The sequence below is a fragment of the Ambystoma mexicanum genome, chromosome 11 (genome assembly GCF_040938575.1).
Source record: "Ambystoma mexicanum isolate Mex_15411 chromosome 11, UKY_AmexF1_1, whole genome shotgun sequence".
Lineage (NCBI taxonomy): Eukaryota > Metazoa > Chordata > Amphibia > Caudata > Ambystomatidae > Ambystoma > Ambystoma mexicanum.
The window spans coordinates 88,391,331-88,463,419 of record NC_090934.1 but is presented as its reverse complement, the minus strand read 5'-3'; the positions used below and the strand labels follow the sequence as shown (position 1 = coordinate 88,463,419).

Below are 72,089 nucleotides of genomic sequence, written 5' to 3'. Positions count from 1 at the left end.
TATCCCCAAATTATTTAGCACAGGATGCAGAATTAGCAGCATTTATTGATGCGCTACGAAGTTTTGAGGATGAGGAAGTGATGGTGTACTCTGATTCCGCCTACGTGACATCAATTGTACACGCAGGCCTATCACTTTTGAAAATCAGGGGCTTCCTCCGAGCAGATGGCACTCAAGTGCAACATGCAGGCTTATTAGAAAAACGTATTGAAGCATTGAGTTTCCCAGAGACACTAGCAATCGTGAAATGCGCTGCCCATTCAAAGAGAACAGATTTAATCTCTCACAGAAACAAAGCAGCGGATTTGGAGGCCAAAAAGCAGCATATTACCCAACCACATTTGAAAGTGAAGAAAAGAATATAATGTAGACAACAGGGTGATGCTTAATGGTTAAGGAAGGATTTAATATGATGTCCATTGTACAGTTAATTGAAGTACAAGGATGAGCATGGCAGGAAGAAAAAGAGTTATGGAGGAAACAGGATGTTCTCTATCCCCTACTTAGACAATTTTGAGACAGGATAGCACTGGAAAGCCAGTTATGCCTCTTGCATTATTGAGGGTAGCGTTGGAGCAACTTCACTACCCAGTGCATATGACTCAAGAGATTCTAGCTACTACTATTGCAGAAGAATGCTTCGTACCGACACTATTTGAACATGTGGCACAGTTCATTATAAACTGTATTGTGTGCCCAAAATGTACTGCAGGATACACTTTGCAAACAGTGAGAGGAATAATCCCCAGACCAAGTGGCCCATTTCAGCATCTACATATAGATTATATAGATATGCTGCATACTTGTAATGGCTATAGATACATGCTAGTTGTAGTGTGTCCCTTTTCTAGATGGATCAAGGCAGGTCCATGCACGCACCCTGATGCCGCGTGTGCCGCCAAGTTCCTTGTGCGCATTGTATTTCCAAGATGGGGTGTATGCAAAGTTTTGCGATCCGATAATGGACCACACTTCGTAAATGAGCTATTATTTTTTATTTTATTACTATACATATTGCCAGCATTGGCTTTGTATAAGACAGTTTACAATCTCATAAATACATTCATCAATACAAAAATATGACATACCATAGGTACAACAATTCATTAAATTAAAACTGAATGGGAATGCATTTTTTCATAAAACTGACTTCATTATTCGGTTAATATTTTTCAAATCTTCATAATTTCTGCATATAATTTCATAATATGGTGTATCAAGTTAGCATCATTCCCTTCCATCAAGTGTGCCCACAAACGTGTTGGAATATGCCTGCATAGTATCAGGGATGCCATTTAAGGGTCACCAAAGGTCACAACTGCAAACGCTGTGGCCTCCCTTGTGACCTCTAAAAAAAAAGTTTTTGTAATGCAAGCTCCTGGCCTGTGTCCAGCACCATGTGGCTCTTTACTTCTGGAGTGGCTGGCTTTCTTGTTCAGGCCCCTCAAGTCTAACACTTTCAGCACTGTCCCTAAATAAGAAAGAATAGGAATACCAAATAATGTGTCTTTCTTGAATTCTATACAATAATTGCTAGACTCATTAAAGGTTTACTTCAGGCACACTTCAGGGGGTGAGTCACTGATTTAGTCTGTTCTTAAACGCCTCAACTCAGCCTTTCATCCTTCTGAGGTCAATAAATTAGTACCAACACAGGTTGGGTAATATTGTGTGTATATTGTTTCTATATAAAGCGCTAAAGCGTAAGTGCTATACAATAACACATCATTACCATTTGGTCATGGACGTCTGCTTGCATTCACAGTAACCTGGTAATATGGACCTATACACACTGATCTTAATGATACATATGGCAATCCATTCTTGTATATGCCAATACCATGTTTTATTAAAGGCCCGGCTGTACATCTTGTACTTATTTAGCACGGGGAAGGGAGAGAGACTTACGTTAAAGAAGTACAGTTTAACATGGACTCCTAACCCTTATGACTGTTTTATATATGTTTTTAAATGTTTTGTAGAAAAATCACATATGAACATCTACCTGGGGTATAAAGGAATCATCGAGTATATTGAAGAAATCTTTGTCCTGAAGATGGCCTATGTATCTTAGAGTTAAAAGACACTACGGATAGTGTCCAATGTATTAAAAAAGGCCATAACATGTTGACAATCTGAGACACCCATAGAAATAAGCCTGGGTTCCCCTTAAAACAAAGTGCTTATTAACAATATGGGTTGTTTTGCGTAACCCCTTTTTCTAATTTTGTGAATTGTTGTATTTTGTATGTTTTACATGCACACTGTTTAAGCTGTGAATTTTACTTGTGCCAATCATGACAAAAATGAAATTCAAATGTTTGTTATGATACACTTTATTTTACTTACTCTTTTGATAATGAATAAATCAGTCTTTTGTAACAAGTTCCTGGTGGGTCCTATCACATTGTGTGTTTAGTAATATTGATCACTAAAACTATATACGTTTAGCCTTTAAGCATCACCACTCTAATTACGAGTTGGCGTAAAGAGGGGTAATCAATGCTATGTGATGCCACTTCCTGTTTTGTCAACGGTGAAAGGTTGTGTTCCATCGCTTCCCGTGTTATCACTTTGGGGTGGGGTCAAATGACATCACTTCCTGTGATGTCATCAGGGGGTCAAGGGTCGTGTGATGTCACATGAAATGACATCCCTGCATAGTATATGATCTCAGAGCTGCTAGGCTATCACGGACACACAAAACATGCTCAGTTGTTTCAATTGTGTTCTCTCCACATAGACAGCAGTTTCGCTCATTACGTGGTATTCGCATCCTTGCATCCTCTCTTTCAAGCACGTCAGAGCGATTACAGTTGCATAGCAAATAATTGCGTATGATTGTGCTATTAGGATGAGCGTCAATGTAATTAGGCATAGTAGTGCGATCCACTCAATATAACCACTATTAATATCTTAATATTAATAGATGCTAGTTTAACCATTTCAGTTTCTTAATACAGACTTTTTATGTTTTCCTTGGTGCATTTTTTTAGTATCATCTGGGAACCACAAGCATTTACTCGGATTTTATCATTTATCCAGCTGCTATGTATTTCATACAAAAGTTCAAGTGTCCCATATTTTGTATGTTTATCAATGCCTCTAAAAGCCTTCATGAATTCACTCATTAGTGTTCAATTTGTGAGTCATTACAATTTCTTATATCCATCACCAATTTATGATCTACAACCCCTTGTACTTTCAAGATGTCAAACTCCAATAGGAGATATTCGAAGGACAGCGACTTCGGCATTCTGAATAACAATAGCAAACATTTCTAGCCTCTAGTTTAACAGTTCAGCTCGAAATGTATACCCCCATACCTTGACCCCATATGTCATGCAGTACACTATTTTGGAGGAGTATAGGACTAAGATGGTTTTGATAGAGATACCACCTTGTTTGCCTATGAAGTTTCTCAAGGAAAGAGCGATTTTCATACAATTTGCCTTGTTCGCTATCCATTGCTGGGCCCAGCTTGTTGTCAAAGATTATTCCAAGATATTTATAACATTCAACACATTCGATCTCTCTGTATCGAGTTTCCATTTTAGATTAGTTGATACTTTACTCTTGGTTGTACCCATGAACGCTACTGTCTTTGTTTTTTCGATATTGATCCGAAGACCATTGCTTCCGGGATACTCTCCCAGGGCATCCAATCAGTTATTTGAAAATATAGTTTTGCTAATAGGCATAAGACACAGGTTTGAATCAGCCTATCATCTGCAAGCCAACAGTCTTTGTGAAAAATGTAAATGGGCTTTTGAAGGAAACAATAGCAAAATTGAAATTCACTTTCAAAATGTTATAGCTCCATTGGCTACCCCTTGCGCTATCTGCGCTGCTGAACCAGCCTGGCTCAGATCACCATCTGACGCCTCATGAGTTCGTGACTGGATGCCGTATGAGAACTCCTCTCCCTCCCCCCACAAGGGCAAATACAGATGCCTATAAGGTAGTCATGGCTTTAGGTGATGAAATGCATGATTATTTGAAAACGATGACTGCAAGTGTTTCTTTTATATCTCAACAGCTCCAGAACCGACGGGAGGGCTCAAGGCAAAGCAAAAGACCATCAGCTCATTGATTTGGAAGAAACACTCAAGCCACTAAGCCTCTACTCAGGGGACCAGGTGCTGGTGCAAAAATTCATAAGCACTTGGAGTACCCCCATTTTTAGGGCCCACATGAAGTGGAGGAAGTAAGCCCTTCTGCTGTGAAACTATAAGGAAGGTGAGTATGGATACATTTACATGACACCCAAACCTTTAAAGGAGAAACCTTGCCCTCTCCTGCAACTATCACTACAGAAGCAAGTGAAGGATTTCAGCATGTGCCAACAAGATCCATAACCAGAAGCCAAGACAAGGCAAGGGAAGAAGAAGTAAAACCTTTAGATTAGGGCTTCTTAAGGACTGATGGACTTGCAGTGATCCTGCAACAACGTCCTTAGACCAGGACAAAAAGACAATGGAACAGAAGCAGTAAAAGCCAGAAGAAAAGAAGAAAACTTTATTTGTATGTACCCTATTGTACACACATTCTTACTTGCTGTTTTCTTTTCTATATTACAGTATTAATTGGCTATAATAAGAAGACACACAGACATTGTGACTTGTTCTCAGAAACCCCAAAACAACACTATTGTTTTAAGAATTATATTGGTGATTATTTTGCAGTTTTTGTTATAAATGCATGAGTCATCAATAATTGATGACCTTGGTATATTGAAAATAATCAGAGGAATGGAAATGTTTCAAGAAGTAAGAAATGAAGCTCCACAAAAGAAATGTACTGTATGAAGGATCATTATTGGAGCTTTTTGATTCTAACTGCTCTCCTTATTACATTGGCATTCACAAATATTATAGGTAGTGATGAACAAGAAAATAAGACATCTACCATTGTCCCTTTTAAGAGTCCAAAAACTCCACTGATCTCTAATATTAAAATAAATTTTTTCTCGAAGAAGAAGACAATGAAAGTATGAATACAAATTTAGACAATTCAGCTCATCTAGCTAACAACCTATGGTACCAGCACATGAAACAAGTGGGACAAAGAACATCAGAAGAAAGTTATTATGTCTGTTCCTTAATACCGTATGCCATGAATACGGCAAGAACAATTATTGCAAGGGAAATCCCTTCACATGATGCAAAATGTCTCAGCCACCTGGCAGCATGCACCACCAGAGGACAATTTGAAGGAAAATGGGCAACTCTAAGATGGCGATCAAGACAGACTTTCCCATACGAAGACACATATGTGAAAACAAAGAGAATGGAGCCTGGAATGGGGTGGATAAGCAAACAACTCATGTATCCGTCCCAGTATGGAGAACCAATAAAAACTGTTGAAATGAAAAGAATCAGACATGACTGAAAAATCAGGACAGCCAGTATGCTGGGAAAGAACACAGCTGTTGGTGTATGGGTGCTTAGCAACCAGTACTGGATGGGAAGGTGACCTAATATAATGCCCTGCAGACTCATTGAAGAAGGAAGCAATCCACAAGGTGCAAAAGGTGAATGATGAATACCTGGAATCATGGGCCACGCATGCAAAACTACCAATCTGGGTTGAGTACGAAGCAGGGCCAGTGCATATTTTGCAAGTGAAGAATGTGACAGCCTGCTTCAAGAATGATGGCAAGGTCTATGTTGTAAAGAATAAAGGTTGTGGAGGAATAATCAAAGTGGCAGGAATGAATGGAGGAACTGCAGTGCTAATGGATTGATATTGGGCTTGTGGATTCAGAGCTTATATGCAATTGCCTAAAGATTGGGGAGGAGGGCGCTCGATTGTAGCGGTACATGTCCCAGCATTAGTGATTCCCCAAAGTGACCTCCATATTGAGGATTTTCCAAAGATGAATGAATACCAAAGAAGGAAGAGATCACTTCATCTTCATCGACTAAAAATAGAGAACTATTTCTCATCAAAATCAATAAAGTCTTATGAAGACATTCCTGATTAATTCAAATTATTCAGTAAGACTGTCATGATAATGACTTCCATATTTACACCAGGACACCAAGCAGCAGTGAATTCCAAGTGGTTGCAGATTACTAGGTGGGAATAACTGCAGAGGATCAATGCTACAATAAAAGGATTCAATGCAATCAAAGAAGAATTGAGAGTCATCAGGCTGATGACCCTCCAGAACAGGTATGTTCTGAATCTAATAACAGCAATAGAAGTAGGCGTTTGTGCCAAGGTTGGGCCGTCTTCCTGTACGTTTATACCATCTCATGATGGAGAGAATGAAACTCTGACAGAAGCAATAAGTATGCTGACAATTTTGCATACAAAGATGGAAAATAAAGCTGATGAGATGGCAGGAGATGGCTGGTTCTCATCTCTGTTTTCATGGATTCCATTGTGGTTGGCGAATGCTTTCAAATTACCTTGAGCCATGCTAGTGTTGGTATTGCAAGATTCTGTCTAATAAGGATAATCTTGGGACAATGCCAGAAGACAGCCAAAAAACGATTGGAATGAAGATAATGATTGCAATTAACAGTGGCACTGGACATAAAAAGCAGGCAGAAGAAAGTACTTGAGAAAACATCAAGAAGAGTTCTCTTGCACCTCCAGGAACAAAGCTTTACTATCCCCAAGGTCGGAAGAGGTACGTGGCATGATGGATATGCTGTTCACCCGCTGGGGATTGTCGACATAGGACTTGGAGTGTGGATGAATATATAAAAAAATGTAGGTCACCTGGAGGGTGGTGGGGTGACAAAGATATGGGTTCTGAAGAAAAGAAAACATGAAGAGATGATAGAAGAAGATGAACCAGGAATTGCGGAAGAAGGGAAAAAGAAGGGTATGGTCGAATATTCAACCAGAGGGGGGAATGTAGAGAAGCAGGTGGATGCCTCTCCTCTGGTCCCCGTCCCCTCAACACCATCCTATTGGAGTAGCAGATTAATAGCTACAATTGGGAATGATTCAACGAACATCACAACTAACATACTTGGCACTAGCCTCTGAACCTTCTCCTGCACTTGATTGCACCTTGTACCTTGCCCCCTTTCAATGCAACATTCCTATACCGAGTCGAGTGTTTGTTTGTTTGTTTGTTTATTAATTTGTAGGGTGCACCAAACCCTTAGGTAGCTTGGCGCAACAGAGTCCAAAGGATACTTAAAGCTTAGTTACAAAATAGAGAAGATAGTGTAGAGGTACATACATATATTGCATAACCAGCAGGACAAATGAGTTTCATACATACATACATAGGCAAAATAGTCAGGATAAAATTCAGAAGGGGGCAAGGTACAAGGTACAATCAAGTGCAGGAGAAGGTTCAGAGGCTAGTGCCAAGTAGGTTAGTTGTGCTGTTTGTTGGATCATAGCCAGTTAATGGTGTTACGTCTGAGACTATAGTAGGACTGGTCTATTCTAAGATCAAGTGGTAGTGCATTCCAATACTGGGCAGCTTTTACCGGAAAGCTATTACCACCTTTTTTTAACCCAAATCTGGGTATCTGTTGGCAGTGGGAATTAACCGCTCTGGAGGGGTGGGTCGATGTTCTTCTGACAATTTTTTCCAGAAGGTAAGGTGGGGCTGCATTGTGAAGGCACTTGAAGGTTAGTGAGACTGTTTTGAGAAGGATCCTGTCACTTATTTTTAGCCAGCGATGATCTCTTCTCATATTTGATACATGTTCTCTGGTGGGTACGTTCAGGCCGTTCTAAGGGCATTATGTTGCATGGAGCCTGGATTTTGTTAGTGATGTATTTATTGGCTCCTAGATATAGGGCATTGCAGTAATCAAGTTTAGATAGTATTAGGGCATTGGCTAGGATAATGCAACTAGTTTGTGTTAGGAATGGTCTGCATGATCTAATACGTTTGCAGGTATAGGCAGTAGATGATGCCAGAGAGAATACCTGTTTTCTCAGGGTTAGGGTAGAGTTATGGTAAAATCCTAACGTTTTCACTTCTTTGCCATCAATGTTGAAACAGAGTAGTTGGTGTCAAGTTTATTTAGATTAGTGGCTGAACCAAGAATCAGGATCTCTGTTTTGTCGTCATTCATGCCTGAATGAGGAGGTATATTTTATTTACCAAGGCCGTATCAGCGACAAAATTGCCCGAAAGGGGAATGAGGATCTGGGTGTCATCTGCATAATTCGTATAGGTGACACCCAGTCTCTCCAATTTGTCCAATAGGGGCTTGGTAAATATACTGTACATATTTGGCGAGACACAAGAGCCTTGTGGGATGCCGCATGCTGTCAGGATTGGGTCCGCTGATGTGGAGAAAACTCTCATTGTTCTCTTATCTAGGAATGACTGGACCCAAGCTATGGCTTCACTCGAGAAGTGGGCAGCTGATGCTAGGTGTTTGCATAAAACTGCATGGTCCACCAAGTCAAAGTCTGCCGACAGGTCAAGAAGGAGCAGCATAGCAGTATTACCTTTGTTGCTGAGCTCGTCAATTTGTGCCTTGAGGTCAACTAAGGCCGTCTGCGTACCATGTTTTGGTCTAAATCCGGATTGGCGGGAGCCCAAGAGCTGGTTGGCTTCAAGATAGTTCTGCATTTGAAGATAGGCGACTCTATCATCTTGAGAAGGAAGGGTACCGTGGTAATGGGCCGGTAGTTAGTAGGGATGGATGGGTCTAGAGTTTGTTTCTTGAGAAGAGGTAACACCCATGACTCTTTTAGGTTACTTGGGACGGTGTTAGTTAAAAAGGAGGCATTAATTAATGTTGAAATGAAGAGGGCTAAGTCTCATGCAGCATCCTTAATTATTTGGGCAGGGCAGTTGTCGCCCTTGCAATTAGAGGGTTTCAGAGATGCGATCATTTTTTCAGTTTCCTGAATGGATACTTTGGTAAATTTGAACAGTGCTGGACCAAGCGTGTCTTTAGTAGGGCTGGTAGATGGCATCTCGGTAGGGGGCAAGGAAGCTTTTTTTTGGCAATTTTAATTTGACGAGTTGTTATTTTATTGGCTAGGGCATTCTGGATGCTAGTGCACCATTGTTTGTCTTTAGGTACATTGTCAGGTGGAGGTATAGGGGATTCTAATTCCCGAAGGATCACAAACAGTTCCTTGGTATTGGAACTGGCGAGTGTAGAAAAGATGATATGCACCCAGGCAGCCATTCAGAATATGCACTCACATAGAGGTAGAAGAAGGATCCGGCCAGGGTGGATGTCAACTACCAAGATGCTAGAATGCGGCTACGACTAATATGGATGAACTCTAAGTAAAGTCTGATGGTGAAAGAATGATTTTATAAAAAAGATGTATGAACTAACCTAATCCGTAACTATATATAAATACTTAATACTGATGATGTAATTGAAACAATAAGAGAAATATGTACCTAATTATGTAGTAATTGTGAATATAAGAAGATGAAGTAACGTGCTGACCAATAACTGAAAATACGCTGTTATGTAAGGTAGAATAGATACATAGAAGCTTGCTAAAAACAGGTATATACACAAAATTTAGGATGGCCATTGGAGTGACAGTGAGCAGACTACAATGTCAACTACAAACAGAAGGCCTCGGCTAGCAATCAGGTCGATGACATACGATGGACTAATTGGGAAACCAAGGAATGAATTGACGTATCTCGAGCACCTAGGTTTCATTTCACTCATGTGCTGCTAAACAAGCCAAAAGTCAAAGGTTGGATGGGGTTGCCAAACAATCATAAAGCCTGCCACGCACTTTTACATACAGTGTTGCATTTACCAACCCGCTGCTATAATCAGTATACTAAATATGTAGAAGTAGCTCAGGGCGTGTCCTACAGACAATGGGCAGCCAATAAGATATTTACACTTATGTGATTCTATAAGTAGACATGTTCTTCTAATCTAATCCATTCCATCAATAGGTTTTGCAAATGCCGCGTAGGATGATGACCTAAATGACGTATGAAAAAGTGTATAACCTCTCTATAAACAAGATAAAGTGTAAATACACATACATCTATTTTGATAGTTGTTACATCTCGCTGCTTTCTTTCATTGAGATTAAAGCAATATTTTACCATCTTCCTTGGGTCTGTCCGTTTATTTGCTCTAAGATATTTACTGGTAATTCCATCTAGTGGATAGAGGTCGCTTCAAAATGCTAGAGCACACAACTTACACACAAACCGTTTTTTCTACCTATAGATTTGAGCTTCCAATCAATGACTTTGACAACTAATCCCTTAGAGGAGAGTAATAAACTCAGAAGTCCTTGATGTATTGTAAACCCTAAGCATTATCAATTAAAAAGTCATGTGAAGCGTCGACTGTAACATCTCATCTTTTATTAGAACTTATTCTGCAGAGTGATCAACAAATTATCCTCAATCGTTCTAAAAGCCTTAATTCATTCGAGGGAATCCTTGTTCAAGGTTCATAACTACTAAGGATATTGACTTGGTTGACTTTATTGACCGTATCAGAACAGAAATAGTAACACTTAAAATTCCATCAATAGTGGTATATGAAATGCTATTGCCGGAAGCTGAATCCTTTAGGCAGATGGGTTAGGACAGCTCTCCCTAATATGGTCAAGGAAAACATTACCTGGTTTCCAATCCACTATTATGCCCACTGTAAGGAGGGCATGGTATCAAAGTAAGACAGACACAAGTGATCACAGTTCAAGGGTGCTTATTGAACTTTATAAGGGGTGTGGAAAACACCTATCTAAACCTAAATCTAAGATGGGAGCAAGCTACGACCATCAAAAAATAATAAGACAGTTCTAGGGGAGTCTAGTCAAATAAAACGGACTTATACTAAAAAACCTATTGCCAATCCTTACTGCTATGCTACAAAATAGTGTGGGATAATGTTCACAAAAAGAAAGAAGTATTCACAAAATGATAAGTCAGGATGTTTAGGCTGTTGGCCTTCCTTCCCCATGTTTTTAGCACGGGACAAGGTGGGTCACTCGAGCACAGAACACTCTTGTGCTTCTTCGGCACAGGGTCACAGTTCCTTTTACCAACATCAGGGCCTTCTGTGCCCAAGTCTCTTTCGTTCAAAGTCTGTTGCTTCAGAGGGCCTGAAGTACCAGAAACAACAAAGAAAAGTTCCTTTCCAAATATTCAAGTCAGGTGATTTTCTCTTTGCCCGGGATCCCCCTCAACTGGGCTCAGATCCCTCTTTCACAAGTAGCCTCCCCCAGTAGGTTCGGACCAACTTTAATTCACAGGCATCCCTCAGTCGGGTTCACATTTGTCACAATATCTTCGTGAGTGAGTTTTACTGTTCATCCCAGATCCTCCTCTTCCGGGCTCAGATCACCTTTTAACCAATTAGTCCCCCTCTTCCGGGCTCAGACCAATTTCAGTTCGTAGGCAAACAAATCTTTCGAATGTGCACAGGATTCAACTTAACCAGCTGCAGGACTTCTTGGGGTTCACTGTTAAATAATCTTTTACATACTCTGGGGGTACAAACAGAGACCTTCGAGTGAGCACCCGCATGGCGCCGCACCACTCTGTATCTGGTACCTATTTTGGTTTCATAAAGTTCAATCGCACACAAGTTCTTTGTTCATACAATGTTGCTGCTTGCAACCTTGAGCATAATACAGTCCGGTCTGCTATCAGTTTCGCCCGACTCACCGGCTGTGCTGAACTCATTGGTGTTGCTTTGCTGTTGGAGTCAAGGACAGTACCACGGTGGCAACCGCTTCTCCCCGTCTTGGCTATCAATGCGGGAGGCCCCTGTGTACCTTTGACACACGCTATGCCGTTCGCCAGCTGTAATTCCTGGTCTTATGTTTCTTTTCCTTGGGGCTTCCTGAAAGTGGTGATCCTTTCTTGAAAAGGGCCAGGGCAACTCCCTCCTTGTCGACCTCTCTGGTCTTGCTGCCTTTCTCCTCAGTTTAAACTGCCATGCCAGAATAGCTGCTTCCTCGTACATTTGGCCTTGCTAAGAGTGTGCTTTCATGCTCCGCCTTTTATCTATGTTGGGAAGTGTGATGGAAGTCAGGTGTGTGTAGTCATCAGTAATTGCCTGACCCTGCCTGGCCCTTCTGTTGGGACATGTCAGATGTACGGCTATGGTGTTAGTTCATTGTCGCTGACTATAAACTGTCCGTGAGAAAGTGTGTGTGTCTGGAAAGTTCCTAGAGTTTCTAGATATCCTACCTGGTAGGATGGGGAAAAGGTGTCATAAGGAAGAGGATACCGCATCTCACCCTTCGGTGCCCCACTTCCACTCCCCGAAGACCCCCCATCCAGGTGATCCTCCCGTACTGGTCCACCCCAGGAACTGGATCCAATAGCGGTGGCCGTGTCCTGGCACCTGGATGATAGATCCCCGGGCACTAGCGGGTGAGACACCTTCAGGTTTCTCACACCACCTATTTCAAAAGCTGTAGATATGGAATCTTAAACAATCTGTTGTTATAATCAGTCAAAAGCACATTGTATGAACCTAAACATGGTTTGCCGTTTCAGGAAACGATTGGTCTTGTTTACCATCTATACTTTCGTCTAATACCTACTTACCAGCAGATAGAAGAAATTGGATTTAACTGAAAAAGTCATAATAATAATCATTTAACTGTTGTGCTTGGAATATGTGGGGTCACCATAATCTCTTATCAAATAAGAAAAGGATGTATTGAGTTAGGTAATTATTCTATACTTTGTTTGAAAGAGGTTTTGTTATTAACTCATTTTGCTTTTGATGGTTATCAGATTATCCAACAGCTAATGACGCGCCCAATGGAGGCAGACCATCTGGAGGCCTTGTGATTGCCATTCGCAATAATTTGGCAATTGAAACTGAAAGAAATTCAGATAAACATAAAGGCATTTTAGTGGCTAGAATTAAGATTAAAAATACTTTCTCTTAATAAATATTTCCTTTATTAATTATTTCAGTGAGAAGGTAGCTGATATATTGGAAGTTTGTATTTCGGATTTCTCACTCTTGTTGTTGGAACCTCCAGCCCTCTTTCTATTTGGGAGACTGATTTCTGGCCAATCTCTCTTGGTCTGTTTCCTTTGCCGTCCCCCTCAGTAAAGAACCTGGGGGTAAAAATCACTTCTTCTTTGTCTATGGATGAGCAAGTTGCGGCTGTTTGTAAGGCGGGTCATTTTAAACTGCGTATACTGCGGAAAGTCCTCCCTTTCATTCCCGCTCAACTCCAAGCCCCGGTGGTGGCAGCAGTTGTTCTCAGTGCAGTTGACTACTGTAATTCGCTTTACTTTCGTCAACCCCGTTTTCTTATTAATCGTCTTCAAATGTTACAGAACGCTGCTGCCAGGTCCATCCTTCACCCTCCGTTTGGAGCTCACATGTCCCCTTTGCTTAAACAGCTACACTGGCTGCCTATTGAGAAGCGCATTCTCTTTAAATCTATGTGCGTTGCTCACTGTGCTTTCTACAAACTTGAGGCGGAATATCTCCAGGAAGAGTTTGCACGCTATGTTCCCTCTCGCTCTCTTTGCTCTCAGTCTGCCCTTCTGTTCTCAGTTCCTCATGTCTGACTATCTCGCATGGGTGGTCCTGCCTTTTCTGTGCCTGCTGCTAAGGCTTGGAATGCCCTTCCCCACCCTCTCCGAGCCACTGCTGATTAGCTTGCCTTCCACGGCTCCATGAAGACTCCATGGTTTTAGGCCTCTCATTTGAAATTTCTATAGTGCCATGATGCCATCGGGTGAAAGTGCGCTTTACAAGTCTAAATAACATAACAACCAAGGACATTATTGTTGCTGGGGATTTTAATTCAACCTGCCCCATAAAACAAGGAGAGGAATCATGGACTACTACTTCGAACAAGTTTCCACCAAATTACAAAGAACGCAATGGTCAGATGTGGCTAAAACCATTTCGTGATTAGGGTCATCAAATGCTTAGTGAAAATGTCAAAAGAGACGTGGTGTAGGGACAGTTAAGGCTCCTGCGTACACAACACATTTATGTCAGCAGTCCTCTTTGGTTAATGCACAAACTTTCAAGCCCAGGAGACAGAATGAAGTGACCATGATATGCAGATCGCAACTCTGAATTTTAACTTGATGCTGTCTGAGAACACTGGATTGGTAAATTTAACAGTGAACCCCAAAATGAATAGAATTACCTGAAGAGAGAAAAACATCAATTTTTAATAAACGTGTTAAACAATTTTTTAATACTACGACACTCGTGGAGAAAATGGAAGAATTTTTATTGGATACATTTCCTAAATTGTATTGCTAATAATATAAATGAACTACCTCCTAAAAAGATTGCAAGTAAACTGAAGGTATATACATATAATGAAACTGTACAATAGAAGAATCGAGAATTGAATCAACAATTACAGAAAAATATGAAATATATTTAAATACACAGGTAAATATTGTGACAGCAATATAAAAACTGCCTAAAAAGCCATTGTCCTATTCCTTGATCAGAAAGATGGGGCACTCATCCTTGCAGCCATTACTAGAAAGCAAAGTGAACTTCTGGATGCTCATCAATAAAATGCAACAAAACGCCCTGAAGTGATACAAAATCACTATTCTGGGGATGTATGGAATTATATTTTTCCAGAGTTATATAAACCCCCAAGTAAACCATATATTGTCCAACCTAATGTGAAAGACTGTATCCTCAATCTTAACATGGAAGATATTAGCGATTGTATGAGAAAGACTGGATCCTCGATCTTAACATGGAAGATATTAGCGATTGTATGAGAAAGACTGGATCCTCGATCTTAACATGGAAGATATTAGCGATTGTATGAGAAAGGCTGGATCCTCGATCTTAACATGGAAGATATTAGCGATTGTATGAGAAAGACTGGATCCTCGATCTTAACATGGAAGATATTTGCGATTGTATGAGAAAGACTGGATCCTCGATCTTAACATGGAAGATATTAGCGATTGTATGAGAAAGACTGGATCCTCGATCTTAACATGGCAGATATTAGCGATTGTATGAGAAGGACTGGATCCTCGATCTTAACATGGAAGATAATAGCGATTGTATGAGAAAGACTGGATCCTCGATCTTAACATGGCAGATATTAGCGATTGTATGAGAAAGACTGGATCCTCGATCTTAACATGGAAGATATTAGCGATTGTGTGAGAAAGACTGGATCCTCAATCTTAACATGGAAGATATTAGAGATTGTATGAGAAAGACTGGATCCTCGATCTTAACATGGAAGATATTAGCGATTGTATGAGAAAGACTGGGTCCTCGATCTTAACATGGAAGATATTAGCGATTGTATGAAAAGACTGGATCCCCAATCTTAACATGGAAGATATTAGCGATTGTATGAGAAAGACTGGATCCTCGATCTTAACATGGAAGATATTAGCGATTGTATGAGAAAGACTGGGTCCTCGATCTTAACATGGAAGATATTAGCGATTGTATGAGAAAGACTGGATCCCCAATCTTAACATGGAAGATATTAGCGATTGTGTGAGAAAGTCTTTGGGTTCTAGAGCATCTGGCTCTAGTGGGCTCTGCAACTAGGTATTCCTTTTATTCAAACATCTTATCGAAACGATAGTGACTCCAGAAACCTGGAAGATGTCTTGTGTAATACTGATTTACAAAAAAGGGATTAAGGAAACCCCTTCTAACTATCGACCAACCACGGTCTCAGGGCCGGTAAGTACAATATCTGCTTCTCTGATCCTTCGTGAACTAGAAAGCTGGGCATTCAAAACAGGGCACTTTTTAAAATATCAGACCAGCTTCAAAAAGGGGGTAGGCACAACGTTAAATGGCTTTGTCATCGATGTCCTCAAGTAAATAGCATGGGGCAAAAACAAATTTTGCATCCTGTATTGACCTTTCCTTTGTGTTTGATATAGTAAATCGAGACCACCTCTGGCTTAAACTGTGGAGCTGGCAGGCTCCAGGTGGCTTACTTACTATGCTTATCCATCTTCTTCCGGAAACGAGTCTCAAAGGTAGGTTAAATTTACGGGGTGTTCTTTTGAAGGAAATGTACATAATAAAGGTTTATGGCTGGGTTGCATGTTGGCACCCTACCTATTTAATCTTTACATTTCTGATATTGGTGAAAATTTGGAGAAGGTGGCATTTATTTCACTACTTTTGGAAAGACAGAAAGTCTGCCGGCTATCATATGCTGATGATGTTATCCTTATGGATAACACACAGCTGGGCCTCGAACGCCTTAGAGATGCATGTCATCAATATACTATTGTTAATAATGTGTTAATTAATCCTAATACAACTAAAATAAGATTTGCAAAATCCAATAAATTAGAAAATAGGTAAACATTAATTAGAACTAGTTTACGACCTCACATATTTGGGGTTTTATTTGTTGTCAAGACCCAGTAAGCTGGAGAAAGCAACCCAATTTAGTCTGCAAATGAAAGGCATTCATCGGAAATTTGGAATATTTTCAATACCTCCCCTAGTTAATTTGTATAAAGCAAGTCATTCCGTCCATAATGCCTGGGCTGGAAATCTCTCATATGGGGGGCGGGCTTGATCTGGGAAAAATATGGAGGAAAACAGTATCTGTTCCAAACTGCGTGCCTCTTGCAATTATTCGGTACAAACGGGGTCTTGTATCGTTGAAAGGCTGGTACCAGTACAAACTTCAGCAAGTTTATAAATAACTTCTTGATCCAACTAACAATTTTCTCTCAAGATTTTTAAGTTACAATTAGAGAACAAAAGATAGGAGTTTGCCAGATTTATTAATAACTGTGAGTAAATATTAGGCACTTTATACTCCCCTTTGAATCCACTTTTAACAAATTGCGTGGAATTAATAAAGAAACCTTTTGGATTGCATTGGCCCGCCACGGTAAAACAATTCAGAAATAAATATTGTTTTATCATTATTTTCTGTAAACTATGGCTGCATTCCACATTAATGGTTAACCCAATTTCTAGGATTTAGGTTGAACCTATTACCTACAGGTGAAATATTTGGTATTAAAGAAATACGATGGCAGTAACCTGTAGATATTGCAACACCTCCCAACCCCCCCCTCCAATTGAGACATTGGGCCTCATTAAGGTTTTGGTGATATCTTGGTGACAATACCAGAGTTACTGTTACCGCCCCTTGGTCTAGTGGAATTACCGCTGGATTACAAATGGCGGTATGGCGAGGTTAGTCCCCCTTTATGGGGATTTCGGCGGAATAACCACCAGCGGTAATTCTGCCGAAATTGACGTTTGTGGCAGTACGGCAGTGGAATTACTTCCAGCATTGTGCTGGAGGTTTTTCCTCCACCTTACCTCCTAACCCATAGTTGGATGGTGCGGTAATGCAATGGTAACATTAGCACCGTTTTTTCCCACACACACAGTCAAACTCATGAGGCCTATTATTCCAATTATTGGTAAAATGTCCCTTGCTGCCAACACGTAAGGGATATAATCTTTCTGAAATGTGTACATAATCAAGACGGTCTTAACACAGAGGAATTTTGGAATCATTATTGATTGCCGTTATTAAGTAATTATATAGGATCAATTTGATTACCTTAGGATAAATGAATTACAGGAATCACTTTCTGCAGGATATAGTCAATGAAATTATTGTTTTATGATACTCCCTGTATTTTATAGTTGAAGATGGCGATTTATTGTGCATCATACATGAGGTTTTTGCAAAGTGATTTATGATGCATTAGTGTGCCATACTGTCCATTTAATTTTATTTAAATGTTTCTATCCGAAAATGTTAGCAATTTTCTTCCTTTCTCTTCACTTTTAAAACACTGTAAAGTTTAAATTAAACGAGTACAGCTCCCATCTTCTGCCCTCTCAATACAGCACTCTCTCCACCAGTTAAGTACCCTCTCCCTCCCCAACACAGCATCCTCTCTCCAGTAAGGCAACCTCTCGCCCCAAACACAGCATCCTCTCCCCAGCACAGCAGCCTCTCCCCAGCCAGGCATCCCCTATCTCCCAGCACAGCAGCATCTCTCTCACCAATACAGCAGCCTCTGCACAGCACAGCATCCTCTCTTCCCCCAGCACAGCAGCCTCTCCCCGGTCAGGTATCCTCTCTACCCCAGCACAGCAGCCTCTCCCCAGCAAGGCATCCTCTCCCCAGCACAGCAGCATCTCCCCAGCCAGGCATCCCCTATCTCCCAGCACAGCAGCATCTCTCTCACCAATACAGCAGTCTCTGCACAGCACAGCATCCTCTCTTCCCCCAGCACCGCATCCTCTCGCCAGCACCGCATCCTCTCCCCAGCACAGCAGCCTCTCCCCAGCAAGGCATCCCCTCTCTCTCCCAGCATAGCAGCATCTCTCTCACCAGCACAGCAGCCTCTGCACAGCACAGCATCCTCTCTTCCCCCAGCACAGCATCTTCTCCCCAGCACCGCATCCTCTCCCCAGCACAGCAGCCTCTCCCCAGCAAGGCATCCCCTCTCCCAGCACAGCAGCATCTCTCTCACCAGCACAGCAGCCTCTGCACAGCACAGCATCCTCTCTTCCCCCAGCACAGCATCCCCTCCCCAGCACCACATCCTCTCCCCAGCACAGCAGCCTCTCCCCAGCAAGGCATCCCCTCTCTCCCAGCACAGCAGCATCTCTCTCACCAGCAAAGCAGCCTCTGCACAGCACAACATCCTCTCTTCCCCCAGCACAGCATCCTCTCCCCAGCACTGCATCCTCTCCCCAGCACAGCAGCCTCTCCCCAGCAAGGCATCCCCTCTCTCCCAGCACAGCAGCATCTCTTTCACCAGCACAGCAGCCTCTGCACAGCACAGCATCCTCTCTTCCCCCAGCACAGCATCCTCTCCCCAGCACAGCAGCCTCTCCCCAGCACCGCATCCTCTCCCCAGCACAGCAGCCTCTCCCCAGCAAGGCATCCCCTCTCTCTCCCAGCATAGCAGCATCTCTCTCACCAGCACAGCAGCCTCTGCACAGCACAGCATCCTCTCTTCCCCCAGCACAGCATCCTCTCCCCAGCACAGCAGCCTCTCCCCAGCACAGCAGCCTCTCCCCAGCACAGCAGCCTCTCCCCAGCAAGGCATCCCCTCTCTCCCAGCACAGCAGCATCTCTTTCACCAGTACAGCAGCCTCTGCACAAAACACAGCATCCTCTCTTCCCCCAGCACAGCAGCCTCTCCCCAGCACAGCATCCTCTCCCCAGCACCGCATCCTCTCCCCAGCACAGCAGCCTCTCCCCAGCAAGGCATCCCCTCTCTCCCAGAACAGCAGCATCTCTTTCACCAGTACAGCAGCCTCTGCACAAAACACAGCATCCTCTCTTCCCCCAGCACAGCAGCCTCTCCCCGGTCAGGTATCCTCTCTACCCCAGCACAGCAGCCTCTCCCCAGCAGAGCATCCTCCCCTTCCCAGCAGAGCATTCCCCCCCCCAACACAGCATCCTCTCCCCCCAGCAATGCATCCCCTCTCTCCCAGCATAGCAGCATCTCTCTCACCAGCACAACAGCCTCTCAACAGCACAGCATCCTCTCTTCTCCCAGCACAGCAGCCTCTCCCCAGCAAGGCATCCTCCCCTGCCCAGCAGAGCATCCTCTCAACCCCTACCCCACCAGCACAGCATCATCTCCCCCCAGCAAGGCATCCCCTCTCTCCCAGCACAGCAGCATCTCTCTCACCAGCACAGCAGCCTCTGCACAGCACAGCAGCCTCTCCCGGCAAGGCATCCTCTCGCCCCACCAAGGCATCCTCTCCCGCAGCACTACAGCCTCGCCACAGCAACCTCTCTCCCCAGCACAGCAGCCTCTATCCAGCATAGCAGCCTCCCCCCAGCAAGGCATCCACCCCACAGCCTCTCTCCGGAAAAGGCATCCTCTCCCCCCAGCACAGCAGCCTCCCCCCAGCAAGGCATCCCCTTTCTCCCAGCACAGAAGCATCTCTCTCACCAGTACAGCAGCCTCTGCACAGCACAGTATCCTCTCCCCCATCAAAGCAGGTTATCCCACCCTGGCCCCCCTTGCCTCTCGCCCTCTCCCCAGCAAGGCACCCCCCGCCCCCAGCACGGCAGCCTCTCTCCCCAGCCTTTCCCCAGCACAGCAGCCTCCCCCCAGCTAGTAATCCCTCCCCCACCCCCCTTGGCCTCTCGCCCTCTACCCTAGCAAGGCACCCCCCACCCCCAGCACGGCAGCCTCTCTCCCCAGCCTTTCCCCAGCACAGCAGCATCACCACCCCCGCGCCTCTCGCCCTCTCCCCCCAGCAAGGTATACCCAGTCCCCAGCACAGCAGCCTCTCCCCCCCCCCCATCTAGACATCCTCCCTTCCCCCCTCCCCCAGCCCTCAGCACAGCAGCCTGGCTCTGCTGAGGGGCAGGGGAGGAAGTGAGCTTTGGCTGACGTCTTCCTGCTGCAGTTGTTGTGGTAGCGGTTTCCTCACCACGCTGCAGCAGGAAGAGGCTCGGGAGCAGCCTGGGAAGAGGAAGGGCAGCGGGGAACCCCGTGATAGCAGCGCTGGGCGGTAAGTGTCCCCCGAATCGGCCCTCCGGTGCAAGACTCGTGTTTACCCCGGAGCGATGGAGGGTGGGGGGGAGGGGGCTCGAGGCCAGGGAAAGGCTCGGCAGCCGACACAACGCCCAGCGAGCGGATTCTAGGAAAGCTGGGGCTTCAGGGTGCGTGCCTTCTCTGTCTGGTGTGACCTCCAATGTGTGTCCCTGCATGCGCGGAATCTGTGTATACATTGTGCGTTCTGCATGTTGTGTGTGTACACTGCATGGTGACTTGTGTAACATATGATAAACCGCCCTCCTCTATAATTTATAGCCTATACACCCTAGAAGGGCGAATACCAGGGTCCCTGCAAAGAGAGAAGGTGCGGAGCTCTGAACATGTCCGTGGCCGTGTGTCGAAAAGGCCACCCAGTCGTGTTTTTGCCTGGAATTCTGGGAATTGTAGTTTTCCAAAATTTTGAATTGGGAATCAAAAACGACAACTCCCAGAATCCAAATGGAAACAACCATTGGCAACGACAACAGTTTGGCATTTGTGCAGGTATGGGATAGGCGTTTGCGAGGCACTGATCTAAAGGTACTGGTCACAAGATCGCAGCAGATAGAACATTGAGTGATTATCTGGGCACATGATTTCAGTAGAGTGATTGTCTGGGCATATGATTCAGTAGAGTGATTATCTGGGCACATGATTGCAGTAGAGGGATTATCTGGGGACATGATTGCAGTAGAGGGATTATCTGGGCATATGATTGCAGTAGAGGGATTATCTGGGCACATGATTTCAGTAGAGTGATTGTCTGGGCATATGATTCAGTAGAGTGATTATCTGGGCACATGATTGCAGTAGAGGGATTATCTGGGGACATGATTGCAGTAGAGGGATTATCTGGGCATATGATTGCAGTAGAGGGATTATCTGGGCACATGATTTCAGTAGAGTGATCATCTGGGCATATGATTCAGTAGAGTGATTATCTGGTCACATGATTTCAGTAGAGTGATTATCGGGGCATATGAGTTCAGTATGTGGCAAATGCCTTATACATCGAGCCAACACTGTTGACTTTGTCTTTGCTTGTTTTCAACAATGAATTCACTGCAAGGGACAGATAGCAATCAAGTGGCTGAAGTTATACTTGGTTAAGACCCTTTTATTACACTGACCGCCATTTAAAGCAGCAACTAAGCAAATAACTCTGAGCAGACTGCTTAACAAAAAACAGCCAGGATAACGGATAATGCGAGCTCAAAGAGATCCCATGAGGATATGTTTTGGATGGGGAGGGACATGTAGTCAGTGGGAATGGCCAGAGGGATTGCATGGCCATGGGTAGTCAATGGGTAGGTAAATAATTAAACAACCCCAGAAAACTGTGGTTTTCCTCTTCACATGTCATCTCCCTCCTACCTATACTGCAATGCAATAGTTTCGGCTAATAGGAGGCGCCTAAGTGCCACCTAACATCTCAAACTAAAACCAGGCCTGGATTACATTCTCACACATGGCCACTAGAACCAATTGAGCTCTTGCCAGCCGTTATTGATCCCAGAGCTGTTGGGAAGAAGTAGCCCAACTAGTGCAATTGTTATCCTCTGGAGTCTGGCATTTCTAGTTCTGTTTTCCATCAGAAATGCAGGACTACAAGTCCCAGAATGCTAAGAAAAAAAAGAACTGGCTGGTCCACAACCATCGGGCATGGCTCTATTTATTTATTTATTTGAATTTGTAAAGCGCGCTACAGCCCAAAGGCATCGAGGCGCTGCTGCATGAGATTGTCTTGTTGACAGTAGAAAGAATGCTTGGTTCCTGGAGTTGCTCAGGGGTACATAGAGCATGAACTTAGTTCAGAGGGAGAGAATCTCTCTAATATCATTTAATTCATCAGATGAATAATACAGTACAAAAAATACATTACAGATTTCAGATCATATATTAGTATAAGCCCGAGCAAGAGTTGCTATGTTCGTTTTAATCGCTTTGCGAAAGGCTGAGTGTGAGTCAATCCTCCTAATGTGAGGTGGCAGGGTGTTCCAATGAGTTGCAGCCATGGTGGAGAAGCTTGTGTCTCCAGCTTGAACTCTCTGGGTCTTAGGGAGGGCAATTCTGTTGGTGTAGGCCGCTCTGATGGGTCTGGTTGAGAGTGGCTTGGCAATTCTTTGGGCAAGGTAGAGAGGGGCTAGGTTACGGACGCATTTATGAGAGCGAGAGTTTTAAAGAGGATCCTTTCTTTGACGGGAAGCCAATGGGCCTGTTTCCTGGCCTCAGAGATATGCTCCCTTTTGGCGATACCAGCGGCGGCCCTGAGGGCATTGTTTTGTACTATTTGGAGCTTGGAGATATTCTTTCCAGAGGTGCCTACAAAGAGGGCATTACAATCGTCCAATCAGGATCCTATTATTGCTCTTGCAATAGTGAGACAGTTCTTTTTTGAGAGAAAGGGTCTGGCTGCATTAAGCAATTTAGAGTGGTATGCTGAAGTACAGGCAATGGCGTTGACCTGTCTATTCATAGTAAGGTTGGAGTCCAAAAACACACCCAAGTTTTTGACAGCCTGGGATACCTTGATTGGTGTGTTATCTATCAAGAAGGAGCTATATTGTTTGTCCAATCTTCCAATAGTGGCAGGGGATCCAATAAGCAGAAGTTTGGTTTTCTCAGTATTGAGGCAAAGCCAGTTTTCTGCCATCCAAGTTTGGATAGTTGAGTATATGGAGTTGACAGTTTTGTGAGAGGATGGCACAGAAGGAATAATAGCTCCAGAAAGTGCCATCTGTAAATGTCTCCATGCCCGACATGGCAGATATTTCCCCTGATGCCACCTGGGTGAGCAGACCAGTAGCAGTGGGCGCAGCTCCTGGTGATAACGGTGGCAGTACATTCTTGAGAGGAAGGCCCTGCTTGGCCGTGGTGGGTGGTAACATGGCCTTGGGCAGGTGTGCAGTAGCATCAACGCTATAACTCTGGTGTTTGGTGGGAATGATGCCTTGAAGTGGTCTGGGGTGCGGTAGTAGTGTAGCCCAGGAGGAAGTGGTTGGCCGCAAAAAGTGCAGGTTGTGTCATCGTTTGCTTCTGCATCGTCCACAAGGCTTTCTGGGGCCTAGGACCGCACTACCTCAAACTCTGTCTTCCTAAACATCTCCCTTCTCGAGCTCTCCGCTCATCCACCTCCAACTCTCTGAGGGTCAGTTGCTTTTCCAAGCAGAGAGTTGGGGGCAGATCTCTGTCTTCGGCTGGGGCGTCCCTCTGGAACAGCCTCGCTCAAACTTGAGCAGAGCCACCTCTGGTTCCGGGAGCAACTCAAGACCTTCCTTTTCGCTTCCGCTTTCTTTCTTTCTCTGCCCTGCTGATGACTCATCTGGGCCATGCACTGGTCACCTGGCCCCCCTATGAACTTGGGTCCAGGTTCCTACATGTCCAGTTGCCCTGCGCACTGCCTCTTGGCTTCCCCAGCACTTGTGGTCTGTATCTGTAACCCCACAGTCCCTTCTCTCTGCACTTCTGAGCCATCCGTTAGCTGCACTTTCTGATTTACCTCTCCCCCAAGCCTTGGCACTTCTCCCCTTCCACTTCCCTGCACTTGTGCGATCTGAATGACACATGGCCTAGTAAGATCGCGGTCTCTGTCTTCCCTCCATTCCCCCGCCCTTGCCTCGTCGCGCATAGAAACACTTGTGTACAGGTGCGTTATAAATGCCATATCATATCATATCATATCATATATCATAGGGGATGTATACTCAACCCTCCCATTTACAGTACTGTGTAGCACTGAGCATTGGCTCAAATGCTCATGGATGGCCTGGAGTGTGGTAGAACCTTCATGGTAAGGGTCACTGGGGTTCAGCGAAGATAGTTGTCCTGGCACGGATCGGGTGCCTGAATGACCACCCCATCTCCTACTTGTGGCAGTGCCATTGCACAGGTCTGTGACGTCAGTAAAGGGAAAGGTCCTAGCATGAGAGTGGAAACCTACAGCCGCCCCCATCTCCTACATACAGGAACAACATGGTGCCGGTCTGTGAGACTGCATGTCTATGGGATTTATATTCTATGATATGATAAGGCATTTATAATGAACAAACCTAGCTGGAAAGCAACAGGGCGCTGTACATAGGGGGCGCATCCAAGGGGTTACAAGTCGGGTCCAGGTGTAGCAGAGGGGCAGGGTAGGGGGGATCTCCAGATGAGGAGGAAAAGGGATGAGTGGAGCAATCAGTGATTGGCAAGATGTTATTTGAAGGTTGGGGCCTTCATGTCCCTCCTGAAGTGTAGGATGGTGGGGGGCCAGTCTCATCTGTGTTGGTAACTTGCGGCACGGATGGTGTACATAGCAGGGAATGACATGTCATGTCTCCTTGCAGTTCAAGACTGTTGAAGTTGTGGCTTCTGCAGTTGTGCTGGCCTCCGGAGAAGGTGAATTTTTGGCCACGGTGGGTGTTTTTTGGTTTCCGACTGCAGTACAGTTGATGCCGACTGTCTTCGATATGATGCTAGCCAGTGCAGCCCCTTGAGGGTGGGTGTGATGTGGTTGAATTTCTTAGTCCTGTGATGAGCCTGTGCTTCGGCATTCTGGACGGCTTTCAGAGGGGCCCAGTTGGCATCTGTGAGTTTTGCGTGAAGGACATTGTCATGGTCCAGGTAGGCAATCACCAGCACTTGGATATCTGTTCGGAAGCTTCGCGAGGGGATGAAAGGCTCGACGTTGCAGAGGAGCACAAGTTGGTATGATATGATATGGCATTTATAACGCGCCTATACACAAGTGTTTCAAGGCTACCTGGGTCTTCTTGTTGATTTGTGTTTTGAATGAGTAGTAAAGCGGAGAGATTGAATCCATCACGCTTCATGTCATTCAGGCATTTCTAGGCTTGCGCATGCTTGGTGGGTTTTCCTAGGAGAATGAGTTTGGTCTTCGTCGGGTTAAGCGTCAAGTGGGCGCTTGATGGCCAGACTTGGATGAAGGACAGAAAGTGCATGAGTCGATAGATATTGTTAGTGGATGGATCTTTAGCTAAAGCTGTGGGTCATCTGCATTTAAGTGTAACTTGATGTCTTTGTTGGCGAGGAGTTGCCCCAGAGATTCCATGTAGAGGTTGGAGATGACAAGGAACATTATGCATAATGATGAACTGGGTAGTCTGGGTACTTAAAGGCAGTCCCCATAGCCTACCTTTAGGGAAGTCATGGCCCAGGGCTTTAAAAAGGCTAAGGTAGATTCTGGCAGTCTGCAAAAACTACTTGAGAGCCAGGGTTTCCTCTGCCACTCCTAAGCAGCCCATCCGATGTTGGCACACTTTGCATTGGGCACTGTGTGATTTATTTAAAAGCTCTGTGAAGCATTTAAGGAAATGAGACTTTGTCCTCCGCTTAAGCCGAAGAGCCCAAGCCTTATATCCATAATCGGGCGCTGTGCCAATGAGTGTATATGGCTTGGTTTGCAGACATTTTGCACGTAGAGTGAGTGTTGTGACAAATTAAATAGGCAGAGTGACCTGTGCACAGAAGGGTTTCTTACTTGAGTCACCACCACAGACAAATGTCAATTACAACAAATTCTGTGGTCATTCTTATGTTCCCAAATGCTCTTTGATTTTATGCAAATGAACAGTGAAGCACACTGGTGCTATGGACTACCTGACCTTTCTCATAGTGCATTTATTTACAGAATGAAGGTGTTTTGCACCCCGATTGAATAGTTTCTATACTGAGTGAGAGTGTGATTAATTTACAGACCCCAGATAAATGAATGTACTATATGCAGACTGGATGTAAACAATGCCACCTGAGACCATGCTGAGTGACTCAAAGTACATGTCTGCAGGCTCTCGTGCTGTATTGTTTGGGTCAGGTTGGCGTACACATTAGGCCAAGCCTATCACTGTAGGCCACGCTCCCTTTTTAGAGAACCCTCAATTTCGCAACCCTCAATAAGCACTGTCTAGGTCTGCAATGCTCGTGATGTGAGTAGTGCTGGAGAGCCTCAGGTGCCTAGAGGCCCTTCCCATCTCCTTTCTGTAGGAAGGTCACAGTATTGGTTTGAGATGTTGGTGATATGAGTAGTCTGGCGGGCATCCGGTACCCAAAGGTCCTCCCATCTCCCCTATGTGAGAATGCCATGGTACAGGTCTGTGATGTTGGTGACGTGAGTATTCTGGCAGGCATCCAGTGCCAAAAGGCTCTCCAATCTATCTGTCGAAATATCATGGTACAGGTCTGTGATGTTGGTGACGTGAGTAGTCTGGAGTGAGTCTAGTGCCTAAAGGCCCTCCTATCTATCTGTGGAAATGTAATGGTACAGGTCTGTGAAGTTGGTGACGTGAGTATTCTGGCAGGCAGTTCGGTGCCTAAAGGCTGTCCGATCTATCTGTGGAAATGTCATGGTACAGGTCTGTGATGTTGGTGACGTGAGTAGAGCAGCGGGCGTCCATTGCCTAAAGGCTCTCCTATCTATCTGTGGAAATGTAATGGTACAGGTCTGTGATGTTGGTGACGTGAGTAGTCTGGAGGGAGTCTAGTGCCTAAAGGCCCTCCTATCTATCTGTGGAAATGTAATGGTACAGGTCTGTGAAGTTGGTGACGTGAGTATTCTGGCAGGCAGTTCGGTGCCTAAAGGCTGTCCGATTTATCTGTGGAAATGTCATGGTACAGGTCTGTGATGTTGGTGATGTGAGTAGAGCAGCGGGTGTCCATTGCCTAAAGGCTCTCCTATCTATCTGTGGAAATGTAATGGTACAGGTCTGTGAAGTTGGTGACGTGAGTATTCTGGCAGGCAGTTCGGTGCCTAAAGGCCCTCCGATCTATCTTTGGAAATGTCATGGTACAGGTCTGTGATGTTGGTGATGTGAGTAGTCTGGAGGGAGTCTAGTGCCTAAAAGCCCTTCTATCTATCAGTGGAAATGTCATGGTACAGGTCTGTGATGTTGGTGATGTGAGTATTCTGGCGGGAATCCAGTGCCTAAAGGCCCTCCTATCTATCTGTGGAAATGTCATGGTACAGGTCTGTGATGTTGGTGACATGAGTAGTCTGGCGGGAATCCATTGCTTAAAGGCCCTCCTATAAATCTGTGGAAATGTCATGGTACAGGTCTGTGATGTTGGTGACGGGAGTATTCTGGCGGGAATACAGTGCCTAAAGGCCCTCCTATAAATCTGTGGAAATGTCATGGTACAGGTCTGTGATGGTGACGTGAGTACTCTGGCAGGGGGTCCAGTCCTAAATGCCCTGCCATCTAGCTGTGGAAATGTCATGGAATAGGACTGTGATGCTGGTGACATGGGTAGTTTGGTGGGGGTTCTGGTACCTAAAGACCCTCCCATCTCCCATCTGTGAGAATGCCATGGAGTAGGTCTGTGATGTTGGGGACATGAGTAGTCTGGCGACGGTCTGCTATCTAAAGGCCATTCCATCCGTGAGAATGCCATGGAGTAGGTATGTGATGTTGGCGACGTGAGTAGTCTGGGAGGGGGCTGCTATCTAAAGGCCATTCCATCCGTGAGAATGCCATGGAGTAGGTTTGTGATGTTGGTGATGTGAGTAGTCTGGCGGCGGTCTGCTATCTAAAGGCTCTCCCATCTGTGAGAATGCCATGGAGTAGGTATGTGATGTTGGCGACGTGAGTAGTCTGGGAGGGGGTCTGCTACCTAAAGGCCATTCCATCCGTGAGAATGCCATGGAGTAGGTTTGTGATGTTGGTGATGTGAGTAGTCTGGCGGCGGTCTGCTATCTAAAGGCTCTCCCATCTGTGAGAATGCCATGGCGTAGGTATGTGATGTTGGCGACGTGAGTAGTCTGGGAGGGGGTCTGCTACCTAAAGGCCATTCCATCCGTGAGAATGCCATGGAGTAGGTCTGTGATGTTGGTGATGTGAGTAGTCTGGCAAGTGTGAGGGGACAGAAATGAGAGGCGGACACAAAGTGGTAGTGTTTTCAACTATCAAAGGCTTGGATAAAGGCCTAACTGTCCCTATAGTAAAGAGAGTTTCCCTACCTAGGAAACTAAAACAAGATCAGTCTATATTTCATCGTCAACAATTATGTAAACTGTCCTTTTGACCAAAACATATCTACCGCTCACACTAAAAATGAACAATAAAAGTTGCAAGGTAAGTGTTTCTGGTTTTGATTTAGCAAAAAGTGTGTAAAAACCAAATATGAAAGTTCAACAAACAATCCTTGAATCCAGGAGAGGGTTCCATTCCCCTGGACTATTTCAGGTAGGATAGTGAAAGTGTCCTTTTCAAATATTGATTCTTTAGCGGAGTCAGAAATTGCTCTTCCCTATAACACTTGCTTAAGATTGGCAAAGTGTCTTTTCCAAAAAATAATTCCTCAAAACAAGTAGATATGTCTCCCTCGCACAACACTGCCGGAGGATGGCAAAAGGTGGTTTTCCAAACGCTGATTCCTCAAGAGTAGTTGAAATGTCGCTTTTACACAACACATTCTTAAGAATGGTCACCTGGTATACTCCCCTGCCAGGAATCCTCTTCTAGGTTTTGTAGATCTCTTGGTATACTCTCTTGCCAGGCATCTTTCTCCCAAAGGCTCACTGCCTGATGTGCTTCTGTCACCTGAACTGCTTATTACAATGTCCTCTTTCTCTTGTTCTAAATGGATTACCTGGTATACTCCCCTGCCAGGAACCCTCTTCTGGGTTTTGTAGGTCCCCTGGTATACTCCCATGCCAGGTATATTTTTCCCAAAAGCTCACTGCCTGATGTGCTTCTCTCACCAGGACTTTCCACAATGTTCTCTTTTAGTATAACACAGTTGTACCCCTTCACTGTTTATGCTGCCTTGACTTTAGGTACTACTTGTTCTATCGTCCCCCATATTGACATCTCATATATGGAGACTTGTTCAAGTTCTGACTATTAACTTCTTCATTAGTATTAACTTGCTGATGGCAATGCTTGTTCCAATCTTTCCCAAATTGACATCTCATACATGGAGACTTGCACAGATTTTGCCTTTCAACTTCTTCATTAATGTTCATCTGCTGCTGGTAATAATATTTACTCCAACTTTCTCCATATTTACTTCTCCTATATGAGGATTTGTGTAAATTCGGACTTTCTGATTTTCTTGGTTGGTATTCAATATAAGTTTTCAATTGTTCATATGCCTGTCGGCACACCCCGGGACCCCAACTCCTATGAGCAGACTCACCAGTGTTTGATGACGTTGCCGCTCCATGGCACGTTGCTGCAGCAGAGTGTTAACTCTGGGATGACTTCTCCTGCTTAATAGACTCTCTTTCGGTTCCTCCGCTCACTACGCATTCATTTGCCGGTAGAACTGTGGTTGATTAACAAGACCATGTCCCCTCACTCCTGCTGTCAGCCTTCCAGAGGGTCCTCCAAGGCCTCCACTTCACTTCTCTCGGTCTCACGTCCCTCCTGTAAATTATGCTTGCAAGCGGCTGCTTGGATGCGTCTATCTCTCCCAGCACGGTCCGTCTCTCTGTGTCTGCTTCTGACTTCGGTTCCCCTTCCCACTTGGCCTGCTCTTCATCTCTCTTCTCCTCTACTGAATTGAAGGTGTTCTCCATGTTTAAATGTCATGTTCAGCTGATTTCCATTATGACAACTAATCTGCATGTTAGCTTGGTGTTTCTTTCACTCCACATTAACTCGTTCTTCCTCTTCCTCGTCTTAGTGCTTGAGGCCTTATGGGAGTTGGAGTCCATAGGCGCTTTAGATCATTTTGAAGTTGCATTGTTTTGGATCTTTGTTTAAATGAAAGATATCTCAGACAGACGATGTTAATTGAGTATTATGTGTACACGAGGGATGAATAGTATTCTGCTCCGATTGTTTGGCAGGAAGGTTGTTTTGGATCTTACAATGAGAGGGATTTATAAAGTGACAACAAGCCATTAAGAATTCAGGAGTTATGAGGTCTTCCTCCCTGGGAAGGAAAGAATACTGCGTCCCTCTCGATGGGATCACCACCTCTCCCTGACAGCCATCTCCTGCTGTGTGATCCTCCCTCATATAACACCCCCAGGGTTAGGATCAGGTAGCAGCTGCCGTCCCCTGGCCATGTGGGAGGAGATCTTTGGCTGGGGAATAGTGATGACTCCACAGGATGCATCATACAGGGTTCTGGTACCTAAAGGCCTTCCCATCAGTAGGAATGCCATGGTACAGGTCTGTGATGCTGATGACGTGAGTTGTCTGGCGGAGGTCCAGTGCCTGAAGGCCCTTCCATTTCTCTGTAGAGGTCTACAGAGTTGCTGCAGGAATCTCCAGATTTGCTCTAGTTTTGCGCTTGGAGAATCAGTGTAAGGAAGAGGTGCAAACCAGAGATAATCACAGGTAGCTCTGATTTGCTCCAGTTCAAATCTTTGACAATCAGGCCCTTCGAATCTAAATTCTGAACACCAGCCTGTGTGTGCTGTGTGTGTGCGGGGGCCTACACTTACAATCACTGTTCTGCATTCTGTAAACAGGATTTAAATACTCTCATTCCCTGCTGTGTGCTCTGCGATAACTTTCCCCACCCCCAATAACTGCTTTGAGCTTTTGAAAACTTGTTTTCACAACAGTCACTTAGCAAACTGCCCATAAAAACTCAAAATCTCCTCTGTGAGCTGTGTGTGGTGTTATACACACTCGCTACTCTGAGTCCAGAAAACTGGCCCTAGCCACTCTCATTTACTCAGTGAGTTCTGCGTGCTGTCCTTGCACACTTACAATTGCTGCTTGGAGCTTTGTGTGCTGGATTTACACAAATCCAGATCCTGTGTTTATTTATTTATTTATAGAGCACCGAAAGCCTGCAGGCATCAGGGCGCTAAGACAAATACACAAGGACAAAACCATCAATGACAGGACAGGGATTGCGTTGGGATTGTGTGGTGTCTTTGCACACACCCATTCTATGCCGTCATCTCTGTGTCCTGTCCTTGCACACCTACAACCGCTGCTAGCGCTGTTCCCTGTCTTTGCACACTCAAAATGGCTGCTTTGAGTATGGTGAACGTGCCTAGCTCATTCTTAATCCACTTTGTGCGTTTGCGTTCTCCAATGCATTGATTGCTTATCAGTAATCGTCATTACTGCTAGTCCCACTCTTCCTCAGCAACAGCCTCCGTGGCAACACCTGTTCTCAAATATTCTCTGCAATCCTCCCCCATCTGGAGATGATTCTCGCAGTCTCTCACAACCCCACAGTTACTTCATGGACCCGGCTAAATATCGGGAGAGAGAGGTGGGTCGTCAGTACTGTGATGAGGAAGAGTAGAACTAGGCCTAATGAAGATTACTGGGAACTGATCTAATCATTATCTCCCTGCCCTCTTCCTTGTCCCAGTTTTAACCTATGAGGTATGCCAAGTCTAGCTATAGAGGGGGCCTATGACAACCCACCCAGACCATGTAGCATGCTGCTGCACACACCATAGTCATCTACTATCGAGCCATCCTGCACCACAGTCTGGCATTGCACAGTGCAAAACACATGTGCGAAAGGAACCCAAGGCATTACTTTCCACGTTCACCTGTAGGTCTGATAATCGCGTTTGGGTCTTCTAGTGTTGCTATCCTACAAGCTCCTGCTAGAAATGACTCTGCCCAAAGGCCCATGATGCCAACGTGTAAATAAATGTATTGAGCGCAGACCAGGGCCAAAAGGCATCTGAGCGCTAACAGCCGAAGCAAGAAACCTACAAAATCACCCTCGCTCCTCAAAGCAAAAAAGTCTTGAGAGCTCTATGGAAGCACAGATGATCCAAAATCTCCTGCAAGTAAGCAGGGAGTGAATGCCTAGGACTGAAAAAGAGCACCCTCCTGCTCGAGTTTTACAGAAACGCGGAAATTGCAACAGATTAGCAGAGACAGAACGCAGAGGGTGTCGCGGAACTCAGCAAATCAGTATGGACTGAAGAAACATGGGCCTGGTGAGAAAATACAAAGTGCCTTAAATTGTATACGGCTTCTCACCAGAAGTCAATGAAGTTTAGCCAGTAAGACCAGGCGCAAGATTGTCTCGGGGCGTTCAATGCCAATCGTGCTGCAGAATTATGCAGCACCTGGAGCCGTTGGACCAAGAAGTAGAGGCCCCAGGTAGATCTACCCTGCATGCTTACGTTTGAATACGCCATCGTAAATCACTGTTTTTCCGACACATCAAATAAGATACCACCAAGGTTTTTCTGCCGTCCCCAGGTGCACAAAAATGTGTAGAGCAAGTCATCGATTTATCCAAAATCCTCAGTCCTTTGACAGCATCCCAACATCCTGACTCAATGCCCTGGGATTCTGAAAAATAAAAACATGGACAGGAACGCTACATCGCATGTCTGACTGAAAGGGGAGTTCTATAAAGGAGAAACTTTATATCCCCCCCACCTGCAGGATAAGGGTATCGCCACCAAAAGTTGAATTCTAGAGTGAGTGCGGGCAGTGCTCCAGATAGGATTTGGAAGTTTGAGTATTTTACTCCCTATTTTTTGAAGTTGGGCATAAAATTATTTTTAGCCTGTAAAATGTCCAATTCCCAATGAGAGTATTTTATAAGTGGGAAAAATATGCTTTAACTGAAAAACAGAAATGGTTTTGTAATATGTATTTCTTTGCACACAGTTATTCATGCACATTGAAAGATACACGTTTACTTCTTGCAATCAATCACAAAAAATAAAGTATCCTCAATTGGTGGACTCTCCCGTCCCCTGTACACCTCATATACTGACAACCGCCTCAGTCAATAGTATATTGTATGCAATATGTGGTTTTGGAGATTAAGTCACCACCGAGAGGAAGGAACACCAATATACTCCTAGCAAAGAGATACATTTTCTGGATCCACAGGTTGGGCTCCATGGCACCCACAGGACTAAATGAAGAGTTTTCATTAACAGCATTTCTCTAAATAATGTTGACACATTGCACCGTCTTTACATATGGACTAAAGTATACTAATGTATACTGTTGACACAAACAACTCTGGTGTATTATGAGTAGCCCCATGTAATATAACTATACACAATATGAACATTATGAATGTGTGTATAATTCGATGTACACGTATGACCAAAAAATCAGGATGCTAGACAATCACTGACCAAGTGGGTACTCCTAATGCACTTGAAACTGCAATACCATTTATGAATAACATTCTCTGAATGTAACGGATTTAATGAACAACCTATGTCATTTACAATGATGTGGCTGTACCACTAAAATTGTTGAAATGCCATGACAATGCATCGATATTTAACCACTGATAAGTGAATGTTGAATAATCTATGTTTAACTACTAAGCTATGTGTGATCAATACATTAGTAATGTAACTCTCTAGGTGAACGATATGCTAGGTCGTACATAACAGCATTATTATATTATGTAAAAATAACAGTTATAACATGTAGAAACGTTGATGTGTACGGATACATCCACAGGAATAATCTACCACGTAATCATGTGATGTACTTATTTATTGTAAGTAGCATATTGCGCAATGATACCGAGATCAGCATTCGAACTTCAGCCCTACGAGATGCTTATAGATCTTTAGATACTATTAGCCCGGATCGTTTTTCACTCCAAAACTGGAGGACATAGACAGGCACCGCATTCGATACCTGCAGACAGGTAAACAAATCATTACCATATGAGGTCAGCGCGCCCGCGAGCACGCACTGAATGTCATTACTTAACCGGCCATCTTGAATACAGAGCGTTCTTCCCCTGTCACTGTGTGGATGGATATACAACTAAACTGCGGGTGTGACAAATGAATTTTAGACTATAGACACAAGGCATGGCACATTGCGAGCAAATTGGGATGAGTCTTAAAGAAGACAAGCTTAAATTATCCTTGACACTCTTCTTTAGAAACACAGAACGGGACAGTATTCCTGCAGACCCACAACCTCCACATTTCTTAAAACCTTCTTTATAGGAGTTATTGAAAATGAGAAAATGTGAGGTAAGCATACTTCAGGAGCTTACAAACATGTTGCTTCCATTAGCAATAGCATACTTAAACCAGACATCTATTTTCTCTCTAAATTACCTGCAATAGAGGAAAGGATAGCAAACCTCTGCATATAGCAAGTTAGACTTCATCCGCAAGTATTGCTCTCTTCTACCTTGGTCCATAGAAGTTGGTGAACTTAGAGGTAGGCATTTTGAATTGAAACACAATGCATTTTAGAATTATGTTCTTTAGTGTAGAAATACATGATCTTGTCTGGTATATTTCCAGGTCCAAGGAATAAGAATTGACCCTACTTAAGAACAACAGATCTAGAAGATTAGTTTGCTCCCAGCATACAGAGTGTTATCTCCTGACATCTATTAGGTTGATTTATATCCACATACATTGGGATGTTCTATTTAAACACATATATACATTTTGAGGTCCATAACAAAACTGACCTTAGTGTTTAATTTACTTGGTAAAAATAGGAAGGTTGAAGCTAGAAGAATGAATCAAGTATCCGAACTTTGTGAATCATTATTCCTGATGAAGGGATTTTGGCTCCCGAAACTCGTCAAGCTCTTTTTATTATATTTGTAATTTCATTGTTGATTTTCTTTGGATGAAATTTTAGAATAAATCATTTACTATTTAGCTACTGAATCGGCATATGTAAAGATACATTATATGGAATAAAGTGCTTATATGAGACCATAAACAATATCAAAAACATTTAAGTTATACAAACTATTGACTGACCCTGTTGACAGTGTATGAGGTGAGCAGGGGATGGGAGTGCCCACCAATTAAGGACACTTTATTTTTCATGATTGTATATTGGCGACTTGGGTGACAGACTCACACTTTTCTCCCCTGCACCTGTCCATCTTCATTAATATATGCTATGAACCTTTTTCACCTCATCGTAAATACCTAAAACATTCCTAAAACATTTTCTATACACACTTCTTTCAATCAGGCCGTTAAAATAGTTTCTTCCTGTGGTACTACGTGTCCTATCTAGCGGTGTGAATTGTGAGTCTGATACTGCAGGTAAGGGAATTGAACTTCTTTACTAAGCTCCAGTGACAAGGTATATATATCAGGTAAGTCCAAGGGTAAGTAAGTAGGAGGGTACTGTATGAAAGGACTGGTATCAAAGTAAGACAGACACAAGTGATCACAGTTCAAGGGTGTTTATTAAACTGTAAAATGGGGGTGTGATAAACGCCTAATCTAAACCTAAATAATAATAATACCGTCATGGTGGAGTCTAGTCAAAATAAAAAAGGGCCTATACTAAGAAAACATATGGCCAGCCCTTACCTCTATGCTACAAAATAGTGTGGGATAATATTCACAAGAGAAGAAAGCAGTGTTCAAAAATGATAAGTCAGGATGTTAAGGCCAAGCTCTCCCATCCCCACGTTTATTATCATGGGACAAGGCAGGACTCTTGAGCACAGCACTCTCCTGGGCTTCTCTGGCACGAGCTTACAGTTTCTTTTCTCTAGATCAGGGCTTTCTGTGCCCAAGTCTCTTCTCCTGCAAAGTCTCTTGCTTCAAATGGTCTGATACGACAAAACAGAAAGTTCCTGCTGTTAATCTTCACGTCGGTTGATTACCCTTCACCCTTGAATCCCCCTCAGCCGGGCTCCGATCCGTCTCAGTCGTCAGCCTCCCACAGTCGGGCTCAGACCAACCACTCACTGTGGACTTCCCTCAGTGAGGTTCATACTTGTCGTCACAATGTAGTTCACTTAGGTTTTTCACAGAGTGGGATTCACTTCCCTATGCTTTTCTCTTGACGTCCCCCCGTCGGGCTCACTATCGCCTTTCGATCATCTCTTCATTTGTAATATTCATAGGTCTTAATGTCTTTTTAAACAATCACACAATGTTCACTTTAGGTCCCCCTCATCCGGGCTCAGACCTCCCAAACCATTCTGCCAATTTTAAACAGAGACTTCCGCAGGGCGATCACGTCTCGCTGGGTCACCTTGTTGGCCTATAGAAAGGGCGGGTTCGCAAAATTGCAGTTCGCACGGCATTCCCCTCAGCTGGTTGCAAAATGCTGTTTAACAGTTCCCTCAGTCCGATTCACAATTTCACAATTGTCAAAACCTTGCGCACCGTGTCAAGATCTTTCGATTGTACAGTGGGTTTGGCTTGACCCTTGTATGACCACCTTGACACCTTACGCCGGCCTTCCCTGTGGCCGTTCGGTAATTGTAGTGTTAATACTTTTTCAGTTCCATATTCTATTCGTTCAGGAGGTCAGCACAATTAACGTAACCTTTGCCGCGCTGAAAAAGCAGCACATCTTCTATATATATATAGTGCCCAAGCACAGCCGGTAATTGCTGTACCTAACGCGGGATGTAAACTGAAGACATGTACTGCCTCACAAAGTGCCGGTGCATGCTCTTTCTGGCACTGCAGTCCTAAAAAAAGGGCTGACAGTCCCCAACCCCATAGTGACCCACAATACTTCTGCATCACAGCGTTAGCACGGTACTTCTATTTCTTCTTTTCCCCTCGTATTCCCATGTTCACAGGATGATGAGCCGTGCACCGCTCTCCGGAGCCGAATCACCATTTTCACTTGTGCACTCCAAAGCCCATTGATGTCATGCAGGGGGACGCAGCAGGTTCTTTTCTTTGATGTCCTAACGTCCTCAGAGATGCGCTGTGCCCAATGTTCTCACACGTCACCATAACATCAGAGACAAGGATCAGAGTTCACTCCGAATAGCTCTCAACATACTTCAGGCCCGGATCACAATGGCTCCAAGCCTGCTACCGTCTGCTAGCTGACATCACCTCCAGCATACTATGTTCCTTGGGTCACTCCGCTCTTCACAGCACAGATAGGGACAATGGCACCGGCAAGCGTACCTGCTTCTGCTAATCTCGCAGGCTGGAAATACCAGCCGCCTCCAGTGGCCAAAAATCTGCAAGGTGGCCCCACTGGTAATTGCTGCCCCATTGGCCAAATGCTGCAATGTGGCCCCACTGGTAATTGCTTCTCCAGTGGCCAGAATTGTAAGTTGGCCCCACTGGAAAGTGCTGCTCCGCTGGTAACTGCTACTTGCCGTCAACCTCTGCCCCCAGCTGCCTCCTTCCTGCCATGCAACATCAGTTGGGCTATGGGACAGGGGTCAGCTCACCTTTCTGGGGTGGGGGACCGGTGGATGTCCCCATCCTGTGGTCTCAACAGCTTCCTTCCTTGCTTCTCTGTGCTGCTCAGTCTGGACAGCTGCAGGTTCCTGGCCCTTCCCTAAAGCCAAGGTAAGGCCAGATCAAAAGGGCTCCTCTTCCATCCTGAGGTTTAAGTCTTTTTGCAAAGTGTCTCTTCCCTAAGCATAATATGCTGTCACCTTCCAGCGACCTGCACTAAAACACAAACGTTCAAATGGGTGCGACTACCAAATGAACGTCTAACCTTATCGTAATGAGTCCTGTTAGCCCTCTTGCTAATCCTATGCTAAAACACAAGACCACATAGTTCCAGGCAACGTAACAACAAAGGTTGGATCAAGGTAACGATACGTAGGTGTCTGTCATCGGCAGCATTTACAGGATTGAGGAGGATCGTGTTGGGATCTGATCCGGCTAGATTCTGCTAGCTCCCTAGTCAGACATTTGGGGTTGCTAAAGGGGTGTCTTCTTAGTAGGTCCTCTCCATAGGTCTTGGCCTTATAGGTTCTGGGAGACTCCTCTCCTGGTCACCCTCTTCAGGGTGTCTCCCGAGAACAGTCCTTTCTGGTCAGACCTTCTGCTTTCAGGGATACGCAAAGTACCTTTCTTGATGGTGCTCTAGAGACCTGTTTGCTGGATGCGACTTCTCAGGTTTTGCCTGACCGCCCCACATACAAACAGGGGCCATGTAGGCAGCCGGTACCCAACGTGGGCAAGGTTATGCATATGAACGGATGCCATATGGGAAAGGGACCATGAGTGTCATACAGTAACCAACAACCTCACCCTCTGCATTCATCTCTCAAATTCTAACCAAACACAACCACAAACCTACAACACACCAATCCGCACAAACTTCACTACACTGCAACAACAAACAAAGCACACACGGACACGCACAACAGCACACAACATCTTCCAACAGTATAACACCCCAAGCCCAGCCAACTGAATTCTGGGCTGAGGCCGCCAACAGCACATCACTGCTCTCTTGCACTTCCCAAGCTCATCCCACTAACTCCTCCTGACCCCTGCCTTTTTTTAGAACCGCCGAGCGCCAGGGGACCACTCCGGTGGTGATAGAGCATGGTACAAATATCCTTTAACATTAACATGTCTTGCTCAGACCTCTTTCACTTCTTACCAGGTACATCTGTCCCTCAGGTCCTCAGATTCTTGGAGTCTCTCAGACCAGGAGCATTAGTTAACTTACTTTAGGTCTCTTTTTCAGAACCTCTGTTTTTCTGCTTTTTCTGGGGTTCCTCATAGACCTGCTTTGTTGCTCCACTGTGGGTCTGGTCCTCAGCCTTGCAGATTCTCTGTATTTCATAGACCTGGTTTGTTGCAATACGGTAGGCCTGCCCCTCAGAGTTTCTGGTTGTCTGATTGGTCACTGGTCTCTCCTGCACCTGGTGTTATTCTTTACTATAGGCCTGTTCCTCAGAACCTCTGGTCCTCTGGTTTCTTGGTGGTCTCTCCTAAGCCTGGATGGTTTCTTCACTATAGGTCTGTTCCTCAGAACCTCTGGTTCTTTGGGCCTCTATAAGACCTAGTTTGCTGCTTTTACTCTTGGTATATCCCTCAGACCATCTGAGACAAGGTATTTCATTCCACAGATGGCTTTTAGGCCATGCTGCCAGGCGTCACCTCTCTCCCTTAAGCTAGATAGTGAGAAGAATTGGGAAGAGTCTTTGCCAGTCTGCCCTTTCTCCAGGCATGCCACCTTCTCCCTGGAGGGGTAGAGACTCAGAAACTTCTTTGTTCTGGTTCCTGGTTTTGTGGTGCTGATTACTGCCCTGCAAAGTGCTTAAGGATGCAAGGTTTTAAAGCTGTGCCGCAGCTTTGGTGCCATATTGGAATCCATTTGTGCATTGGCCGCGGTTCCGCAGCATTGTGCAGTATCCCTCAGAACGGCTGTACAGCAGGAAGTGCAAGGAAGCGTGGAGTACTCGCATGCTGTACCTTTCTCACCCTGCATCAGGTGTTTATCTTCGCTGCACATAGTCTGCCAGTTCCTGGGTGGAACATTGAATGCTCTATGTTTGTGTCTCGCTGCAGTTGCTATCCACCCTCTCGTATCTATGGGAGTATGGCATCTTGAGAACTCCTAGCGTTTTTTGAAGAGTGTCCTGATGTTATTGATTGGACCGGTCTCACCGACATGGGGATGCCAAATCCCTGAGGGGGTCCAAGCCCCAGGCGTCCCTCTCCACTACCCACTGGGTGGCCATCCAAGCTGTGGCTTGGCACCTTACGCAATAGGATGGGGAGAGGGTCCAACTCACCTCGCGGGAGACAACCAACGTCAGTCTAATTAATCTGGTCACCTGGGTCTTTATTGAAAGAATCCATTGCAAAATCCCATGGAGGAGGACAAGGTCTCGAAAGTGAACACTATTAACAGATCCTCAATCCAGTGCTCGCGACATGCCTTGCCTTGTTCACAGCCCACCAGTCTCCGAGGGATGATTTCGCCAATCCATTCTGAAAATCAACATGAACGAGTTGAAGTATCTCTTGAATACCGTAACCCAGATCTAGAATGATCCTCCTTCCATATCAAGCCCCAATGCCAATCACAGTTCTTATGCATGGCCGGACAAGCAGACCACTGTGAGGGACAGGTTCTTGATTGGATAACCCTACGATCCTCAACCTTCTCTTCTAAATTGCCATACCATCCATATTACAGGTGCTCCCATTGCTTAACCCTTGATGGGACCGCGAGAAGAGGTCAATATGGAATAATACATGTTGCTCTTTCTGAAACCATTGGAAATGATGCCCCTCTTATCCCGCAATGCGCTGCCATCAGAACGCGTGACTAGCTGACCACGATCCCTTCCAGGACTGTGCGGATTGAAGGTATCGGGTGAAATGCACACCAAAGACTACCATGGCTAAACCAGCAACCACCCCCAATGTCCTCTGTGACTAAACCCAGTTGTGCTGTCTCTGGAGAGGCCAACATTTCTACTGTTGGTGTCCCAAGTCCTACGGAAGCTTTCCAATATGTGCACAGATAGTCCGCCATTACGTTTTTAACTTGGGGTGAGAAACCTTCCCCGCCCATCGGTGCTTAATTTCTGTGGGTGTGTGCCAGGGCTCAGCACCGGCATTTATTTCTGAGCCCCGGAACCTATTGTTTCAGACTCAGTTTGATTATGATGTGGTGTTTTGGCAACTTTATTATTTCAACTGTCAGTCGTAGTTACACAACAAGCAACACATGCCCTGGTCACAGAGTCCCTTCATCCTGAGCCGGCTTGTTATTATTCATGAACGCTATTAGCGCCATGGCTTCTGCCGGTACCTTACCGGGTCCGCCTTGGTGGATGGCGGAATTAGCGCCATATTCCAAGGTGTGTGGGGGCGCTAATTCCGCCATCCACCATTGCCCCTTCACCATTGCCAGTCAGCCCCATAGGGCTCCATGTTAATGGTGAAGGTGCTAATTACGGTACTGCAAATTGCGGTACCGTAATTAGCACCAAGGTCCCTTTGCGGGTCCCGTACTTAACGCCTGTAAAAACCAGGCGTTAAGGGAGGACACGCAAAGGGACCTCGTAGTAAGGCGGTAAGGGTTTACCGGTACCGGTGCCCTTACCGGTACCGGTAAACCCTTACCGCCTTCCGTGTAATGAGGCCCCATGACTTGAACGGTGGCAATGAATCCCACGTGCTTGTGCTGGCCCGTGCTCCCACAGTGCTCAAGTCAGCCTGCATGATATTCTGCCGGCTATCTGGGCAGCAGCTCTGCCACAGCAGTGTGCGTTGACAACAACAGGACAGTCACTGGCCAGCAGCACCAACACAGGGGCAAGGCAAGGAAAACATGCCAGTGCTATGGATGAGGGCCCGACACAAGTGCCAACCTATACAAGAAGATCTTGCTGCTGTTCGACGGGCAGGTTCATTAGTCCAGTAATGCTTTCGCCGCAGTTTGCTCATCAAGGAGGAAAGCACATTTGTGGCTAGATGGTCACCACGTTCCACTTGCCACTTACAGAATTAGAGGCAAACATTAACGAGGATAATGGGTTCAAAAAAGCATGTCAATATTTCCCTTATTTCAAGACACAACTAGTATGTTAAGTTATTTTGTGTTATGTTTATTGGTATCTATAAGACACATATATTCCGTGGGTAGTGCATCTATCACCCCAATGAGCCGCTAGTTTTTGAAGCGTTGTCCCTACATATGATAACACTGTAGGAAGCAGCGGTGTGTGGTAGCAACAGTGGGCTGGGAGCTTGCCCATTCCCTAATACCACCAGCCAGACCCTCCTGTATTCTGGACTTTGATCCCCCGTGGGGAAGGAAGGATAGCTCAGAGGCAACGCGTTTGTCATGTTAGCAGGACAACGCGTCACAACACAGGTTCGAATCGCGATCCAGTGCTTAGAAACCATGTGCGTTATAAATGAACAATAAAAAAATAAATAAATATACGCCAGTGCTGAGGAGATATCTGTCCTTATCAAGAGCGCTTGATTGCGTATCATGTCTGAGAGGGGCAGTAATGCTCTTCCAATCACTCTTCCAGAGGTTATTGTGGCTATTTCAACCCACACTCCTTTCATAAACATGGACATCTGCACCCATCATTGAAGTGTGATACCCCTGCCCTCCTCGGCAGCCGTGCCCATGAAATGACCACTGCACATGAAGACATGAGCACTTGTGGTCACACTTGTGCTCTAGCCGATATCTCCCGCTGAGGAACTCTGCCCAGTCTTCTGAAGGCGAACCATTCGCTCTGGTAGATGCTCTTTCAATCTCTTTGTGCAGAACTGTGCACCACTGAAAATGAGTGTCTGAGACGGCTCCAGAAGGGTTAATTATTATTATTATTATTATTATTATTAGGGTATTTATTGAGTGCAAACCTAGCTTTAGGAAGCAACAGAGCGCTTTACAATCAATCAAAGGGGGAAGTACAGAATGAAGGAAGCAGAAAAAAAGGGGCTAACAGGGGAGGGTGGGAAATTGGCAGCATGGGGGGAAGACAGTGGCGAGTAGATCACGTAAGGTAGGGTGGGGGGAGTGCAGGGTGTGTGGACAAAGGTATTAAGAAGGAGCCATTCCTTCAAGAGGAAGCTCTTGAGCTCTTTCCTGAACTGTAGATGTGATGGGGCAAGTCTGATGTTGACAGGAGGAGGTTCCCGAGTCTTTGAGCGTAGACAGAGAAGGCCATTCTTTTGGTTCTTTCCTTCCTGCACTGTCTGCACATTTCCTTACTTCTGGTGGATCACAGGCCTCTGGAGATGCTGAGTTTCTCAGTGAGGAAGCCTGGGGCCTTCAGGATGATAGCCTTGCAGATGATACAACAGGATTTGAAGATGATACGGGCTTGCAGTGGGAGCCAGTGCTGTTCGATTCGGGTCAGGGTGATGTGGTTGATTGAATTTGCATAGTCCTTTAATGAGTCTTACAGCAGCATGCAGGACACATTTCACTGGTGCCAGAGTAGCCGCTGGAAGGTCTTCCAAAAGGGCAATGCCACCATCTAGGTGGGAGAGGACCAACGCTTGGACCGCCGATCTGAAGTTGTTTTCTGGGATGAAGGGCTTCATTTTCTGCAGCAGAGAAAGTTGGTACCAGGCCGTTTGTGGCTTCCTTGCTATGTGCTGTCTGAACGTGAGGTGTCTGTCGATGTTGAACCCAAGGGACTTGGCACAGAGGGTCAGCTGGGTTGTGAATCGCACAAGGTTCATAGCAGAGACCCAGGTCTGAATGTCAGGGTGTTCGGTGTTGTTGGTCAGCAGTAGGAAGTCATTCTTGGATGGGTTGAGCTTCAGGTAGGCACTGGGCATCCAGGACTGGATCAATGCAAGGCAGGCCTTGACCGTGTTGATGTCTTCGATGGAGGATATCTTGAGGTAGATATGCATGTCATCTGCATATTGGTGATGTTGTGTGGAGAGAGGAGGGTTCAGTTCTGAGCTGTTCCATGTAAAGATTGAAAATCACGGGGAACAGGATGGACCCTTGCAGGACTCCACAGGTGATGAGTAGAGTTGGTGATCTGGAAATTTTTATGAACTGTTGGTGGTTCGCAAGTTAGGATTTGAACCAGCTGAGGGTGATCTTGCGGATACCTGTGCAGCGCTGTAGGTTGTCGGTGAGTGTCTGGGTTCTGTGTTGAATGTCGCTGAGAGAACAAGGAGAACTAGGAGGCAAGAATGGCCATCATCGAGGATTTTAAGGGCATTGTTGATCACCTTGATAGCCGTTTTTGGGCTGCATCTGGGTCTGAAGCCAGATTGGTAGAACTGAAGGAGGGTATTGACCACGATGTGTATCTGCTGAGATACCACCAATGGATTTACAGTTGCCACCATTGCCTCCAGTGGAATTACCGCGGGATGACTAGTGGTGGTAGGCGGTGTTAGTTCCCATTTATTGGAGCCCATAGACAGTGTGGTAGTGCGATGGTAATGCAGGGATTTCTTACCACTGCATTACCACCGTTTTTGGCCACACTGCCAAACTCGTAACAAGGCTGTTTGTCTTTGAATTAATTTGTGAATACCAGAGACTGACTTTTTGCTGTATAGTTGTAATGGTTTGCGTGCGTGCTTGTGTGTGCTTGACTAGAGAGAAGGGAGCCTTAATAAAGTGATTTTAAATGGAGATGTTGGCGTGTGTTGCGGGTGCTGCATTGGGGGTGGTATGTTGTGGGGGATGTGTGCACACATTGTGGTTGCAGCTTTCTTGAAGGTGTGGTTTGTGGTTGCTGTATCATGCCCATGAGCACAGCCATTGCTGTTATTTGGGCTACCTGCTGAACTCGTTATGTCCACATACTTTTGAATTTGTATTAATTTGAAGAGTAGGGATGTCCATTTCGAGCAGAAGTGAATTATAATAACACATTTAAATATGGTAGAGGGATTCCCATGAAGAGCGCTTACACAACCGCACAAAGATGAAAACAAATGAGTGAGTCAGTTAATGAGAGTGTAAAAAGGTTAGGACATATACCAGGGACAAAAAACACCAAACAAACAAAATGTATGTAAGCAAACAGGTGACTTACAAATGTAAAATTAACCCAAGGAACAAGTGCTTAAAACTAAAGAGGATTACTAATTAAATATACAAAATTACATTATTAAGCATCACTGCAGGCAGTGGTGGGGTAAGGTGGGGGTTTGGGGGGTTGGGGAAAGGTTAGGGGGCCTCACTCTTTAGCATCTAAGTAAAGTTTAATTTGAGCCTTGATGAGATCCACAGTTGGGCTGGCTTTGATTGTGATGGGCAGCAGGTTCCCTTGCAGTGGGATGAGTAGGTAGAAAGAACGTAAGAGAAAGGATGCACAGGGAGGGAATGGGACTGTGACGTGATGCACAGGGAGGGTATGGGACTGTGACGTTGAGCGCAGAGGTGATTTGGAGGGAATGAGATGGTGAGTAAACAGATACGATCAGACCGATACTGAGGAGAAAGAGCATGTATAGCTTTGTAGACTAGAGAAGGAACTTGAAAAGAGAGCAGTTGTGCGTGGAGAGCCAACCAGCGTGTTGTCGGTAGAAGTGGAGGAGGATCTGGGTAGGTTGTAGAGAGTGCGGATAGCAAAGTTGAGGCCTTTGTCTAGAGGGAGGCAGGACAGGCAGTGGGCTTGCCTCCACTTCTTCTACTCTGCCTTTTACCCCATGTTATCCCCACGCGCTCTTCTATAAATGTCCATCTCCTATCGTGCAAACGCATCTGTTCAGCTGGCTTGGCAAACCCAGCCCTTGGCCTGAACATGGGGTTTATCGCATACAAAATCATCTGGAGAAAGCCAACAAACTACAACGGCCCACTTGAGCCCATCTTAAGCCTGTCATGCAACCACACACCACTTGCATCTAGTACAACCTATCGTCTGGCTGGAAATTGCCTTCATATTAAAGGTTTGCTTCAAAAAAAAGCTAGACGCTCCCGAAAGGGTCACTCACACTGATATTTACTCACTTATAAGAAACACAGCCCTACTATTGCAAACCTACTTCCTTACCCTCTTCCCCACTGAGTTAGTTCATGTTTTGTATAACTCCCCTGCTCGGTGTGCTCTCCAGCCTCACCCCCTTCCATCATACCTATAGGGCCTCATTACACGGTAGGCGGTAAACCATGGCGCTATTGGCGCCATGGTTCATGCCGGTAATTTACCGGTACCACCTTGGAGGAAAGGGGAATTACCGCCCTATTCCAAGGTTGGGAAGGCGGTAATTCCTCCTTCCTCCATTGCCCTTCCCCGTTCCCATTTTTGCCTCATAGGGCATAATGGGAATGGGGAAGGCGCTAATTACGGTACCGCAAATTGCGGTACCGTAATTAGCACCCCGGTCCCTTTGCAGGTTCGTTTTTTAACGCCTGCTAAAAGCAGGCGTTAATGTACCAACCCGCAAAGGGACCTTGTAGAAAGGCGGTAAGGGTTTACCGGTATCGGTAAACCCTTACCGTGTAATGAGGCCCATAGACTTAAGGACTGGAGACCCCCTTGCAGGGTCACAATACTCCTCGTCTCTGACAAGGATAGGCACCATAAAACCACTACGCTGGTGATGGGAGCAATCTAGCATTGCATAACATTAGGCACTAATTCCACTGTTAGAAAATATGCCCGCACAGGCTAGGCTAATATATGCAAATAGCCCAATGTAATTACACACCCATTTTGGCTTGGCCTATAACATCAGTTATGTGCTGTAAGAAGACATATCCTTGCTGGCTTCACTCCTATATGTGAGTATCTACATGAAAGAAAACCCCATGTTGGCTTTACCCACAGTACACTAATGCCACTCAGAGAAAACCTGTACACACTTGCAGCTTAAATATATACCAGTAACCACACCTAATTACAAACACATTTTGGCTTTGCTCGTAACATCAGTTATGCACTGTAAGAATGCAAAGGCATACCCATGCTGGCTGCACTCACATAGGCCAGTGTTCCCACATAAGAACACCCATATTTGCTTTATGCATAATGGAATAATGTCACTGTAAAGAAATCATGTCCATGCTGGCTGTGCCACTATATGCAAGGAGCCCTACGTAATCATAAACTCATTTTGACTCGGTCTATAAAACCAGTAATGTGCTGAAAGAACTGAAGAAATGTCCATGCTGGATGCACCAGTACTTGCAAGTAGCTACGCTTAATTACTTTTACATTTGTATTTAATATTTATTGTGATATAGCTCTAAGAGCTACACAGATAATGTAATAAACTACCACAAGAAAGGAATAAGTAAATAAATAACATTAGTACCCAGTGCAGGTTTTTCCTAGCCTTACAAACACACTGATTGGTTCGTTTGCAAGCCTTACCAGATGGTAAGCCCGCTCACGCTATTGCGTGACCCTCGCGCTGATTGTCTTTTTATTTTCCAGGCCTCCATGTAAAGGGAGAAGGGACTACACATAGGGCCTCATTACGCGGTAGGAGGTAAGGGATTACCGGTGCCGGTAATCCCTTACCTCCATATTCCGAGGTCCCTTAGCGGGTCCATTCCTTAAAATCTGGTCTGACCAGGTGTTAAGGATGGGACCCGCTAAGGGACTTCAGAGCTAATTACGGTACCCTATGGGGGCTCAAATGGGAATGGGGAATGGTTCTCAGAATGGGACTTACCGGGTCCTCCAAGGTTGGAATGACCCGGTAAGTACCCATTCTGAGAACCCAGACCCGGTATGCGGTAAGGGGGTAGCCATGGTGCTAACAGCACGATGGCTACCTCCTACCGCGTAATGAGGCCCATAGTCCCTTCTCCCTGTTCCATGGCAGCCATTTTTTTGTTTACTTTTTTCAATTTACTTGAATGGCTGGCATGAAAGGGAGAAGGGGCTACGTGCAGTCCTTTCTCACTTCTATGGCAGCCATTTTCTTTCTTTACTATGGCCACCACAGAAAGAGCAAACAGACTACGTTTTCTTGTCCGCTGTGGCCCATTAAGAAGAAGAACACAGTACTTTGTCACAAAGAAGACATTGGGCCTCAATACGACCCGTGCGGAATGGGTTAATGGGTTCCGCTAATGGATGCAGACCCGTGAACACCATTCCGCACGATTACGAGGTCCCTCGCGGGACCCGGTAAGGACGCCTGGTAAAACTAGGCGTCCTTACCGGGTCCCGCGAGGGGACCAGGGAGCTAACAACGGGCCGGTCGTAATTGGCCCATTGTTAGCTCCCTCTCCCATTCCCATTGAGCCCTATGGGGGCTCAAATGCGAATGGGGAAGGTCCGGGCCCGGGTTCCCCGAGGGAGGAATTACCGGGCCCTCCGACCTCGGAATGGTCCGGTAAATCCCCATTCAGGGAACCCGGTAAAGGAGCCCGGTTTGGCGGCACCCATGAAGCTAATAGCTCCATGGCTGCCGCCAAACTCGTAATGAGGCCCATAATATCTGCCAAAAACACAAATACACTGTCAAAGTACCATGCAACCTAGACCTTGTCGCCAAGCTGTTGTTTGGCATGCGTCCATACATGAAACAATGCTAGTTGGACAGAAGGAGTATTCAAACAATGGGCCCAGAAAGCATCAGTTTTGGTATACCCTTAATTATAATTGGAGCGCCCAGTTGCCATTTGATAGATGTTTACACATAACTACAGATGGAAATGAATTTGTTTCTGGTCTGTAATTGATCTTTACGAGCCATAAAAACAGAAAAGCATGCGTTTCCTTGCTGTCAGTCAGGCCTTGCTGACCAGCACAGACTGGCAACATGGTAAATGTAATCACGTATGATGACTGTCTTTTGCAGGCAGGGCTATAACCTATGTAGGGCCTCAGGTAGCCTGGCAAATACCTTCAATTCACCCCATGTTTTCTGCTCTGGATTTGTAGCGTGCAGCCCTTTCGTATGCAGAACACAAGTGGTTGGGAATTCACGGTTAAAGTGACCGTTGTCCACCTGAAGGTTGTTAAATGTTTGTGCTTTCAGCCAAATGTTTACTCAGTTTAGCTGCCTAACCCGTGCCGCATCCCAAGACACGTCAAGAGTGAATCACAAAGTAAAACCTGTGACCAGTGTAATCTCTGTGGTGATTTTAGGTGTAAAGACTTGGCTCTTGTTTATCAGCGTTTCTGCCTAAAGAGGGTTTCAGTTTTTCGCTTGGCGTGCTCCGATGCATATTAAATTTGACAATGCAATTTCAAAGTTAAAGCACTCGTGTCCACGTTTGATTTGAAAAAATGTGAAAAATACTAGTCTAACTTAATTTTAGCAAAGAATAAAAAATGCGACTAAATACAGATAAAGAGACCAAAAAATAAACATATAACCAGGACCCTTAATTACACTCTCATGTTGGCTTAGCCTGTAAAAACAGTAATGTGACTTTTAGAAGACATGCCCATGTTGGTTTCAACCGTGTGCATGCCAGTATTCCCACAGAAAAACACTCTTATTGGCTGAACCCATAATGCACTAATGCCGCTGTAAGGAAACAAGTCCATGCTGTCTAAGTTTCAGTGCTGACACTGGCCGACAGCTCGTTATTTCCCCTCGTGCCTCCCCCCACCCTAATTACAGGGTCTCCACACAGACTCACAGGTACATAAACCCTGCGATCTCTTACATGCACACAAATGCACCTCAGTGTTATGGGGCCGGGTAAGACTGGTGCCCCTGTAAGGAACTCATGGTGGCAACAGTAAAGACCGACACAAGTGATCACAGTTCAAGAGTGTTTATTAAACTGTTTGAACGGGTGAGAAAAATGCCTAATCTAAACCTAACGCTAAGATGGGAGCAAGCTACAACCATCAAATGATAATAAGGCAGTCCTAGTAGCGTCTTGTCAAATAAAAAGGGCTTATACTAAATAAAATCTTTTGCCAATCCTTACCACTAAGTTACAAAAGTGTGTGGGATAGTGATCAGCAGAAAAAGAAAGAAGTGTTCACAAAATGATAAGTCAGGATGGTATGGCTGGGTGTCCCTTCCCCACGTTTTTAGCACGGGACAAGGCGGGATCTCTAAGCACAGCACACTCCTGGGCCTCTTGAGCATGAGGTTCGCAATTCAATTCAATGATACCAGAACCTTCAGGGGCCAAGTGTCTATTCTACAAAGTCTCTTGCCTTAGAAGGCCTGCTGGATCAAAACAACAAACAAAAGTTCCTTTTTGGTGGTCTTGGACCTTGGGCAATTGCTCTTCACCCCTAGGATCTCCCTCCGCCGGGCTCGGATCCTTCTTGCAAAGTGGGCCTCCCTCCGTCGGGTTCACTACGGCCTTTCAAATACAGCTTGTAACATTCAAGAGCCTTAATGTCTTTTTAAACAACCATTACTGTGGACAACCCTCATGGGTGTATTACTCTTCACCCCAACTCGCAGGCATCCCTCAGCCGAGTTCACGTTTGCCAAATATACAGTTCACTTTCCTTTATTCGCCCCTTGTTTTATCACATTCAGGATTTACTTTCTTGGCTTTTCCCTAGGCTTCCCTCCGACTCACTGGTTGTGCTGAACCCGTTGGCTTGTCTTGCTCGTGGAGTCAAGGACAGTACCACAGTAGCTAGCGTGCCCCCCGCCTGTGCTATCAATGCGAGAGGCCCCCGTGCACCGTTGACATCTGTTGCGCCACGCGCCAGCTGTAAATCCCGGTCTTATGATTTCCCTTTTGGAGGCTTTGCGGGTCTGAGTTGAAAAGAGTAAGGGCAGTTCCCACTTCGTTTCCCCTCCAGGTCTCGCCGCCTTTCTCCTCCGTTTGAACTGCCGGTCCGTTGTAGCTGTTTCCTCGTGCATTCGGCCTCGCTCGTAGTGTCCTCGCCTTTTATCTCTGTGGGGAAGGTAAAGGGCCGTCGGGTGTGCATGCTTATTGTCAATTGCCCTACTCAGCCTGACCCGTGTGTTGTGACATGTCGGGTAAACGGCTCTGGTGTTAGTCCGTTGTGTGTTACGGTGTAAGAAAGTGTTTGTGTCAGAAAGGGGGGGTAGAGCTACTAAATATCCTACAGGGTAGGATGGGGAAAAGGTGTTACAGGGAATGGGGTACCGTGTCTCTGCTGTCGGTGTCCCACTTCCACTCCGTGTCCTGGCCACCTGGATGACAGATCTCCGGGGACTAGCGGGTGAGCCACCTTCAGGTTTCTCACACCCCTCCTGATGCATTCATGGAATCAATGACATGAGTCAGTGAGTTTGGTTAATAATTGGCGCACGGGAAGCCATGCGCCCCTTTTATTGACCAACACGTGACACTGCATGAACCGTGGGTGAGGCTCTAAATCATAGAATCCATGCCAAGGGTATAATGTTGAAACAACAATATGATACAACATAAGATACAGCACAAAACACATTACAATTTATTCCATTGGGGAGCAGTGGGGCGAAGTAATAGTCACTCGCTCAGAGAGTCATTCGCACATACGGTTCTACCGTATTTTATAATTTGTGGTGGTCTACCCCAAACGCCCCATTTTCCAATGTTTTTAATCCCACTCCAAACCCCTTCCCACCCGTTTCAACCCCTTGCCCCACCCCCATATATATTTAACTTAAGATTTGTTTTCTTTTTCATTGTTAATTGTTTCGTTAATAAATACCTCTGTTTTATTTTCGATAAAATCACTGGATACTGGACGTGACGGAACACTCCCAACTTTTACTTGTACCCATTTTAATCATCTAGAACATGCGGGAACAAAGCTTGATACATGCCTCACGATGTAACGGTTTACTGGGGCATTGGAACACAGGGAAATTCTATTAGTCCAGGAGAGGTGGTGCACCAATGACATGAACCGTTACTGCATCCATTTTAAGCACAGCACATTAGTAACCAGGTCCTTCATTGTTGTCATTACATTGGATTGTAATTTGTCTGCACTTTCTGTATGTAACCACTAAGTCTCTCAAGCGCCCAGTTAACTCAGGGTTTGGTGCGCGATACAAATAATAAACAAATACAAATACATGGGGTCAAAAACACTTGAGCCGTAATAATTTTTGTTAGTTTAAGCCGGGGTGAGGCTCCTCTCTGTCCACGTTCAGGCAATGCTGCACCCGGCATCCCCGGGAGCCACATCTGCTGCGCGGATGTCAGTTAGTCCAGGCAGCAAGGTCTTTTACATACTTCAGTGAGGCTGCACGCTTCCATGAGTGTGGTAGAGATGCGCTGCTCCTTCATTCCCCCACGCAGGAGTCACATCTATGGATTTTGTTGGGCTGGCGGCAGTGTGCTTCTTCTTCCTCAATTCCCCCCTGCCGGAGTCTTGCCTGAAGTCACTGCGGCGGTAAAGGCTGTGTGCCATCCGCTCTTACCTCCAGACGGGAGATATCCATCTTTTGTAAGCAGCAGTCCGCTGCTTCATCTCCCCCAGGTGGCGGTCCAATACATCTTAATGCAGTGACGGTCTTCACTGTGCGGCTCCTCTCTCCCACAGGTGGCAGCGGCCGCTCCACTTTCTTCAGTATTTTTCTGGCCACACACGCCCTGTACCCTGCGGTGGCGTGCGCATCCCTCAACCTCCTTCCTGCCTGCACTGGGGACTCTAGCCTGTGCACCACAGGACCTCATTCGGTGTGCTGATGGTCGTCGGGGCAGGCCTGACACCAATTTGTCACAAGCACGCTCCGTGGACTCCAGAACTTGTGCACGCTCGACATCAGACCTTGTCAGGTGTGGCTGACATTTGTCAGGAAAGACCCGACCAAAGAATGAGCACTGTAAGGCGGGCGCTTATATAACACATTATATAATGCGCATTGGGATACAACTGGGAGTCGCACACCACAGTCAGACGGCCATTAACGGAAATCGGCAACAACAACACCCACAGGAATACAACTCAATGGAAGATGTATTGGAACCAGGATACAGACCCCACTAACCCAACTTTCAAATCTCTGCATACCCAACCCACCCAAAACCTCACACAACCATCTCTCACCCAGCAAACCACATGCACGTAACCACACTGAATCAACAACAAACAAAGACATAAACAGCACCTACAGCACATGAGATCTTGCCTGGTCTGATACTCGCACCAAAGCTCAGCGCACAGTGTATACCGAACTGAAGCCCTCCCACTCTCCTACTCCCCCTCCACCAGCCTAACCATACCCGCCCTCCTTCTTGTTTACAGATATGCCAGAGCGCCTGGGGACAAACTTCGTTGGTGATGGTGCGCTATATAAATACCTTTAACATTAACAACAGTATTGACTATCGCCTGACTATAGGTTATTGTACATTACAAAATGCATACACAAGGTGATTTAATCACCTTAATGCCACTGCTTAATTTCTCATAAGTAAAAGCTAAATTGGAAATGTTATGAAGCCCAAATGGGTATATGTGTAGGTCACCAGTTGTCTTGGAGTTAAGAACTTGCACCAGGTTGTAAGTAGCCTGAGTTAAGCTCACCAGGCTCTTCTAAGCTATGCAAGCAGGAGTCAATTAGCTCCTTATTTTGTGGCCTGCAAACCGTCACTGATAGTCTGCAGTGTAGCTCAGTGATTGTGCACTCGCTGCGGGGATCCCATTGCGACTTCCAGCTCAATATTCCAGTTGGACCAACTCAGCCTACAAGCGTCATTTCAATACGTGTCATGTAGTGTTAACAGTGTCTGCTATTGAAACAAAACAAACTAGGGTGATTCACCTGCGCTGTCGGGGGCGGGCATGGCAGGTAATGGCCCACCAGCACAAACGTAGGTCGGCACAAGCGAAGTTAGGGTCTCAGTGATTTGTGGGCCGTTAGCGGCCATGTGCGCCCCCACAGCCTGGGTGAAAGCCATTCGAACATCAGTGTTTATCTGGGTGAAATGGTATTTTTCCCTTGGGAGATCTCCCGAGATCTCCTGAGGAATAAAAAGATGGCCACCACCATAGGGAAAAGGGACTACGACCCTTTTCCATTTCTATGTCGGTGGCCGGGAGCGGTAGGAGCGCCTGGATTGGAGCACAAAGCTCCTGTTCAGCAGGTAAGTGGGGAGGAAGGGAGAAGGTCGGGAAGGGGTTTATTTTGTTTAGGAGGGTGGGGAGGCAACAGGCAGAGGCTCCCTGTTGCCACTCCACATTCAAAGAAAAAGAAAGATGGCGCCGCCTGGGCAGGGGTCTTGGCGTGGCTGCAACCGCGGCCGGTGAATGTGTATTCTCGCCTGCTGTTCCAACCACCTGATTGACTGAGCGCCCTTCCCCGGGTCAGAATAGATAACGGTGTCTAGGTATTTTTATTTTTAAAGAAGAATGTTTAGGGCCTTGTCAAACACTTAACTGGCCTGGAAAACTGTTCCAGAGGGATGGGCCAACACGTGACCTTTGGTATCAGATTAGGTGAATAGTATCTGCAGTTGCATTGTTGTCCCCAATATTCCATCCGATTGGCCCACTGGGCCAGTGACATTGCTTAAAATGTGCAACTGCTGTAACAGCACAGTGTAATAGGCCATCAAAGCAGCCCAACAAATAGCCATCACCGGCCCGTTGGGGCGGTTCTTCAAGCGGGACGGTTCTTCAAGCGTTGCCCTATTTCCATATATTCCCTCTGAGCCCTGTCAGAGGAAACAACAACCCAAGAGTTTTGGCGCTCCAGTTTATCCCTTAAATGCAAAAGGGGACCATGATACATTGCTCTAAAAATCATAAAATCTGACTTAAATTCTGCACAGACATGAATAGGAACTCAGTGAATAAGAATCCTAGAATTGAATGTTTGGTGCGCACTAGATAATTGGTTCATATTATAATCGTTTGTTGTCTGTTTTCTTCGCAGTGGCCAGAGAGATGCTTGCCGTCCACCAATCCGACGTACCTCAAAACTCCTTATTTCACGAATCGAAGCGGGATCCCTCCACCAGTGGCTGCTTCCTCAGCGAGAAGGAGATGAAGCAAGACAAGAACCTCAACATCGTGGACGAGGCCTTTGATGGCAACAAGAACTGGAACCAGGTCAGGACGCGCGGTGACGAGAAAGCTGGCAGTCCTGAGAGCACGTCCCCGGATGACAACGTGGTGCTCCCGATTCAGAGACCCAAGCGCAGATTGAAGGACCTCTCACAGGCCATGAGATCAGAAGGCATTGGTCTGTCCTCGGAAGAGGAGGTTCGTAGCCCACCTGAAGGTGCTGAGGTCAGGATAGTGGAGGAGCATGAGCGAGGTGAAGGCACAGTTAGGGCTTGTGAGGAGTGGGCAGGCTCACCCATGGAGGACAATGGATACGCCAGCAGTTCCCTCAGCATCGACAGTCCAGACAGCGTCAGCGGGAACACCTGGGACCTCCCGGCCGCCACACACGGCAACGAACCAGAGCCCATAACGGAGCACCCTGAGCCCGTTGACGCCGATGTCGAGGCTTCTTCCGACTCGGACGCCTACTCCCCATCTCTGGTTGAGGCTCTGCAAAACCTCCAAGACAAGGAGAAACTCAAAAGGCTGGAGAAGGAGAAGCACCAAGTCCACTTGACCATGTATCGCCGACTGGCCCTTCTTCAGTGGATTCGGGGTCTCCAGCAGAAGGTGGTGGACCAGCAGAACCGGCTGCAGGAGAGCTTTGACACCATCCTGGACAATCGCAAGGAGCTCCTTCGTTACATACAGCATGGCGTCGGCTGCCCAAAGGAGACCTCCACGCAGGCTATGTGACCGACGCCATTGGAACTGCACATCTGCCACCTCCACCGGTCCTCGCAGTGCGATCCATTTATGCGCCTGGCTCTCAAGCTTGCATCTCAGTGCATTGTGGTCATTGTAGTCCACCCTTCCTCATTAAGTCAACCATGCATGCCGGAGCCAAATTGGAGGCGATTTTGAAATCCAGGCCTGGACAGTGTCGCATTTACAATGGACGTTGTTTCTCAAATTGGAAGGCAGCACTGACACATTATTTAATTAACTCAATAGAATGTTGAAAAAGGTGCATGACTGTTAACTGCGATTGGCACAGAGGCTTCCCCCGCCGCCATGAACACTGTGTATCCACGATCACCTGTTTTGTTGTTGTGCGCTGTAGGTCTCGGAGCTCGAAATTCAGATTCGATGAGCAGGAGCTAAATCCAGCTGCTGGGTGCCGGGCATCACCTAGTGGGCATGAGCTGCCACTGGAGAACCAGGAGCGAGTACTCTGCACACTGCAAATCTAACTTTCACATGAGTGGCACACTGTAACCTTTTGCCCATTATGTATGATCCCTTACATTTGAGTGTGTCCTAGATGTGTCCCAGTGCTTCTTTAGTTGCATTCTAAAACACTCAAGGTTAATGTCACATATGCATGTTTGCAAGGCACCAGTTGGCCTGTGGGGGCCAAAAGTAGCTCCTGCTATGCTCTCCTCGGGTAGACACAGGAACTTAATAGCCCCCAGACCCCAGCGTTTTCGAAACCTGTGTTCCCACAGTAAGGTTCTGCTGGTCTTTTTCTTTACATCAGTACTCCTTGTGAAACTCCCACTTCATTTGACTGCCTTGGAAGGTAATACTGCCAGGTGTTTTACCTATTTAAAGCCCAGAAGTGCAGTGGTGCCAACGTTTACATTTTCCCAGGGGTGGGGTTGAACTTTACGGCACAGCCTTTCTACCAGGTGGTTTTATGGGAAGTGACATCACAGGAAGTGACATCGCAGCCACGTGCCTGGCAGTGACACTGGACACGCCTTGTTTTTAATGAAACTGTGCTTTCCACCTAAACTAAAAAGTGATGGCTAGAAGGTTTTGAATGAATCATAATCACTAGCATTGCTCTGGGGGACCTTACCCACAACACATTGGTGGCAGGGCCAAGGCTGGTTTGCAACTGGTGGCCCCCTTCTGTCATGAGGCAGGTGGGGTAGAAATGATGGCATGGGAGGAAGGCCAGAGCAATGACAGCAGTCATAGTTAATGTAAAGCCTTCCATCAATCACTTTTGTAGTGCAAAGAGGCCAAAAATAAGACGCTGCGCTATACCAAACCCAGTTACATTACATTGCATTATTATTTTATTTTACGCTGCTTTCCCCTCCAGAATTACATTTGTCTTATACCAACCCTTATTTTTCACCTGTCCTCAAGAAGGTAAACCCACATAACTGATAATTTGAATATCATTTTAAAAATAACCCAGTTTGTTGATGCACCTGCGGAAATGTGTATCCTGGATGGACCAGCAAATAATCCGCCTGAGGCTAATACTATGAGTAACAATAAGTAGACTCATGCCCTTCTCTCTGGGAAGCAAGGGTGGACTGGCCCATGGGGAACTCTGGAGATTTCCAGATAGGCCTCTCTGCTGCCTGTGCCTCTTTTGTGTGGTATTTGAACATTTTCACACTGGAAAATATTTGGGTTTGCTGAGAATGTGTAATATGAGGCCACTTTGAACATGATTTCCAGGGCCTCTTTTGGTTCCCAGTCCACCCCTACTGGGAAGGCAACGGGCAAGCAGCAAACAGAACTGCTGGTGGTAAGAAACCTGGGAGGCACGTTCCCCAGTCCCCTGTCAGGTAGCTCGAACAGTGGGCGGCACCAGCTTGTCCAGGATTGCGGGACGAGAGGAGAACAAGTAAAGCAGCGTGTGCGAGGTACAGTGCCACAATATCAGGCAGACAGCCCCGTGCCTAAAATGAGTTTCTTCTCCTCCAGCTCCCCACTCACACAGTGCACAAGATGGAGACACAAAAAAGGCAAAAAGGCTCCCCTTGCAAAAACCCTCCCAGGTGATTACTGCTTTACTACTTGTAACTATAAAATTAGAAAATAAATAAATCAACAGAATGTACAAGTTAATTTAATCTTTCATAAATAGTGCAAGAAATCACATTGCTCCTGTCATTAATTGTAATGCAAAGCAAAGAAGACATGAGCTAGGCAGTAGAGTATATCAATAAGACCGGGAGGATAGCTCAGGGGCAACGCGTTTGTCTTGGAAGCAAGACAACGCAGAGCCGGTATGAACAAAAACCATTAGTAACAACTCACAATTTTATATGATTGTAAGAGGACATGTGCTGCACTCACATTTACCCACAAATTGACCAAACAGGAAAGGCCAGCTGTGTGCGACAGGTTTTCCGGTTACACAGTTCCCAAATGTATCTGCTTCACACTGCACAGTTCCCTGTGGCCGCTCTGGCTTTTTAGCTCACATTATTCTGGATTCTTGTGTATTATTGGAAGTTTTCATTTTGCCATCATGAACCAAAAGGACTACACGGCCCAGAATGCTACACTATGGGACCATAAAAGCCAGGACTCGTAGAGCATCTCACCCAGGCCAAACTGAGATATCTTTAATATGCAAATGTGATATAACTCTGTTACCTTGGTCAGTATTTCAAAAAGCAATGCTTCTTGTTGAAATGGATGATATGAATGGAATAAAAGGGGTTCTGGGAGTCTCTATACCTGATATGAATAGAAGTTACACTCCAACAAAAAAATAACTTAATAAATACAATCAGTTATACCAGCTGGTGGTTTTCAGTTTTAGGAAATGGTTTCTGTTTGGAAATTAGTATATTTCTCTAGAGAAGTTGGAATTGTATGCCTTTGTGCTCTGCGCATAGCTGACCCGCTGAACAAGTAAGGGACGCTGTTGTAATTTCACTTTACAGTTGCTTCCAAAAAAGGTTCCTTAATCCCTGAAAATATCAAAGCAGGGCAAAGAGTTTGCTCCACCAATGTGTCTAAACAAAGGTTTAATTTCAATCTATGCAAAGTTGCAATCCTGGGAATGCTTAAGTGCTGTATCTTACACTGGACGTTTCCATGCCACCCTTGAAATCAGCCTAGTGACCATGATAATAACCCCCCCCCCCCAATAAAAACCCTTAATGAAATCGGAATCAGGCAAGAGCCACCTTGAGAAGCATGTATTTCTTGAGAGAAGTTGGGGTACTGCTTTTAAACCGGCTTTCCGAGTTTAGCCTATGACCCACAGCCAGCAAAGAAAAGGTTAACTTTACACAGCCCCTATATTGGGGGTCCCTGGGTCGCCCCTTCACCTCTGTATGTTTCCAGTGGAGGCTGTACACCTCCGGTCTCCATGTAGTTGGTAGCCCTATAGATGTGTTCGCCCTAAGAGAGACTGGTCACCATAGACCGCCCCACCCCCCGCCATGCGCAAAGCTGTCACGTTTTTCCATGTCATCCGTGAGTAGGTCATCCAGTCCTGTTTTTATTTCAATTCCTGGACTTGTAGTTTCAGAATGCAATTAATACAATCTGAACTGGGTGGCATACTTGTGCATTACATGGGAAAGCTCTGCATGTATGAGTAGGTCAACTAGTCTTGGGTAACTTTGTGCTCTGGTCCCGGCTGGGAGGACGACCGGGACCGGAGCACAAAGCTCTGCGCCAGCAGGTAAGCTTGGTTGAGGGAGGAGGCGAAGAAGGGGTAAGGATTGTTTTGGGGGCAAGGGGATGGGAGTGGGGAGGCAACAGGGAGAGGCACTTTATTTTTTTATTTTTTGTTACTGTGGAGAGGCAACTAGGCACCTCTCCCTGTTGCCTCCCTACCTTAACGAAACAAAAAGCCACCAACCAGTGACAGGACTCATGTGTATTCTCTCCCACTGTTCCAACCACCTGATTGGCTAAGCACCCTTCCCCGGGTGTACATTATTTTTATGTCAGGTGAAGAGTAGGATTGTAACCCAGGATCAAACCAGGTCCCGTAAGGATGACATCGATTCCTAACTGTGTTAATCGTGAGTTGCTGAAGACATTTTATTTTGCACAAAAACGGTCCTACACAGTAAATCTAATTTAATTGAGTACCCCGAGAATGTCATTCAATCTCAATGTGTTTTAGTGTCCTCTCTACAGGTGAGGAGATTTGACACCCACTGGCTGCAGCCCCATTCATCAATGCACAGCTATCCAGGATAAAGCAGTTTTCATCTTGCTCGAATGCAAAGTTTCGGATGTTTACCCATCGAGCACTTCATTTATTCGATTTGATTACATTCCCATCACATACTGGGTCATCCGGAGTTAAGCAGAGCATTAAAAATGCGGCGGTAACGCTATTACTGCCACATTACCACTCAGCCCAATCCCGAGTTTGGTCAGAAAGTGGAAGGTTAGCGCTAATTGCACCCAGAATGTCTCATTGGGTTCAATGGACACAATGGGAATGGGGATTTACCCCCCCGAAACTCGTGATCCTGCGCTGATAGCGCCGAACCAAACTGCAGTAACGCAATTTGCGCTGGCGGTATCCCGGCAGAATTACCACAGGGATACCGTGAGAATGTCGATGGAGCCCATAGTGTTGTCCCGTGTCAGGCGTGATGTGATCAGACAGTGTTTTCTCATCACTTTCCAACTGGGTACTCAAATTTCCGCCTTTTTAATATGTAAAACTGCAAGAACCAGAATGCAAATGGGAAAGCAGGACGGGGTCAACCTGGATCACCTCACATGGGATACCATGAGATCTTGCAGCGCTTTCCTCGCCTTTCACACCTCGCCAAATGGTTTTCTTAGTGGTTTGCTGACCTGACCCCCACATGCTGATTCTGCTCGCGTTCCAGTGGGGCTGACTCTGTCACCAGAATCCTCACGTTGTTGAATATGAAGTGTGTGGCATGTTTGTTTGCATTGCACTCAGGTCCTAGCGGCTTTTATTTTCTCATTTTAAAAGCAGGACTACAAGTACCAGAAGGCAAAGTGAAAAACAAGACTGTGCGATTGGCTTGAAACAACGTGAGAGCCCTGCCAGCCTTCCCGGCGGACCTGCCTCCTGGCTACAACTCACACATTTTCTTGAGGGCATATGGTCTCTGTAAAAGTCAAATATTCATCTGTATTTTTTTTACCCCCTTGGAAAAGATAAGTTACCCTACCCGGTCCATATGTCACTGTAATACTTGTGCTAACTGTGCAATAGCCGCCACCCCCTGTATTGACTGTTCTGTGTACACCCTTGTAACTGTGTGTGAAAATAAAATCATGATATGAACACTTACAACTGAGTAGTGTATTCTCTTAAATATCCTGTGTCCATGTCATGGTGGTCTATGTTGAGCGGTCCTTATTTCCTCCATAGAGTCCATGTCATGATAGTCTATGTTGAGCGGTCCTTATTTTCTCCATAGAGTCCATGTCATGGTGGTCTATGTTGAGCGGTCCTTATTTCCTCCATAGAGTCCATGGGCCTCATTACGACCCTGGCGGAAATCCACAGACCGGACCGCGATGGCGTACATAGCGTTTCCGCCATTGCACGAGGGAGCAAAGTGCGGCTAATTACGACCCATCGGGCACGAGCCTCACGCCATGGCGGAATCGGAAAGGCCGCGATGGCGGAAATGACCCCAAAACGCCCCTTACCGCCGCCGTACGCTGCACCAGGTGCAATACCGCCACCCATCTTTGCGGTCACCGTAATGAGCGGTCACCGTAATGAGCGACCAATGCAAATTACGGCCACCGTAAAAGTACGGAAACGGAAGTAAAAGCATGTAGCCGGAACGGGAAACAGCACGCCGCACACCTATAAAATGAGAATCCCAACACAACCATTACAATTCCGACCCTGACACACAGGCCAACCCGTTAGCAACTCCAGTTAAAAACATAAATATGGGAAAAGTAGCTAAGAAAGCGTGTGACCGCAAGCGGCAGGTCCAATTCTCCCGTGAGGAACTGACCGTGCTCACCGAGACCCTCCAGGAGAATGCCTCCGTCGTCTTCTCAAGTCAAATGACCAGGACGGCCCTTGCCAACAAGAAGGCCATATGGGCCCTGGTGGGACAGCGCGTAAGTGCGGTGGGGACCGCATCCCGCACCCCCCAGCAATGTCGAAAGCGCTGGGACGACCTGCGGATCCGCGTCCGCAGCATACTCTCTGCGAACAGGAACATCGCCACAGCGACCGGGGGTGGATCAGATTCGCCCATCAAGTTGACCCCCTGGGAGGAAATCTGTGCCTCCACCATAGGAATCGAGAGCATAGAGGGAGTCGGAGGGATGGAGAAAGGAGTGCCCACATCCGGAGAATCAGGTAGGGTGGCCAAAACAAACAATGGCAAAGCCACTATGCACGACCATGTACAGTTCCATGTGTGCCCATAGTGCAATACACTAGCCCTGATAGCGCCCACTAAAACAGACCAAACAAATAAATTAATCAAGATCCTAAGAGAAACCCCCACATGTGCAGCAAGCACCCCCAACTGCAGCCAGCCCAATAAAAGCATCAGCATTGCACACAATAAAGAGACCACCCCCAAGGCCCAGTCCCAATTCACCCTCATGTACCACCCCAATGCATGTGATACATTGCCATTCCAAATTACACCGACCCATAACTAACGCTCGCTCCCCCTTACTCCACCACAGGGTCCGATTCCAACGAGGAGCTGCAGGACACCCCTACCAGCACACCTGCAAAGAGGGCCAAGACAAACGTCCCAAGCGCCTCCACCTCTGGTGCAAGGATCAAGAGACGACGGCAGCAGCAGGAATCAAGTGCCAGCACACCGGGGGGGACTGCAACAGGCACCCCAGCAGCCAGCATGTCCACAACACCAGCACCACAGGGCCCCCCAAAGGATGTATCAGATGGCACAGCTTCTGGTGGTAGCAGCACCATGGGTGACACTGAGTACATGCCAGCATGCTCCGACACAGAAGACGGTGCTGGCGATGTAGGCCACATCCATGACCTGTCCCAATCCCCAAGTATGTCAAATCCCCTACACCATGAGGGAAGCACGCAGGGGCACCCACAAGACGAGGACTGGCCAATCCCCTCAAGTCCTGTGCCAAGGCAACACGTGTCGACCAGCCCCTCTGTCACACCACCGCAAATTACCATGGCACAGCAAAGGCAACTATCCCTCAACAAGCTGATCGAGCAACAGCAGCAAGTGGCCACGATGATCAAGGATCATGCTAAAGAATGTGGGGGTTCAAGGGCAGCCATGGAAACATGCACAGAGACACTCAGGGCACAAATACAGCAAAGTAGTGAGAGCCTGAGGGGAGAAATGGAGAAAAGCACAGAGACCCTGAGGGGAGAAATGGAGAAAAGCACAGAGACCCTGAGGGGAGAAATGGAGAGAAGCACCGAGAGCCTGAGGGGGGAACTGCATGCGACGTCCAAAGACGTATGTGCAGAACTTGCCGCTGTGCGCCGTGTGCTCACAGAGCTCTCACAAACACTCAGAGAGATGCATGGACGCGAGCAGGCAGAGACATCATCCGTGGCAAGTTCGGTACAGGGCAGCCCCCAACGCAGATCTGCCAGGCACCGGCGCTCCACGGCCAGGGGCACCCCTGATACCCGTAGAGGGGGCTTGCAATAGCGTCTACCCACGGACTACATGCATATCTGGACACTGGTGTTGGGGGGGGGGGGTTAGGAGGGTGGAGGGTGTGAGGTGGGCTTCACAGGGTTGCGGGTATATAGGGTCACTTGATAAATCCACATGAGCAATACAGTACATTATAAACATCTTATGAGAAGCGTGGTCATTTAATTGCGTCCAATTACTCCTCAGGCGTAAACCAAATAAAGTGCCTGTGCAACAGGTCCCCTATCCATGTAATAGGCAATAAGCGTGGTTGTTAGAAGCATGCATCTATGATGCCCTGTCTGATTACACGTCCATCCTGTGCCTCAGGGACTCCCTCAGGGGCCGCCACATCCCCACCATCATCAAGTCCATCATCAGGTGCATGCATTTCAGCGTCAGGTGGCATGGGCACATTCCTACGAACGCACATGTTGTGCAGCATGACACATACCATTACGATCTTAGAGACCTTCTCATGGCTGTACATGAGTGCCCCGCCAGACCTGCTGAGGCAGCGGAAACGAGCCTTCATTAGGCCGAATGCCTGCTCTATTACTATACGGGTACGTGAGTGAGCATGGTTGTACTCCTCCTCATGCTGGTTCTGTGGGTTCCGTATTGGTGTCAGGAGCCATGTCTTCAGCGGATACCCGGCATCACCTATATGAGACAGATAAAGGGTGTCAGTGGAATGATAGTGCTAATTGGCCCCCCCACCCCTTCCTGCAAGATAATTGACGCATCAAATGGCCCACGATGTCATGCAATGAATGAGACTCACCGAGTAGCCAGGATCTGTGCCCAGCGTGTCGCTCCATGTAGCGGGGTATTCTTGAGTTCCTCAGGACCATAGAATCATGGGTGGATCCTGGAAATCTGGCACAACAATGCGTGAAGATCTTGTTCGCGTCACACACCATTTGCACATTTATGGAATGGAACTGTTTCCGGTTGCGGTACTGGACCTCCATGGCAAGTGGGACAACCAATTCGACATGGGTGCAATCGATGGCACCAATGCAACCCGGGATGCCGCCAAGTGCATGGAATCCAACTTTCGCGTTGGTGATCTCCTGGGCCGTGCGTGGTAGTGTGATGTGGTCGTCGGCGTGCTTCAGGAGGGCATCGAGCACTTGAAAGAGTGTCCGTGAGAACAGTGGCTGTGAAATGCCATGCAACTGTCCGACTGTGTGCTGGTAGGTGCCTGTGGCCAGGAAGTGGAGTACAGACACCACCTTCAGTAGGGGTGGGATGGCGGTTGGGCTATCAATCATGCTCACGAGGTCTGCCTGTGTCATGTCCACAATGGAGATGATGGTTTGCCGGTCCAAACGGTAGAGGGTGTGGATCTGTTCAGCAGTGAGGTTGAACGGATCAGCACGGATGCGTTGGATTGCGGCCCGCCTGCGTGGTGGTAGTGGCTGTGCTGGTGGCCCTTGATGCACCTGCCTTCCCATCCTCCTCCTCCTCCTTCTCCTCCGTCTCCCCTGTGCGGCCGGTTGTTGTACCTGTTGTTGTTCGTCGTCTTCTTCCAGTTGAAGTACTTGCAGTGCTATCTGCTCCCCCAGGGCCAACATCGCTAGTGCTGCCGGTCGCATTTTGGAGAGGTAGTGGTCGTGGGAGGTGCTTGGGTCTGCTATATATGTGCTGTCGGCCTGTGTGGCTTCCACCTGTGCTGATTGAATGAATCTGTGGCAGATGCTATCCATTCTGTGCGAGCACGTCCCGCCCGTAAGGCTGCATATGGCCGCATGGCATCTTGGGATTGCAATCATGTATCACATCCCGATGTCATTGTGATGTACGTTGGCAGATTATTTTGCTATGCTCACATTGTTACACATGCTGTATTTAATATCGCAGACATACCTGTGGGGACTCAGTGGTATGTAGGGCTCGATCAACGGAGGACCCTCATGCAGCACAACTACGTACTTCACCGACGGGCGTGGCCTCCAATTCGTGATAGCAGCCAGTTAGCATTATCACACACAGCCGCACTACATTGATATATTAGTGGATGCAGGCGTTCACAGACGCGTTTCGGGCGTAATGTTGCAAATTGGGAATTCGAAGGACAGCGTTCGTGGTCTTGTAGTAGCGGCGGGGATACGCCCACGGGTCTTGCTGGAAATGTAACGTTCTATTGTAGAATGTCCTTGGGACAGGGCCCATAACGAGCAAGCAATGAATGATATTAATTGAATGGCATGCGCAATAGCGTAGTGGGCGATAAGGCAGGACGTTTAATAATCCATGTTGCCACACAACACTGAAGATCCGGCCAGGTGCACACTGGTTTTTGCAGACTGCATTACGCACAGACGCAATGGAAGCTTCTAATATTATGTGAGTGAATATACATGCGATTGCATGGCGGGATGTGGGAATGATGAATGGATGCATGGACAGTAACAGACGTTGGCAATGGTCTATTTACCCCTGTTGTCTACATTATGATTCGCTGCTACTTTAGGGGGGTATATGTTCCGTTGGAGTGGCCGTGCATGCATATGGGTGTGTATTTTGTGTGTGTGATGAGGTGTGTAATGCATCAGGAGTCCCGTAATGCATTCGGTTGATTTGTCTTTCTTTTGGGTGTCAGGTATCTGGTGCCCTTTTGCAGATGCCATCTGTACGCCACTCCTCCAGATGGGTTTTACCCTCGACACCTGCAGCTTCGGGTGAATCAGTGGAGCACCATTACGATCTTATGGGACGATCGCCAATGGGCCACATGCCCTTACGCAGTACTGGTGGCTAGGTGTAACATTTCGGCCATTCAGCTGGACTAGTGCCTGCCTCATGGGACGGACCTGCGGTTCTTGCCCCTTCCATGTTGCCTTTTGGGACGTTAATGTAGGCCCTGTGTGACATGAAGGGACAGGGCGTCACACAAGTGGAAGCTGGTCAATTGTAGCGGATGCGGCCCTCGGTGATGATGGATGTTTTGGTGTTATAGTGCATTTTTGTGCTGTCCCTTTGTCATTTGGATGTCCATTTAAATATTATTTCACTTTCTCTACGTGTTGCGTAATTCATTGCAGGTGATGTATCTATTTCCTATTATTGGCGCTATGTTTCGTGAGTTCATCTGCATTTATTGTGTTCCGCATTCTGGGTTGCGTTGCGTGGTACTGTACTGGCAGCGATTTCCTACGTAGCACTGTATGGTGACGGATTGGGCCTGATTGTGACTGTTTACATGATGTGCTGCTCATGGGAGGGGGATTGTCTTTTTGCCAACTGGTGCCTGTCAGCCAGGTGGATTGGTGGGATGATGGGATTATCAGAATATGGATGGTCACAGGTGCCTGTGTTTGCGTGCGTTTGTTGGAGGGGACTGGGGTCATGTCCATTGGATTTGAATCTGTATTCGTGCCATCTGTGTCCTGCAGCTCCTGTCGGACCCTCCTGTGATGGCCTGGCTGCTCAGTCGCTCTGCCGACTTGTGTGGTACGTGCTTCTGCTGATGGTTGGTTTTTTAACTGGCAGGGGTACAGGGCTGGTGCATTCTCCCTCAGGATACTGCTTTGGGGGTTGCCTTGCGCTGGTGGCAAGCGATGGGGGACTACTGTTGTATTGTATCATGTATTCTTGCTTTTCATTTTGGTGTCCTTGTACCTTCACATGCCTGTGCTGCATCAGTACGGCTATGGTGGCATGCCGTGCATGGATGGCCACTCACGGGGCGCTTTGAGCCCCTGCATGCATTTCTACGTTGGCATGCATGGGTGAATTGTAGTTTTCACTGGTTGCATAGTGTGAGTACATTGCGCCTGCCAGGAGTTGTGCAATGTGGCCAGGGAGTGGAGTACAGGCACTCAGTGGGCCATTTACGGTTGGTTCACGATGCCGTATTTCTCGCCATGGCGGAATGGTACTTTCCGCCGTGCTTGATGGCGTTCAGTACATGTCCGCTAGGGTCAGAATTCGCGTACCATTGCGCCATGGCGGTCATTCCGGTTTTGCAGGGCGCGCGTGCGCGTACTTGGTGCAGTTAGCGTTGCCGTTCACTGCGGTGTCGCTAATGGCATCGTACTTTACGGTGACGGGTCATAATCGCAACGAGCGGTATTCGATGGCGGTATTGCATTTCCGCCATCGTTTTTCCATTTCCGCCAGGGTCGTAATGAGGCCCCATGTCATGGTAGTCTATGTTGAGCGGTCCTTATTTCCTCCATAGAGTCCATGTCATGGTGGTCTATGTTGAGCGGTCCTTATTTCCTCCATAGAGTCCATGTCATGGTAGTCTATGTTGAGCGGTCCTTATTTCCTCCATAGAGTCCATGTCATGGTAGTCTATGTTGAGCGGTCCTTATTTCCTCCATAGAGTCCATGTCATGGTAGTCTATGTTGAGCGGTCCTTATTTCCTCCATAGAGACCAGCAGATTTGGTGTGAAGCCTTTTCACTGGTGAACACCCTTCTTTTGGTTTCAATTATCCCAATAGTAAGCCCTAGTGAAATGATGGTGTAATCAAAGGGCAGCATCACCATGAGTGTGAACTTCTCATCCAAGGAAAGACATTCCCCAGACTCTTTCCCCTCTCTTGCTCCCTTTGCACTCTGGACCGGAATCCCAAATAGCTTTGCTCACTTGCCTCTGCAAGTTTGGGGAACGCCAGTATTCTACGACAGAATAAGGGCAGAGGCGGGCCGTGGCGGGGTCTGCCAGAGAACAAAGCGCACCCTCAATTCACAACTGGATGCACTTTGTTCTGTCCCGCATGCATACCTGCCAACATGACCCATTCCAATATGAAGGTGCTTACCCAGTCCTAGTTTTTTTCTTTGAATTGACTTTGGTGATGCTTTGGCACTCTATAGCCCATTCTTTTGGGATCGAAAAACTCTCCTTTCCACCACGGTCTCCCATTGTAACACGTAAGCAGCCTGCAACGCTCTTAAGTTTCTGTGAAAGCCTCTGGTCCATCATGCAGATCTGCCTACATTCCAAAATGAAAAACCCGGAGATCTATGTCACCGGAATGCCCAGCTCACATGTTGGCAAGGCCACACCCACATTTTTACAAGGCCACGCCCACACCCTCCGGTCACATAAAGAAAAGCAGCAAAACGTTACGCTGCGTGATGACTGAAGCAGCTGCGTGAAGACTGAAACAAAATAAGCGTGGGTCTCTGTCCACACCTCCATGTAAATGGCCACTAATAATCTTATAGCCAATCACATGGAGGGATGGGTGGAGATGCTGAGATGGCCGGAAAACACAGAGACTCTGCTCTCTTCCCTGGAGACCTGGAGAACAGCATACAAACCCAGAGTCTCCGGGTTTAACCCGGAGGTTATGTAGCTATGCCATTGTGTCCTCTTATCCCAATCTTAGCTCTCCTATATCACTGTTATATAATATGATATGGCATTTATAACGCGCCTATAGACAAGTGTTTCAAGGCGTGACGAGGCAAGGGAGGGGTACAGAGGGAGAACGGCGACAACGATCTTACTTGGCCAAGTGACATTGAGATTCTGCAAGCGCAGGGGAGAGGGGAGGGGAAAGGTGTGAGGGGAAAGGGAAGGGGTAAGTGCTGTACATGGGATCAAACAATAACAAGAAGTACGGCCAACAGGTGGCAGGTGCAAGGGTAAGTGCAGACAGCAGGTGTCCAAAGTGCAGGTAGGGGGACTGTAGGGTTACAGATACAGGCCCAAGTGCAAGGGTTGCTGTGAGGCAGTGCAGGTGTGCAACTGGGCGGGCAGGGATCTGGTCACGAGATCAGAGGGTAGCCAGGTGACCAGTGCAGTGTCAGACAGGAAATCAGCAGGGGAGAGGATGAGAGAAGGCAGAAGCAAAGAGGAAGGTATTGCGGTGCTTCCGGAGATGGTTCTCCTCAAGTTTGAGAGACACATGGAGGCTGTTCCAGAGGGAGGCCCCAGCGAAGAAAGAGATCTACCACCAACTCATTGCTTGGCGAAGTGACTGACCCGCAGGGAGTTGGAGGCGGAGGAGGGAAGAGCTTGTGTAGGAAGGTATTTACGAAGAGAGAGTTTGAGGTATTTTGGCCCCAGAACCCAGAAGGCCTTGTGAACAATGCACAGGGTCTTGAACTTAATCCTCACAGCCACTGGGAGCCAATGCAGAGATTTCAGTGTTGGAGAGATACGATCCCTGGGCTTGAGGCCAAGGACAAGTCTTGCAGTCCTGTTCTGGATGCAGCAGGCATATTTAGAAAGAGGCTGTTGCAGTAGTCCAGCCCAGAGAGAACCAGAGCTCTGGAGACAGTGAGCTTCTGGGGGAAGGAGAGGAAAGGAAGAATGCCTCTGAGGAGGTGCAGTTGGTAGATTGGCTTCTTAGAGACGTCAGAGAAGTGAGGAGAAAAGGAGAGTGTGGAGTCGATGATGACCCAGAGGTTCTTAGCCTCACATGTGGGAGCAGGAAGAGGGCCAAGAGAGGAAAGGAGGGTGCATGTGTGCCAATGAGGAGAATCTCTGTCTTACTGGCATTAAGGCAATGATCATTGGCGGCACACCACTCCTGGATAGCAGACAGTCCGAGATGAGAGAAGGAGAAGAGGTGGCAGAGGGGAACCTGTAAACGAGCTGAGTGTCATCCGCATACCACTGAAGGTTGGAGCAGAGAGCGGCAACGCAGTGGGCAAGGGGTGCCATGTATTGGTTGAAGAGCCAGGGAGAGAGGTTAGACCCCTGGGGACCACCACAGGTAGAGAGTGAGATAGAGGAAAGGAAGGACCCAAGTTGTGCCTGGGAGGGTCGATCAGATAGGAAAGAGGTCAGCCAGGCCAGGGCCTGATCGGTGATACCCAGGTTATCACAGAGACGATGGAGCAGGATGGCATGGTTGACTGTGTCAAAGGCAGAAGAGAGATCGAGTAAGATGAGAACAGAGAGGAGATTAGAATCGAGGTTAGAGAGCAGGTCTTCACAGATGTTCAGGAGAGCAGTTTCCATGCTTCTGGCTGCTCTGAAGTCAGACTGATGGTCATGGAGACAACAAACAGATTCAGCATGAAGATTAAGCTGGGAGTTTGCCCAGGAAAGGAATGATGGAGATCGGGCGATAGCTGGGCAGGAGGGGGCGGCTGAGGGTTTCTTAAGAAGAGTGTGCACAAGAGAGTGCTTCAGTGGGAAAGGCTCCAGTGGCGAAGGAGTGGTTGCAGAAGTCAGCCAGGGCAGGAGTGAGGGTGTCAATGTGGCCCTTGATGGTTTTGGAAGAACGGGGAAGAACCTGTTGAGAGTGGCAATATGGAGAAGGTTGCCATCCTTAAAAGACTTCCGGGGAGGGGTACAAAGAGGTACACCCTGCAAAGGTGTAGAGGGATCCTGAGGGGAGGCAGAAAAGGAAGGAGGAGAGGGCAAGGTAGCCAAGGAGGAGGCAGACGGGGGAGGCAAGAAAGCCGGCACAGGAAGCGTATATCAAAAAGAAGAAGGTTGGCCTGAGGGCCTTGGACCAAGATGGTGCCATTCAGGTAAACATTAATGATGACCTTAGAGGAGTGCAAAGGTGCCAGGAGGGCCTCCCATCGGATGGCACCATTAATGGGAGAAGAAGAGAAAGGAGAAAGCACAGAGACCACATGCGGAGTCCATAGGTCTGGCGAGTGAACGACAAAGAGGATGTCGGTGAAGATCTGTCTGAAAGAAGCACTGGTATAGGTATCAGCGATAGGGAGGCCTGGGTTGGAGATCAGGATGTCCCTCTTGAACTTCATCATACCAGACTTAGTGAGGAGAGCAAGATAGTCGATAGAGAAGCAGTTAGAAAAGATAGGAGAAACAGAGAGCACCATAGAGTAAGTGGGAAGAGAGGAGAGATGAAGAGGGGGGATGGAGGGCAAGATAGGGGGGAGACACTAGGGGAGAACACAAGGAGGGGTGCAAGCAGACGAGACAGAGAGGGACCAGACAATAGTAGACAAAACATGGACGGAAGCACTAATAGTGCCCATCTTTAAAAAGGGAAATGGAGATAATCCAGCGAACTACCGTCCCATAGCCCTCCTAGACATCATGGGCAAGATTTTTGCAACTCTTCTTCTTACCAGATTCCACAGATGGGCAAGAACAGCTCCATGTTTGGATCAACTACAAACGGGCTTTGTCAAAAATGCAAGCACAAGTATTAACATCATGATACTAAACATCATAAAAGAAAACGTGAAGAATGGTGCACCAAATGTATTCATAGCTTTCATAGACTTGACGCAAGCTTTTGATAAAATCAGTCGACGGAAGCTACGGTCAAAATTATCAAAATGGAATTGCCTGCGAGAAATTCTAGAACCGGTGATTGCACTCCACACGGACACGAAGCTGAGGGTTCGTCTAAACAGACAAGGCTTGATGTCAGATCAATTCCCATCTGAACGTGGTGTGAAGCAGGGATGTCCGCTCGCCCCGGCCCTCATTGCATTTCTGGGCGATTTCCAATACACCCAACCGGCGGTAAGAGCTTTCCCACCAAAAGTGGGAAATACTTCAATATCCAGACTACTCTATGCGGACGACCTGATCTTTATGGATCAGACCCAAATAGGGCTTCAGTGCCAACTCAGCAACCTGGCCAAATATATCGACGAAAATTATCTGGAAAAAAACACCACCAAATCCAAAATTCTGATCATGGGGAAAAATCGATCAACCTTAAGTAACAACGGACCCTGGTTTTTAAACAACAAGAAGATTGAAACTGTTACCAGCATAAAATACTTGGGAATAATGTTTGATGCCACACGCTCAGAAAAAGCTATCCACCTTACTACTAGCAATACAATTCTACAAGCAAAAGGTGGTTCCATCGATAATTTACGCAATGGGCGTGGCCTTGATCATTCAAGACACGATATGGCCAAAACTAGAAGGTTTTCTGTGGAAAGCAGTATTGGGCCTCCCAAAATCGACATCAATCTCAGCCATCGGACGCGAACTGGGCCTCCTATCGCTGAAAGCGTCTGTCAAACAAAGTCAGATAAGACTTCTGCGGAAAATCATCTTGCCAGACGCTCTTCCATTATTCAAATCGATTCAGAAGGAACTTATCCAAGTACACTGCATCGCCCTGAACAAATGGGAGCAAAAACTGCAAACAAATCTGGCAGATTTAGCCTGCACGTCCGAGGACTTAATGCAAAATCCTGACAAGATAAAGAGGAAACTAGCTCAAGAAGATTGGATCAGAACATGTGAGGCATCCATGGCAAACACGTTACTTGCTCACCTACCACCAACAACAAATAAGCTCACTCTACCTCTGAACTACTGCATAAAATTCCCTGACAAAAGACTACAGAAAATATTCATGAAAATGAGATTTAACTTAA

The 72,089-nt window shown here is 46.5% G+C and overlaps 1 protein-coding gene across 1 annotated transcript; it reads left to right on the top strand.

The window, feature by feature from the left end:
* The first annotated feature begins 20,253 nt into the window (after positions 1 to 20,253).
* On the top strand, positions 20,254 to 60,458 carry C11H1orf216 (chromosome 11 C1orf216 homolog). The gene is made up of 2 exons (XM_069622599.1): positions 20,254 to 20,420; positions 54,285 to 60,458. Exon 2 carries the CDS (start codon positions 54,296 to 54,298, stop codon positions 55,151 to 55,153), a length of 858 nt encoding a protein of 285 aa, XP_069478700.1. The 5' UTR covers positions 20,254 to 20,420; positions 54,285 to 54,295; the 3' UTR covers positions 55,154 to 60,458.
* Positions 60,459 to 72,089: the final 11,631 nt, after the last annotated feature.

What these genes read in the sequence shown, in the direction of transcription:
- C11H1orf216 (XM_069622599.1), top strand. Translation starts at nt 54,296, where the DNA reads ATGCTTGCCGTCCACCAATCCGACGTACCTCAAAACTCCTTATTTCAC.